Source organism: Lactuca sativa, chromosome 6 (genome assembly GCF_002870075.4).
Source record: "Lactuca sativa cultivar Salinas chromosome 6, Lsat_Salinas_v11, whole genome shotgun sequence".
Classification (NCBI taxonomy): domain Eukaryota; kingdom Viridiplantae; phylum Streptophyta; class Magnoliopsida; order Asterales; family Asteraceae; genus Lactuca; species Lactuca sativa.
In genome coordinates this window covers 147,320,963-147,393,051 of record NC_056628.2, presented here as the reverse complement: position 1 = coordinate 147,393,051, position 72,089 = coordinate 147,320,963, and the positions used below count along the sequence as shown (strand labels likewise).

The following is a 72,089-nucleotide window of genomic DNA, read 5'->3' as shown; positions in this document are numbered from 1 at the left end:
ATATATATATATATATATATATAGGATTGAAATTGATTGAGAACTCAGAGTTTCCTGAGAATCCGAGAACTAAAGGTGGTGTGTTAGATCAAAATTAACTCATTAAGGGCATGATCGTCATCTTACCCATTTCATTTAATGTTTAATTTTTTGTGGTATTGGAAATATTGATAAAAAAAAGTATAAAAATTAACATAACAAATCAAATTCCCAATTTTTTTTTAAAAAAATAATAATTTTGGATTTTATTGAAATGGAGATTTTTTAATTTTTTTGAAAACATGAATTTAAAAAAAATCTGAAAAAAGATAATTTTTCTAAAAAACTACAGTCTTTTTTAAAAAACAGTAAATTTGAAAAAAAAAATGGAATATTAAAAAAACTATAATTTTTTAAACCCAAATAATCAACGTTTTAGGTGCATATATGCATATATTTCTTATGTTATAATATTCATAAGTAAACATAAAAAAATAATAAATAAATAAACGCGTTTTTATTTACTAATCTATAAACACAAAGTATGTTATTCGATACAAACTAAAATCTAAAAAACAAAAAATGCTACAAAATTTCAAAATGTTTTCATGTCTTCGTGTCAAGATTTCCATATTTTCTTCAAATTAACACTTTTCACCTCTTCAATATTTTCCACAAACTCTTCCAAATTTACAAGAAAATTTAAAAAAAAATGATTAATAAAAAAACTCACAAAAATGCATCTGTACATATAGATGTAATTCATATGTGATTCACTTGTGATTTACATGTGAATTATATATGATTCATATGTGAATTACATGTCAATCACTTGTAATTCATTTATGATTCACTTATGATTTACATGTGAATTACATGTGATTTATATGTGAATTACATGTGAATCACATACGTAATTCATATGTGATTCACTTGTGATTTACATGTGAATCACATGTAAATCATATGTGATTCACTTGCAATTAGATGTGAAGTACAGGTGATTCAATTGTGATTTACATGTGAATTTCATGTGACTCATATGTGAATTACATGTGATTCATATGTGCATTACATATGAATCACATGTAATTCATTTGTGATTCACTTATGATTTACATGTGAATTACATGTGATTCATATATGAATTAGATGTGATTCATATGTGAATTACATGTGAATCACATACGTAATTCATATGTGATTCACTTGTGATTTACATGTGAATCACATGTAAATCATATGTGATTCACTTGCAGTTGAATGTGAATTACATGTGATTCACTTGTGATTTACATGTGAATTTCATGTGAATCATATGTGAATTACATGTGATTCGTATGTGAATTACATGTGAATCACATGTAATTCATATGTTATTCACTTATGATTTACGTGCGAACTACATGTGATTCATATGTGAACTACATGTGATTCACATGTAAATCACAAGTGAATCATATATGAAAATTCATATGTGATTCACTGTGATTTACATGTGATTCACTTGCGATTTAGATGTGAATTAAATGTCATTTACGTGTGAATTTCATGTGATTCATATGTGAATTACATGTGAATCACATGTAATCCTTATGTGATTCACTTATGATTTACATGTGAATTATATGTGATTCATATGTGAACTACATGCATATCACATACGTAATTCATATGTGATTCACTTGTGATTTACATGTGAATCACATGTAAATCATATATGATTCACTTGTGAGTTAGATGTGAATTACATGTAATTCATTTGTGATTACATGTAATTCAAATATGATTCATTTGTAATTTACAAATGAATCACATATAATTCAAATTCTCAAAATTTGTGATGTTGTTAACAAAAAGAATTCAAGTTAACCATTATACATAATGAAGAAGTGGTAAATCTTTATGATCTAACAAATACCTGAGAAACGATCATGTGAGATGAGAATATCAAATCATCACAACCATAAAGAACACCCCAAGGAACTGCACTTTAGATGATATTTATAAAAAAAAATATGTACATTTTGCAAGAGAGAGAGAGAGAGAAACAGAGAAAGAGAGAATGAATAAAACTTACTAATTACAAAAACTTCAAAAAGATCATCCGGACGAGACAGTGTTGCGAGACGTGAGCCCTAGATTGGTGCAAGAAAATTTCAACCATAAGAGTGAAATTAATATTCGATTTGGCTATATTTTTAAATATTTTGATGATAATTATCTAGTAACTTATAAAGTAAATTAAATGCTAGTTAAATAATAAACACCTCACGAAAATGGTAGTTTGGGCCATGCATTATATTAGAGAAAATATAATAAAATGAATGTACATAATGTCACTAACAACTAGAAACGTGAGGACTCTAACCCAAATTCAAAATGTGTAGATTTTTTGCTTTTGAATATGAAAAGATGGAAAGTACATTAAAGAAAAGGCAGACAGTACAAAATATGGGGACAAAATGTACATAACAGTCATAAATGTAATTTACATTTGTAGAAACCAATTATTAATACCTTGTTGGCCTTCTCTAACGGTAATGTGAAAAGGATCAAAACCGGATCTGTTTTTTTCATAAAAGGTCCTTTAGTTGTGTAAGGAAAAAGCCATTTCACAACTTTAACATACCCTCTTTCTGCAATTGTAAATAAAGTTTTTTCTCCAAGATCATTCACCTCATTCACAACCGAAGCTCTGATCTCAACCACCTCAACATGAAACTCTGCATCTTTCATAGTCCTCAACATTTGGTCATTAATTTCATCAAGAATCTGTTTCACTGCCATAACATCACCACGTTTTGCAGCTAAGTGAATATGTACATTGGAGTACCCAATTTACAAGTATTTGATGATGAATATGATAACTTACAAAATAAATCATAAGAGGTATGGCACCAAGTAAACACAACATAACATGCTCAATAATATTTTCTACTGAGGAATAAGATGTAGACATCAATTTTGCACCAATCAAAAATAGACGAATTAACTAAAATCTGATTTGAAACAAAAAATATGAAATCATATATAAATTAAAGATAAACTCTTACAGACATTCAATGTGGAGGAAGAAGATGAAGGTGGACAACCAAACCGGATCGATGTAGGAGAGAGAGAGAGAGAGAGAGAGAGAGAGAGAGAGAGAGAGAAGAGAGAGAGAGAGAGAGAGAGAGAGAGAGAGAGTAAGAGAAAGAGAGAGTGAGAGGAGTCTATTATTACGGATCCGGTGAATCAAATGTGTGAGATAGATAGTTGTTCTTATCGACTTCGATTTTCTTTAGGTCAACACAAATGGATTGTAGCGCTTCTGTCATTGCATCACCGCACTCACCACCAATAGATGTCGTTAATGTAAAAAACATGATCTGGACCATCGCAACAACGACATCGAGCAGCATGTAATTCAAGATTCGTTGCAGATTATGTGGATCCATAGGGATCATTTTGATCTCTTTCTCGAAAAATAACCAAATTAATGCGAGTCAAAGATGACGAACGAACCAGGTAGAACCTATGAAACACGAATGATAAACTCGTGAACAAATCGTGAACCCAAGCCTGAGGAATCTCTTGAGATAATGTCCTCGGACCTTTGGATCTGAACACAACGACAATGTAGAGATACAAGACACAAGATACCTCAAGGTAGGATCTTATCAAACTACAACCGCTCGAAAATTTCGAGTAAAGGAAACTTTACATCCCTAACACGAAGGATCTGAAAACACACCAAAGAATGAGGCAGACGAAACCCTAACACAGTGTGGATTGCCAATTGACAGTGGAAGAGGTGGTCGATGAAGGGAGGATGAAGGTGATCGATGGAGGAGGGAGGAGAGAAGCGGTGATTAGAAGGCATGGCTGAAGGTGAAACGGAGAGATCATCGGAGATTTGCAGCTGTGACATTGGTTTTTAAGAGAGAGAAATTAGGGAATGAATTGATTTGATGCCAATAACACTCCTGAGTAAAAAAATTAGATACCCCCGTGTCTTTTTTTCCAGTTATTTACTAAACTTCCATAAAAAATCACTGCCCTCCATTTTTTTGATCTAATGGTCTAAATTTAGTTCTCGAGTTCTCGAAAAACTATAAGTTCTCAAATGATCCTTCCTCTCTCTCTCTCTCTCTCTCTCTCTCTATATATATATATATATATATATATATATATATATATATATATATGTGTGTGTGTGTGTGTGTGTTCAAATGAGAACATTTCTTATTGTGAGAACATTTGAGAACTATTTTCAGCCATTTATTTATTAATATTATTATTTAGAAAAGAATACCCCACCCCATCTTATCACCATACCCCACCCCTATATTATATTTATCACTTTCATAATATTACATCTCATAGATGTCCCACTGAGACTGTCGGACCGCCACGAGTCGGTGTTGGACCACCCTTCGTTGTCACCGACACGTCACCACATTTAATCTTCGTGAACCGCCGCCCCGAACCACCTCCGACCGTATCTTCTCTTCCTGAACAAGCTCCCTCTGCCTCTCATCTTCGTCCACCGGAAAAGCACCTCGTCGGAAACTACCTTTGCAAAAATCACCTCCTTATCGTCTCATTTCCGATTTCATTTTCATCACCAGATCTGTTTTAATTGGTTACAGATTTGAAGTAGAAGGCAACCAGATCTAATTTCCCCACCGCCGTCACGGTATAGATGTTTTTTGATTTGCTTTCACCGGTCACCGTTGAACTGAGATTTGTACTCGAGGTTTAGATCTTAGAAAAATGTGTCAACAGAGAATAGGTTGAATGGCGTAATCGATGATCAAAGTGAAAGGATAGCTTACGTTATTGAAGAAAAGCCATTGTTGTTGTGATGTCTCAAGGTTATAAAACTGGTCCTTTTTTCATAATAAATGAAAAAAACTAACATATACTATTTTTAGAGAAGACTAAATTTAAGAAATCTGATACATTTTTTTGTAGTTAATGAGAGTGAAGGTGATTAACATTTACGAATGAGTAGGTGGGAAAAGCTATTTACAGTATATAGGAAAGGTACATTGTTCATCTACAAAAAAACGGATAGTTTACTATAAAGATAAATAGTACAAAGCTTTTTAAATCAAACTATAAAATATGATTATATTTAATTAGAACCATATATTTACACACAACCAAAAATAAAAATATATAATCATTATTAAGTATGTCATTGGCAAAAAAGCAAAGCCATGATATTTCATTCTCCTTAAATCCTCATGTAGGCATATCACATAATTTAGGGATGAGCATAGGCGGGTACCCACCTCATTTGTCGAGAACCGGAACCGGCGGTACCTAGAAAGTTAGAACCAGAACCGGAACCACTTTAGGCAGTTCTTAAGTATTTGGAACCAGTCCCGGAACCGGCAGTTCCGGTTCCAGAAGCGGGTAACCTGGTTACATTAACTTTGTTAACTTTTTTCGATAAAACCGCAATTTAGTCGATCCAAATCAAATCAATGCGGACCAAAGACTGACAAAATCAGACTAAGTAACACACACACACACACACACACATATATATATATATATATATATATATATATATATATATATATATATATATATATATATATAAACTGGTTCCGACGGATATCTAGCGGGTAGCGGTTCCAGAAAAATGAGAACCGAAACTGGAACCGCCTAAGGCGGTTCCATAACTTTTGGAACCAGAACCACTTAAGGTGGTTCCAGTTCCAAAACTAGCAGTTCCGAGGCGGTTTCGGTTCCAAAAGAGGGTACCTAGTTCTGATGCTCATCCCTATCACACATTATATTAGTAAAATAATTAAACCAACAAGAGCATATATATGTTGATCAATAGCCATTGAACCTCCCTTATTTTGAGTAAAATAATTTGTTTTGCCATTGAATCTCCCATATTATGAGTAAAATATTTTGTTTTCTAATCGTTGCGGCAAATAAATTTTACCCTAATTTAAACATAGATCTTTAGGTTAATGTAAATTGAAAAAAAGGGACAAGATTTGTTTTTGTGTTCTCGTTAATCACAATTGATTATATGTATTTAAACATATATGAGTTATGTGCACAAGATTCGTTTTAACGTTCTCAATTCCGTTGTTGTTCTTTGTCCATCTTAATCATATGTAATTAAATACAAAAAATCACATGTGATTAAATACATTAGAAAAATTATTGAATCAATAACGCGAAAACGAATGTTGTGTATATAAACCATATGTGATTAGGTACATATAATCATATATGACTATATACAAGATAACAACTATTGATCCAAGAATGCAAAAACCAATTTTTTCCACATGAATCATATGTGATTAGATACATATAATTACATGTGATTAATTACACGAGACCAACTATTGAATTGAAAAAGAAAAAGTGAAATTTTTCCAAATAAATCATAGTGATTAAATACATATAATCACATGTAAATATATGTATCTATCACATATGGTTTATGTGCACAAGTTTCATTTTCGCATTCTTGATTCAATAGTTGCTCTTGTATTTAATCACATGTGATTATATGTATCTAATCACATATGATTTATATGAACAATATTTGTGTTGCATTTTCGATTCAATATTTGTTTTTGTGTATTTAATCACATGTGATTATATGTATATAACCACATATGACATGTGTTCAAGATTTCCTTTTTTGTTCTTGATTCAAAAGTTGTTCTTTATCCACATTAATCATATGTGATTAAATACATATAATCACATGCGATTAAATATTTTCCACATATATTATATGTTACTAAATACAAATAACCATATGTGATTAAATACATTATAACAACTATTAAATCAAGATCATAAAAACGAATCTTGCTCACATAAATCGTATTTGATGAAATACATATAATCACATTCTTTTTAAATACACGAGACTAATTATTGAATCAAAAATGCAAAAATAAATATTGTCCATATAAATCGTATATGATTAAATAAATATAATCACATGTGATTATATGTATCCAATCACATACGATTTATTTGGAGAATATTCATTTCCGTGTTCTCAATTCAATAATTGTTCTTTATTCACTTTAAACACATGTGATTAAATATAGTTAATCACATGTGATTATTTGATTCTAATCACATATGATTTTATTTGGAAAAAACGTATCTTGTGTATATAAATTATATGTGATTAGATATATAATCACATGTGATTATATACACGAGAACAACTATTGAATCATGGATACGAAAACATATCTTGTCCATATAAATCATATGCGATTAAATATATATAATCACATGTGATTAAATATATGATACCAATTACTGAATCGAAACTGCAAAAATAAATATTGTCCACATAAATCATATCTAATTAAATACAGACAATCACATGTGATTAAATATATCAAATAACATATGATTTATATGGTCAATATTCATTATCGCGTTCTAGATTCAATAATTCTTCTTTATCAACATTACTCATATGTGATTAAGTAAATCTAATCACATGTGATTATATGTATCTAATCATATATGATTTATATAGATGGTTGGTCTCAAGGACGTGATGGCAATAGGTGGTGATAGGAGTGGTGGTGTGTATGGTAGGTGGTGGTGGGCAGTGAAGGGTGGTGGGTGGTGGGTTCTTGTGGTATTGGTGAGTGGGTAGTGACGTGTGGTGCAGTGGTAGTGATGTATGGTGATGTTTGGTGGTGGTGGTGGTAATGGATGATGGTGGTAGTTTGTGGTGGTAAGTGGCAGGCGGTGATGTGTGGTGGTTAGTGGTTGGCAATAGGGGTGTTGGAAATGGTGGTGGGTGGTGGTTTGGTGGATGTTGGGTGAGGGTAATAATGGTGGTGGTTGGTGATAGTGAATGGTGGTGGGTGCTGGTGGGAAGGTGGTGGTGGCATGTGGTGATGTTTAGTGGTGGTCATAGGTGGTGGAGGGTGGTGGTGATGGTGGTGGGTGGTGGTTTTGGTGGGTAGTAGATGGGGTGGCTAGTGGGGGTGGCGGGTGGTAGTGATGGTGGTCTTTGGTGGTTTTGGTGGGTGGGGCGGTGGTGGTTAGGGGTGGTCAAAAATATCCGCATCCGAACATCCGATCCGAAAAATCCGAAAATCCGATCCGAAAATACTTGAAAAATCGGATATCCGAAAATTCGGATACCCGAAATTCGGATATCCGGTTTTTCGGATTCGGATACGGATATTAAAATGTGAAAATTTCAAATATTTCGGATATCCAAAATCCGAAATATATAATATAAAAAATTATTAAAAATAGTTTTAATGCATTGGGTTTTTTCATTTGAAATTCAAAAAGACAAATTATTAACACTTTTACTTGGTACGCAAAGTGAGGATGGTATAAATGTTACCTTTTTTATGTTGATTTTAGTAATTTGAGTTTGATTTCTCAAGATCTTCAGGTATCATGAGGTAACTTGCATTTAACCGGACCAAATGAAGTCTTATTATACCTAACAAATGCACGGAAACGTTCTTGTTCTTGGAGGGTTTATTTTCTTTATTTAAAACTAATGAAAGTCGGATATCCGGTTTAATATCCAAATCCGTATCCGAAGTTTCGGATATCCGAAATTTCGGATACGGATTCGGATATCAAAAATCAACTATCCGAATTTTCGGATATCCGAAATTTGGATATCCGAATTTTCGGATATCCGGTTTTGAACACCCCTAGTGGTGGTGGGTAGCGGGTGATGGTTGGTGGTTGGTGGTGGCAGTGGGTGGTGGGTATGGGTGGTGGTGGCGAGTGGTGGTGACTGGTGGTGTTGGAAGGTGGTGGTTAGCTGTGGGTGGTGATGGTAGTGACAGTGGTGGTTTTGGTGGGTAGAGGTGGTGGTGACAAGATAATGGTGATGGGTAGTAGTGGTTGGTAGTAGTAGCGGGGGTGGTGATGGGTAATGGAGGTGGGTGGAGGTGGCTATGATGGGTGATGGAAATGGGTGGTGATGGTGGGTTGTGGTGTTAGTTGGGTGGTGATAGGTGGTGATGGTGGGGGCGGGTGGTGGTTTTAGTTGGTGATGCATGGGTAATGGTAGTAATGGGTAGTGGTGAGTGGTGTTGGAGGCGGGTGGTGGTGATGAGTGGTGGGTGTTTGTGGTGGTGGTGTTGGGTTTAGTGGTAGTTGGTGGATGATGGCATTGGCAGGTGCTAGTGATGGGTGGTGGAGGTGGTGGTGGGTGGTGTTGGTTAGTGGGTTTTTTTAATTGTTTGTAACTATTTTTTGATTTATGTGAATATTATTTTTTAATTTTAATTAAAAAAATTGTGTGGTATAAATTTGTTCTCAAATGTTCTGGAAATAAGAAATGTTCTCGATTGAATACTCCCTTATATATATATATATATATATATATATATATATATATATATATATATATATATATATATATATATATATCTAGGTTCAAGTATTCTAACTAATTATTGCGCGGATATCTTATACTATGAAAATTACTAAGAGAATAAGTTGTTTAGCAATGTGAATACGTTCAACCTTACAAAAATATAGTCATTTTCATCCATTCTCGCTAAGTATTATTTATTTTTGTTCTCAAACATCGTTTTTCACTCCGTCACACCCCAAAACCGGAACGGCGGAAACGTTCTGGGGTGGATGACGTCATGTCAAGTATCACAACATATGCAGTATAGTAATCAAAGTACAAAGATCATTGCATTAATAGTAATAGTTTTACATGGTTTACATTTCATAGAGACATTAAAGTAATACAAGTAATAATATAGGTGCAGCTTGGTACTAAACTGTCTTCACCAAAAGCTCCTGGAATGTACCTGTCTTTTGCTGACCTGAGAATACAAGTTATTTGAAAGCGAGTATCAGCATTTTTATAAATGCTGGTGAGTTCATAAGTATTTAGTGTCATTTTATTCAAATAACTTTATAAAAAGTAGTAGTTTAGAATCAACGGTGTATTAGAGTCCCTTTCCAGAAAATCCTATATTTTCTAAATAAAACCAGTCTTCCACCAAGACCCGACAGCGTTATGTTTTAAAGAGAATTTCCCTAAAATATTATCATTACCAAAATATGGTATTTGACTTTAAAGAAAGTATAAGGATATCACAAGTAAAATCATTAGGTAAAATATCATAGGACTCAGCAGGAAATACTGCTGACTAAGGCCAAAGAAATCATAGACTCCAGGAGAGTATCGAATGAACAACACGTCTGGCTCAGTCTAACGAAAGGAGACACAGACCCCAGACAGTATCAAATGAATTATACGTCTAGCGAGGTCTAAAAACAGTGAATACAGACCCCAAACAGTATCAAATGAATGATACGTCTAGCAAGGTCTAAAAACAGTGAACACAGACCCCAAACAGTATCAATTGAATTATACGTCTAGCAAGGTCTAAAAACAGTGAATACAGACCCCAGATAGTATCAAATGAATGATATGTCTAGTAAGGTCTAAAAACAGTGAACACAGACCCCAGACAGTATCAATTGAATGATACGTCTAGCAAGGTCTAAAAACAGTGAATACAGACCCCAGACAGTACCAAATGAATGATACATCTAGCAAGGTCTAAAAACAGTGAATACAGTGTTAATTCCCGTTACCTTAAGGCCATGAATTATAAGGTAACCCCGAGATACTTGTAACCATACTGATAGACACTAGAGAACTTGACGCCCTGCAAGCGTCGGAAAGAATGTGACAATTGTCACCCCTTGGCTTGGTAGGCCGTGGACTGTAGCTAGCAGTCAGGGTGTGGGGGTGTCAATCCCGTATAGATCTATACATACAATGCCCGCTCTCCCTACAGGTGACTCTGGTTACCAACTTGACAACGGAGAAGGCCGTGTCCTGAAGATGCATCTCGTATAGTGAGTTCTGATGTAAATACTGGGCTAATGACAAAGACTCACAAATAACTGAACGATGTAAACCTATATGTCTATACATGTATACATAATATATAATTAATGATCAAACGACCTTCGGACGGATATCCGATCCCACCAGACCACATCCCAACGAGGAAAAGGAAATAGGGCGAACTAGCCTTCCTAAGTCCTTTAAACATGATTTATATAACTATAAAAGTACATGCCTACATTTAACTAAGTAGAAACTTTTAACGAAGTTGAAGTGTTTAACGAAGTAGAAGTGTTTCACGAAGTAGGAGCGTTAACAAGTAGAAGCGTTTCACGAAGTAGAAGCGTTAATAAGTAGAAGTGTATCACGAAGTAGAAGCGTATCACGAAGTAGAAGCGTTAATAAGTAGAAGCGTATCACGAAGTAGAAGCGTTAATAAGTAGAAGCATATCACGAAGTAGAAGCGTTAACAAATTAGTAGCATTTAACTAAGTAGGAGCATTAACTAAGTAGAAGTATAACGAAGCAATAGTATCTAACAAAGTAGGAGTATAAAAACATGGAATAAAACTTTGATGAAAACTTTGAAAAACCTTTACACTTAAGAAAATCACGACTTGGTATTCTTTTGTAAAATAAGTTTGAAAACCTTTAGAAATCCTTCGAAAACCTTTCATAAACAAGTTTTAAATGAAACTTTGATAGAACATTATAAGTAAAGAAATCCTTTGTTTAAAATACTGTTGTAACTGAATCTGAAGTAAAACATACAGCGCGAGAGTCAATTTGAGAAAAGATTTGAACAAGTAAAGACGTTTTAGAAAAACATTTACAGTATCATACTTGGTAAAACAGTTGAAAGTGTAATAAATCCTTGTGCATGCAGGTTATCAATCACATGTGATTGAAATGATAACTGGCATGTTTTAACTTGTATTCCCCCCCCCCCCCCATAAAAGCATGTAAAAACATTTAAAAGGTTAATTCAGGGGTATGAACTCACCTGTTGTAAGCGGATCGAACGAAAGTGCCGGTTGGGTGCTCGGTGTCAAGCAAGGACTTGAACACACTTAGTGACCGATTTGAGGCTCGGAGGGGCGATTTTTGACCAAAACCCGTTTGTAGAGAGAGAAAGTAGAGAGAGAGTCTAAGGTGGTAAAAAGGTGGGAGTGAAACCCACTCAACCCTTATATAGGGTGGAGCTTATGGCCTGGTTGGGGTTCACCTGACACCAACCGCGAACGGGGTTTTTCACAACTATTATTAATCACGACAACTTTTAAAATTATACTGCCTTAATTTTGTTTCGCTTGCCGAATATTATTTAAAATATTACAACGGTATGTCCATTGATGAATACACCAATGCCTTCACTGACAAAATGGAGTTTGCCTTGTGCATCGTTCCAGACGAGCTGACAAAAATGGATAAGTATGAAAAGGGACTTCCATGGGAGTACATTGTGCCAATCCGCCAGGCACCTACTCTAGAGGCATCCATCTGGGTTGCCAAGTCTGTTGAGGAGATGACCAAGGGGAGAGCCGTCTACAAGGTTGAGGTTGGCAAAAAGAGGAAATTTGAGGGATCTGTAAGGTCCAACAAGAAGAAAAAGTATGGTTCAAGGAAGTATGGAGGAGGAGGAAACGAAGCAAAGTGGTGCGAGAAGTGTAAAAAGAAACACTTTGGGAAATGTATCGAGGGGGTGACCTGCTACAAGTATGGGAGGACAGGGCATTACGCCAACGAGTGCACCACCAACAAAAGGGTGTGCAATGGGTGTCATGAGGAAGGGCACATGTCAAAAGATTACTCGAAGAAGGAGGCAACAAAGCCCAATTTCCCACTGAAGTCGAAGGCAAGATCTTTCTAGATGACCCTGGAAGCCGCGAAGGATGCAGCGGACCTCGCTTTAGGTACCTTTCTTGTAAATGGATTGGCTGCCAATATATTGTTTGATTCTGGAGCAAATTACTCATTTATATCAAATAAATTTGGTGGAAGACTAGCATTGCCATAGAAAAACTTGATAATGCTCTACTTGTAGAAGTTGTTAGTGGCAAATTCATACCTGTTAGCGATTGCATTAAGAATATCATCATCAAATTGAATGGAAACGAATTCTACGAGGAGTTGTTACCCATTGAGCTGAATGGTTTCGACATTGTACTGGGAATGGATTGGCTTAGCGCCAACAATGTCGAGATACAATGTAAGAAGAAGATAGTGAGAGTAAACCCACCTGGAAAAGAGTCATTTGTGGTGTATGGGTACAATCGCAGAGTAAATTCTGGAATCATTTCCCTAATGAAAGCGATAAATTTTTTTCTAAAGGATGCACATCATACTTGGCATTTGTGATCGATGCTAAGAAGGAGAAGAAGGAGATTCACAGAATACCAGTGGTGTGTGACTATCCGGAAGTCTTTCCTGAAGATCTTCTTGGATTACCCCCTAATAGACAAGTAGAGTTTCGAATAGACTTATTGCCAGGATCGACACCAATAACGAAAGCACCATACCGATTAGCACCGACAGAGATGAAAGAGCTTATGACGCAACTCCATGAGTTATTGGACAACGGTTTCATTAGACCTAGTTCATCACCCTGGGGAGCTCCGGTCTTATTCGTGAAGAAGAAAGATGGAAGCATGAGGATGTACATAGACTACAAAGAGCTAAACAAGGCAAATGTAAAGAACAAGTATCCATTTCCAAGGATTAACGACCTATTCGATCAGCTGTAAGGTTTGAGCTATTTCTCAAAGATCGATCTCAGGTCAGGATATCATCAGCTGAAGGTGGGAGAGCAAGATATTGAGAAAACCACATTTAGAACGAGATACGGACATTATGAGTTCTTGGTTATGTCACTTGGACTAACCAATGTTCCAGCAAAATTCATGGATTTGATGAATAGGTTTTGTAAACCATTCCTCGATAAACCTGTGATAGTGTTCATAGTTGATATTCTGGTTAACTCAAAGAGCCAGCGGGATCATGGCAAGCACCCGAGAGAAGTGTTAGAAGTTCTAAAGAAGGAGAAGTTGTATGCAAAGTTCTCCAAATTTGATTTTTAGATTAGAGAAGTCCAATTATTGGGTCATGTGGTCAACCAAGAAGGAATAATGGTTGATCGAGCAAAGAGTGAAGTTGTTTACTCAAAGAGCCAACGGGATCATGGCAAGCACCTAAGAGAGAAGTATTAGAAGTTCTAAAGAAGGAGAAGTTGTATGCAAAGTTCTCCAAATGTGATTTTTGGATTAGATAAGTCCAATTCTTGGGTCATGTGGTCAACCAATAAGGAATAATGGTTGACCTAGCAAAGATTGAAGATGTGATGAAGTGGGAACGATCAAAAAGTCCCACATAGATTCGAAGCTTTCTGGGATTAGTTGGATATTACCAAAGATTTATCCAAGGCTTTTCTTCGATAGTTGTTCCATTGACAGTTTTGACACATAAAGGAGCTACATATACTTGGGGTGAGAAACACGAAGAAACATTCGAGAAACTAAAGAAAAAGTTGTGTGAAGCACCGATTCTTTCTTTACCTAACGGAGTTGAAGACTTCGCAGTTTATAGCGATGCATCTGGAGTTGGGCAAGGTTGTGTTCTAACCCAAAGAGAAAAGGTGATAGCATATGCATCTCGACAATTGAAAGGGCATGAAAAGAACTACCTCACTCATGATCTGGAGTTGGCAACGGTAGTATTCGCCCTAAAGATATGGAGGCATTATCTTTACGACATAAAGTGCAAACTTTTCACTGATCATAAGAGTCTTCAGTATCTCTTTAATCAGAAGGAACTGAACATGAGACAATGACGCTGGCTATAGTTGCTCAAGGATTACTACTATGAGATACTTTACCACCATGGAAAGTGTCTACAAGTTTGCTAAAGCGGTTATTTTGCTTTACAACAAACGATATTTACACAAAACAACGATCATTGATGTTTACCAATTGTACACGATGCATGAAAATAAGCATGAGTTCCCTAGAATGCTAAGTAGCATCGATTGCATTATTGGTCGTGGGCATTGTGCCCTAAAGCATGGCGTGGTGAATACATGTGAGGTGATCATAAAGAGTTGACGATTATTCCAAAAGCAATTGTGTCCCATGATCTTAGGGTATGGCATGCATTCTTTGGTCCCACTAGAGTAAATAAAGATAACAATTTGATCAATCGTCGGTATTCAAAGACATCTATATTGGAAAGGCATACGATCTATCGTTTCACGCAAATAGAGTAGCATATAAGTGCGGATACTATCTTACTGATGGGATATATCTGAAGTTATTTGTTTTTGTGAAACCGTTCACATGTCCGAACAACAATAAAAGAATAAAGTTTAAGATATACAAGAATCATATGAAGTCGAAAGATTGCAAAACATAATGTAAGTCGGGACACGACCATATGAAGTCATAAGGTTGCAAAACATAATGTATGCTTGTATCATATTACATAATATGATTTCATACAATGAAGGAAAAGTGATATGGCGCTATGATGAAAACAAAAAAATTTCAGTCGTTGAGGGAGTAATTGTTGGTATGCAAGAGTATAAGGAAAACAGAAAAAAAAAAGTACGTCATCGCGACTTTCATTACTCCCTTCACGTTGATTTGGTGAAACATATTTACAAAACTAACATACAACCCGAGTTCGAGGATTGACACGATGATTTGTTTGACGATTCAGATGAAGATCTAGATATGTATGTTAAGGATTCTAGCAAGGATTCAGATGACGATTCGGAGTGATGTAGTTTTTAATAATGTTTTATTGTTTTTATTATATAGTTTTTAATTACTTTTCTTGGTTTTATTATGTAATTTTTATTTTTAACTAATAAAAAAATTATTTTATTAATTTTTGTGTTTATTAATAATTTTTTTATTGATTATATTTATTTTTTAATTATAGTTTTTAAAATTGTAATAATTTTGTTGTGATAAAAATGAAAGGAAGTGAAATGTGACAATTTCATGAGTTTTGAAGAGTACAGAAGAGTGATGAGAAAATAAAGTAATGATTAAATGAAATAAAAAAAAGTTAATGGTGAAAGATAACTACAACATTCACTCAAACAATCATAACACAATAACATGGTACCTGTGACATCCCCAAAATCTTGGCCAGAAAAGACCGATTTTCATTTATGCTTTTAAAATAATTTCAGAGTAAATCCTTTTGATTTGAAAGAGTAGCGGAATTTGTTCCCAAAAACAAAACATGATAAAACAATGTTTACCAAAGCATTTCATAAAAGAAATGTATTTTCATTATATAATCAAAACTCGGGGTGTCATGTTCCGATACAGACCAATAAGCATAAACGATAACATTACAAGTCATTCAACAAATATATACATATACAGACTTGTAAACAAAACAACTTGATGGCTCATCCATCTCATGCCCTTGCGCCACTTCCTATAATACAAATAAAACTGAGTGGGTCAGGCTTGGGAGCCTGGTGAGCATATAGGGTTTTCAACCCACAATAAATAATTATATTTAATTTCCACCAACCAACAATAACCCAATTACCCATTCCCGTTATTCTCACTTTATGTCCCTAAAATAACTAACACAAGGGACCTAGTCTAAGAATACTTCATCGGGGCGACAACATATGCTTCAGGGGTTCCTCAGCAATATAAGTCAAATAAGGCAACCATGAGGGCGATGGAGTACAACGAATGAACACCCAAGTTCATTAACACCTACAGGTGGCGAACCTGCTAATGTTCCACAAGATTGTCTAGAAAAGTCTGTGGTCGTCATCTAAACTCCGCTAGATGACTAAATCAAACAACAACGAGGCCTCTCATCTGTTTATTACACACAAAAATCGAACTTCTCGCGGACAGAGCTTCGGCTCGGGAATCGCACTTCTCGGGATCTTCAGGATCTCGGGACTTGCTTCGGGGCTCGAGAATATTACCGGGGCTTCGGGGTACTTCTGGCACGCAAATCGAGGTAAAACGGGAGAGAGAAGAAAGAAAAATAGCAAATGAGCCGACTGCCCTCGCATCTTATTTATAGGAGGCTGGAGCCTCGGAGTACGCGGGGCGTACTGCTCCGAAACGTCATTGCTTACGTATCTGAAGTGCTCGAGTGCGAGTGTCGACATTCCTCGGTGTACGCGGGGCGTACACAAGTACGTGGGGCGTACTTCGGATGAGTCCGATGACTCGTCTTCGGATAATACCGGGATTTAATAATTAAATTTAATTATTAATTATTTAATAAACTTCGAAAAGTCATATCTTCTTCATACGAACTCCGTTTTCGACGTTCTTTATATCCACGCGAAGGTGAGACTACGCTCTACAACTTTCGTTTAGACTCCGTCGGCTAATTTTAACTTTATTTTTAATAGGCCGGGACAGAAAAACTTCGTTATAAATTCATAACTTCTTCGTTTGACGTCCGTTCTCGCCTAACTTTTCATCGCTTCGATACCAACAACGAGATCTTCGATTCTCTTTTAGATTGTTTCGGCTAAAAACCGCTCGATCTCAAATCGAGTATTTCAGGCTGCATACCGCTAACTCGAAACTTCAATAAATCATAACTTCCTCATACGAAGTCAGATTTGGGCGTTCTTTATATATTCGGAAACCTCGTTTCAACTACTACAACATTAACCAAAGATATCAAGTTTATTTTACACTTAAATTTTGACGCTTATTTTTTTATTCTTAATTAATCAAACCACATAATTAAGCAATTAAGCACAAAACACATAATACTCAAATAATACAATCTTATTATTTCAAAACGGGTTACAAAGGTTAACCTAGACTATTACATCAACGAAAATGCCTAGCCTGGAAACGCGGGCGTTACAATTCTCTCCCCCTTAGGATGATTCCGTCCCCGGAATCACACATCAACAAACAAATGCGGATAGCGACTCAACTTGTCACTCTCCGTTTCCCAGATGAGATTTGGCCCATTCGAATGTTTCCAACGAACAAGCACTAATTCGACCATCTTACGTCGAAGCTTCTTAGTCTTTCGGTCAACAGTTGCCTCTGGTTCTTCAATCAACCTTTTGTTTTCATCAATTCTCAATTCAGAAATTGGGATTATATCAGGAACTTCTCCCGTGAACTTCCTCAAATAACACACATGAAAAGTGTTGTGAATTCCATTCAGTTCTTCTGGTAGTTCAAGCTTGTAAGCTTGGTTCCCAATCCTCTGAAGAACTTTAAACGGTCCAATAAACCTTGGACTCAACTTTCCCCTTTTACCAAATCTTATAAGTCCCTTCCACGGTGAGACTTTAAGCAAAACCGAATCTCCAACTTCGAAGGTCATTGGCCTTCGCTTCTTGTCAGCATAGCTCTTTTGACGATCTTGAGCTGCTAACATTCTTTCTCTAATTATTTTCAACTTTTCAGCAGTTTGATGGACCATCTCGGGACCCATAAACTGCTTTTCTCCAGCCTCAAGCCAACAAGACGGCGTACGACACTTCTGTCCGTACAAAGCTTGATAAGGTGCCATCTTTATGCTCGAGTGGAAACTATTATTGTAGGAAAATTCTACCAAAGGTAAATGTTCATCCCAGTTACCTAGGAATTCCAAGGTACATGCTCTTAGCATATCTTCAAGTGTTTGTATCGTTCTTTCACTCTGACCATCAGTCTGCGGATGGTAAGCTGTACTTAAACACAACTTGGTACCCAATTCCTCTTGTAGACTTTTCCAAAACCTCGAGGTGAAACGGCTATCACGATCCGACACAATCGTTAACGGAACACCGTGAAGCCTCATAATTTCCTTCACGTAAGAATTCACAAGCTTCTCCATAGACCATTTCTCCTTGGCTGCTATGAAATGCGCACTCTTAGTGAATCGATCAACGACCACCCAAATCATGTCGTGACCATTCTTTGTTCTGGGCAGTTTAGTGACAAAATCCATAGCAATGTCTTCCCACTTACCCATAGGCACAGATAATGGTTCTAAACTCCCATATGGTTTCTGATGTTGTGTCTTGACTCTCGCACAAGTCACACACTCGGCCACATACTTTGCAACATCAAGCTTCATCGTTGGCCACCAGTAGTAGGGTTTTAGTTCCCTATACATTTTAGTGCTACCGGGATGAATCGAGTACATGGTTTTGTGAGCTTCTTCCATCAGAAGATCTCTGAATCCTCCTGTCTTAGGTATCCAAATCCGATCTTGGAACACCTTCAGTCCATGACTGTTTACACCGAACACCAACGTTTTGCCCAAACGTTCCTCCTTTCGGTCATTCTTCTCAAAAGCTTCGCTTTGAGCTTTCTTTATACTTTCCAAAATAGTTGAGACAACTTCAATTCTCAACGCTCTTGGCCTTTTCCTTTCAAGATTGACTTTCCGACTGAGAGCATCAGCAACAACATTAGCTTTACCGGGATGGTAAAGTATCTCACAGTCGTAGTCCTTGAGTAATTCTAGCCAGCGTCGTTGCTTCATATTCAATTCCTTCTGATTAAAGAGATATTGGAGACTCTTATGATCAGTGAAAATTTTTCACTTCGTGCCATAGAGGTAATGCCTCCATATTTTCAGAGCGAAAACTACCCCTGCCAACTCCAAATCATGAGTCGGGTAGTTCTTTTCATGCTCTTTCAGCTGTCGAGATGCATATGCTATCACCTTTTCTCTTTGGGTCAAAACACAACCCAATCCAACCCCAAACGCATCGCTATAGACAGCGAAGTCTTCAACTCCATCGGGTAAAGAAAGTATCGGTGCCTCGCATAGCTTCTTCTTTAGCTTCTCGAATGCCTCTTTATGCTTATCACTCCAAGCATAAGTAGCTCCTTTGTGGGTCAAAGCTGTTAATGGAGTAGCAATCGAAGAAAAGCCTTGGAAAAACCTTCGGTAATATCCGGCTAATCCTAAAAAGCTTCGGATCTCCGTGGGACTTTTCGGTTGTTCCCACTTCATTACAGCTTCAATCTTTGCTGGATCAACCATTATCCCTTCTTGGTTGACCACATGACCCAAGAATTGGACTTCACGAATCCAAAAATCACACTTAGAGAACTTTGCATACAACTCCTCCTTCTTCAAGACTTCTAACACTTCTCGTAAGTGTCTGCCAGCTCCTCTTGGCTTTTCGAGTAAATCAGGATGTCGTCTATGAACACTATCATGGATTTATCAAGGAACGGATTACAAACCCTATTCATCAAATCCATGAATGTTGCCGGAGCATTGGTTAGTCCAAACGACATAACCAAGAACTCGTAGTGTCCATATCTAATTCTGAATGCAGTCTTCTCGATATCTTGCTCTCTTACTTTTAGTTGATGATATCCTGACCTAAGATCGATCTTCGAGAAATAGCTCGAACCTTGCAATTGATCAAATAGGTCATCAATCCTTGGCAATGGGTATCTATTCTTTATTGTTGCCTTGTTCAGCTCTATGTAATCAATGCACATTCTCATACTTCCATCTTTCTTCTTCACAAATAACACCGGAGCTCCCCAGGGTGATGAACTAGGTCTAATGAAACCTTTGTCCAATAACTCCTGAAGTTGCATCATCAGCTCCTTCATCTCCGTCGGTGCTAATCGATAAGGTGCTTTTGCTATTGTCGTGTTCCTAGTAACAAGTCTATTCTGAACTCCACTTGTCTATCAGGTGGTAATCCAGGAAGATCTTCGGGAAATACTTCCGGATAATCACACACCACTGGAATACTCTGCATCACCTTCTTTTCCTTCTTAGCATCGATCACGAATGTTAAATATGATGTACATCCCTTGGTCAAACACTTTCTGGCTTTCATTAGGGAAATGATTCCAGAATTTACTCGCCGTTTGTCCCCGTACACCATAAATGAATCCTTCCCAGACGGGTTTACTTTAACTATCTTCTTCTTGCACAATATTTCGGCATCATTGGCGCTAAGCCAGTCCATTCCCAACACGATGTCGAAACCATTAAGTTCGATAGGCAATAATTCCTCGTGAAACTTATTCCCATTAAGGTCGATTAAGATGTTTTTCATACGATGGCTAACAGGTACAAACTTGCCACTAGCAACTTCGACTAATAAAGCATTATCTAGTCTATCAACAGACAAAGCTAGCTTTCTACCAAACTCATGCGAAATAAAGGAGTAGTTGGCTCCAGAATCAAATAAAATTTGAGCAGGTAATTCGTTTACAAGAAAGGTACCTGAAGCGACATCAGCTTCATCTTTCACAGCCTCAAGTGTCATCTGGAAGGCTCTCGCCTTCGGCTTTGGTGGAATGTTGGGCCTAGCTGCCTCCTTCTTCTTCAGACAGTCTTTCAGAATATGACCCTCTTCATTGCAACCAAAACACATCCTTTTGTTGTTCGGACACTCATTGGCAAAATGCCCAATTTTTCCGCACTTGTAGCAGGTTACATCCTCGCTACATTTCCCAAAGTGCTTTTTCTTACACTTATCACACCACTTCGCTTCGCCTCCTTTTCCTCCACCAAACTTTTTCGAATCAAATTTCGAAAATTTGCCTTTCTTACCAGAACCAGATGTTCCCTCAAACTTTCTCTTCTCACCAGCCTCAACCCTTTCGGTGGTTCTCCCCTTTATCATGTTCTCAACAGACTTGGCAGCCCAGATAGCTGCCTCTAGAGTATGTGCCTGACATACTGGCACCTCGTACTCCCATGGGAGTCCCTTCGCATACCGGTCCACCTTTGTCAACTCGTCTGGGACGATACGAAAGGCAAACTCCATCTTATCGGTGAAGTTATTGGTGTATTCATCAACTGACATGCTGCCTTTCGTCAATGTCAGAAACTTGTTCTCTAGTTCCAACAGATTTTGAGCCGAGCAGAACTTGTGCTTGAACTGCACCAAGAACTCTGACCATGTCAATTGTAGTGGCTCATTAGGGCTTAACGTCTTCCCTAGAGTGTTCCACCAACGAATGGCTCCACCTCGGAACAGACGCACTGCATAGATAGTTTGCAACTTGCCTCTGCAGCCACAAGTCATGAAGGCTAACTCCATTTCGGAGATCCAATCCATAACTCCAATCGGATCCTCCTTTCCATTGAAGGTCGATGGATTGCAAGTTAGAAAGTCCTTGTACTTGCATCCCATTCCATCGTTCCTTCCATCATGGTTGTTTTGCCTAACTATCGGTGGGTTGGCTTGACCAACAGACCCACTGAAGTTTCCACCTTCCGAGTGCCCTTCATTTAATTCAGGCTCTTCCACACGAATTGACAGTTCTTCACGATTCTGTTGAAGCAACCGTCTAGTTTCATCCATCTGACGATCCAACATTGTTTGAATCATCATTTGCACACCATCCATGGTTATTGGCTCAGGTGCTGCTGCTACGACAGGTATTTGTTCAATCAATGGTGGTTGATTCTTGTTTTCATCAGCATTTCCAACTCCACTTCTTGTTCTCACCATTTTGATCTATACACCGAATAAGGTGAAATTAGATCCTCATTCACGATAGATATTCAAATCATCCTTATCGCTCCGAAACGTTTACATGCTAGTTCTAATATCGTAGACGTACGCTTAGAATCCTACACACATAAAGTTTCGAGATCCGGTCGGCAACAGACCATAGATCCGAACAAATAATATCATATATGGCAACATATAACATTTAGCACATAAAAGCATTTTAGGCAATTTTCCTAAAATAAACTAGTGCTCATGTCTAAAATATCACAGACACACATCTCAAAATTCCACTTAGCATTCTAAGTTTAAGTCTAGAAATCCTACAAATTCCTAGTTCGCTTAAACTAATGCTCTGATACCAACTGTGACATCCCCAAAATCTCGGCCAGAAAAGACCGATTTTCATTTATGCTTTTAAAATAATTTTAGAGTAAATCCTTTTGATTTGAAAGAGTTGCGGAATTTGTTCCCAAAAACAAAACATGATAAAACAATGTTTACCAAAGCATTTCATAAAAGAAATGTATTTTCATTATATAATCAAAACTCGGGGTGTCATGTTCTGATACAGACCAATAAGCATAAACGATAACATTACAAGTCATTCAACAAATATATACATATACAGACTTGTAAACAAAACAACTTGATGGCTCATCCATCTCATGCCCTTGCGCCACTTCCTGTAATACAAATAAAACTGAGTGGGTCAGGCTTGGGAGCCTGGTGAGCATATAGGGTTTTCAACCCACAATAAATAATTATATTTAATTTCCACCAACCAACAATAACCCAATTACCCATTCCCGTTATTCTCACTTTATGTCCCTAAAATAACTAACACAAGGGACCTAGTCTAAGAATATTTCATCGGGGCGACAACACATGCTTCGGGGGTTCCTCAGCAATATAAGTCAAATAAGGCAACCATGAGGGGGATGGAGTACAACGAATGAACACTCAAGTTCATTAACACCTACAGGTGGCGAACCTGCTAATGTTCCACAAGACTGTCTAGAAAAGTCTGTGGTCGTCATCTAAACTCCGCTAGATGACTAAATCAAACAACAACGAAGCCTCTCATCTGTTTATTACACACCAACTATCTACCCATGTTCTACCCAACATATTAGTAGATAAAATATACATTTTTATACATGGATAAAAAAAACTTGTATAGCATGCTTTGATCAATACATATTCCACATAACAGATGAGGCACACACACATAACACGTATTTCATAGAAAACAAATCAGATCCATGAGATAGAAGAGAGTGAATATACAATCACACATATAACACAAAATATACACATAACACGTATTTCGTATAAAATACTTCATAATTATACGTTAGAAGAAAGTAACCACACACTCACACCTATAAACAACAATACACTTAATACACTCGAACCATACTTGTATTATTATCGTGTTTATGAAAGGTAGTATACACTCACTTGATCAGAAGATGATCGGACAGCACTATGGCTTACAGAAGTAGTAATCCTCAGCAGATCTGGAAGATCTTCACAAAAATCGAACTTCTCGCGGACAGAGCTTCGGCTCGGGAATCGCACTTCTCGGGATCTTCGGGATCTCGGGACTTGCTTCGGGGCTCGAGAATATTACCGGGGCTTCGGGGTACTTCTGGCACGCAAATTGAGGTAAAACGGGAGAGAGAAGAAAGAAAAATAGCAAATGAGCCGGCTGCCCTCGCATCCTATTTATAGGAGGCTGGAGCCTCGGAGTACGCGGGGCGTACTGCAGTACGCGGGGCGTCTGCTCCGAAACGTCATTGCTTACGTATCCGAAGTGCTCGAGTGCGAGTGTCGACATTCCTCAGTGTACGCGGGGCATACACGAGTACGCGGGGCGTACTTCGGATGAGTCCGATGACTCGTCTTCGGATAATACCGGGATTTAATAATAAAATTTAATTATTAATTATTTAATAAACTTCGAAAATTCATATCTTCTTCATACGAACTCCGTTTTCGACGTTCTTTATATCCAAGCGAAGGTGAGACTACGCTCTACAACTTTCGTTTAGACTCCGTCGGCTAATTTTAACTTTATTTTTATTATTTATTTTTAATAGGTCGGGACAGAAAAACTTCGTTATAAATTCATAACTTCTTCGTTTGACGCCCGTTCTTGCCTAACTTTTCATCGCTTCGATACCAACAACGAGATCTTCGATTCTCGTTTAGATTGTTTCGGCTAAAAACCGCTCGATCTCAAATCGAGTATTTCAGGCTGCATACCGCTAAGTCGAAACTTCAATAAATCATAACTTCCTCATACGAAGTCAAATTTGGGCGTTCTTTATATATTCGGAAACCTCGTTTCAACTACTACAATATTAACCAAAGATATCAAGTTTATTTTACACTTAAATTTTGATGCTTATTTTTTTATTCTTAATTAATCAAACCACATAATTAAGTAATTAAGCACAAAACACATAATACTCAAATAATACAATCTTATTATTTCAAAACGGGTTACAAAGATTAACCTAGACTATTACATCAACGAAAATGCCTAGCCTGGAAACGCGGACGTTACAGTACCAAAAGAAAATGTTTGTTTTATTATTTTAAGATACGGATTTAAGAAGATACTTTGTTAACTGAAAACGATATATTTATTAGCATAAAATCTATAAACATTTATTTAGTTAGCTATAATATTCATTGTTATCATCATATTATATCATTGTATTATATTATGTCGTATATTATATTATAAAGTAAACATTTTTCCACAAAATCCATTTAAAACTCCTAATTCTTCACATTTCCATAAAATATATTTAATTTATTAATTTAAATATGTTAATTATCAACATTATCATAAATAAAAGACTTTTTAAATTATCAATATGATATAGTTAATTTGTTGATTTCAATATAGTGTTAAATACATAACCTAAATTAATATATTAAATAAACTTAAAAATATAGTGTAAAATTTAAAACCTAAAGTAAAATACCAAATAAAGTTTTGGAAAAATTTCAACGTATACTTTTTTAAATAGTTAAATGGAAAATATTAAATACAACTAGATTATAAATGAAATATTTTTCTTTCATCCCATATATTTGAAACTCCTAACGCTTTAGCTAGTACACGGAAGTGTATACCATGATTCTTCTGTCTATCAATAACTGCATGCATTGCGCGGTGGATGTGAAGAAGTAGACCATTATCTCGGCAATAATGAGCCAAGCTAGTATTTGCAGTGAATCCCCCTGTTAGGTAGTCATGCATTACGATAGGAACTCCCAATTCTCTGGCAAATATAGCCCTTTTCATCATTTCTTCGCATGTACCCGCAGTAGCATTCAAGTAATGCCCTTTGATTTCACCTGTTTCAGCTTGTGATTTAAAAATAGTTTCGGCACAAAATAAGAAACGGTCTCTCCAACGCATAAAACTCTTTCTATTTCCATAAAATATATTTAATTTATTAACTTAAATATGTTTTTAATTATCATTATTATCATAACCTTTCATATTTCCATAAAATATACTTAATTTAAACTTAAATATATTGTTAGTTATAAACATTGTCATAAATAGGAGACTTCTTAAATTATCAATATTATATAACTAATTTGTTGACTTCAATATAGTGTTAAATGCATAACCTAAATTCATATATCAAATGAACTTAAAAATATCGTGTAAAATTTAAACTCTAAAGTAGAATATTAAATAAAGTTTTTAAAAAATTCCAATGTATATTCTTTTAAAAATAGTTACAAAGAAAATATTAAATACAACTACATTATAAAAGAAGCATTTTTTTATCATTTCTATTTGAAACTCTCAAACTCTTCATATTTCCACAAAATATACTTAATTTATTAACTTAAATATATTGTTAATTATCAACATTATCATAAATAGAAGATTTCTTAAATTATTAATACAATATAGTCAATTTATTGATTTCAATATAGTATTAAATGCATAACCTAAATTAATATATCAAATAAAATTAAAAATATAGTGTAAAATTTAAAACCTAAAGTAAAATATCAAATAAAGTTTTAAAAAAATTCCAATGTATATTCTTTTAAATATTTAAAATGAAAATATTAAATACAATAAATGTAAAAAAACATAAATCTAAAAGTCAAATTAACTAAAAGATGTCCAAAAACTATGTTTTATAATAACTAAAATTTAAGTAAGTTGTTATAAAATTAACTTATAATAATAAATAATTATAAATAATATAATGTTATAAATTAAATTATGATATATATATATATATATATATATATATATATATATATATATATATATATATATATATATATATATAAACATTGTTTTATAATTTAAATAAACATCATGTTGAAATTAAAACATGCTCAAATTAAAAAATAATAATAATAAATCATAAAAATAATTGAAATATTTGAGAAATATAACTAATTTTATATACATATAAAGTACGAGTAAAGACCATTAAATGGTTTGATTTTAATAAATGTTATTCTATTTCAAATTCATTATAATTTTACATCAACTAAATATAATAACTATTATTATTTATAGTTAATATAAATGACATAAATATTTTCAATGCATATGATTACCAACAAATTAAATATATAAATTTATTCCGCATAAAGCACGGATATAAGCTATTTTAGCATTAAGTCGCTACAATATAAATGGTTTTTACGTTTTATGGTACTTAATTATATAAGATTGAAATACTTAAATTATTTTTATTCAACTAAATAAAAAATATTAAATATTTAAGTGTATAATAATGTATTATATTGAAAGATTTTTTATGTTAATGAAAATAATAATATGATCTTTTTATCTTTTAAAATTTTACATTATATTTTATTTTCACTTATATATGATTAATTTTAAATTTTATAATATAATTTATTTTCAATAACATATGATTTAAAAAATTTTAACTGTATAATTTTATCCGGTACAACGTTTTTAGGCTAAAACGTTGTGGATTGGTTTTTACTGGCAATAGTACAACGTGGACATCTTTACCTCCGGTACACACCGCACTGCACCCTCATTTTACTGCCGGTGAGTTATTTTTTTTTTGAAACAGCAAACTAACTAATCTACTCATAAATAACCACTTATGTCTCCACCGAGACTTGAACCCTTGACCTCTCAAATGAGATGTCACTCCATACCGCTAGGCCATTGGCCCTTTGGTGCCGGTGAGTTATCGACGGTGGGTTTCCACAGGTGGTAAAGTATGAAGCAAATGATGCATGTGTCTTTTTCTCTTTTTACCTTATATTTGACAATGAACACCAAACCCTAGTCCTTTTAAAAATGGGGAAAAAAAATGCAAAAACATCACTAAGTTAGATACGGGGTACCATAAGAACCACACCGTTCAGCCTTACTCTAAAAGATAAACACCATTCAGCCTTATTCTAAAGGATAAAAATATGTTCAATATTTGAGCAAGTTTCTTTTGATGTTTGTTTATTAAAAACTTTATATACCATTTTCATATCTTATATTCATTGTAAGTTCGTGAAACGCACGTGATGACTATAGTCTTACAAACGGTGGTGTTAACGGTGGTGGTAACGGCCGTGGTGGTGGTACTGTGGCGGTGGGGTAATGATAAGGAGGAGGCAGATTGAAGAGGAGTTGCAGAAGATGTATCCCATAAAACCCTACAAACCTTAATAGTTTCAGGCCCACTCACTTATCTCACTTCCCAAGGAGAGACCACCCAATTGCGCCATCACTTCCGTTCACTTTCTTGCCGGAATATTCTCTGCCATTAATTATTTCTTTTGGTACCTCCTTTCACCCTTTCAAATTACTCATCATCCACCCATTTCTTCATATCAAACAATTCACCCAACAATAATCATTCAAACTAATGATATTTAATGATTTAATCTACATCATAATGATATTTTAACGGGTCAAATAGGACAAGTTAGAGGCAATGAGAGTCGTTAGGGTTAACTAGACGCACCTTGAGTCTTTACGTGATTTTAGTAAAGCCTATTTGGGTATTATGAAGGGGTTAAAATGGTCTTAATTTTATATAGAAATGAGGTTAAACAAAAGTTATTGTCTTTTAAAACTTCAAAAGGCTACAATTTAAGGTTGAATTTAAAACTTATAATAAATACCTTAAATGTTATATTAGAAACCTATGATATGATTAAATATATGTTTCATGACATGCAAGGTCACCCATGGTTATCTATCAAGTATTCTCTTTCCTATTTTTATCATACAATGAAATAAAATAACTTGTACATAATATTTTTTTTTCCATACATAATAATTTAGGCTTTGTAGAACTATAAAATATAATTTTCTAAAACATAAATTTTTATGTATATAAAAAAGATATTAACTACAATGCAACATGAAAATATGAGTATAATTAATAACAAATAAATCAAGTTATCTTAGAGGAACTGCGTTAAAGCAATTTTTGAGAAGTTTAATGGAAAGTACAGAGTTTATTTTGTAGTCAAAATGAGGCCAATAATAATGGATAGTTTGGTGAACCATATAATAAGCATATTTTCTAAAGTGTTCATGAAATGATGTAATTAATAATAAAGGTATAGAATGAATCAATATGACCTATATGCTACTTTTCATCTAGAATCAAAGATAGGTGAAATTCTGTCTTTGCATACATAAATCTTATTATTGTTATGATACAATCAATAAAATTTTATTTTCTTGATGAAATCCTTTCTTAAAGCTTTCAAGCTTTCAAGGTGCTAAGCTTTTCACTATAGGTCCTTTTTTATTTTTTTTTATATTTTTTATTTTTTTATTTTTAAGAAGCACCAAATCAATTACTTGGAAACATTAACTTTGACAAAACTGAAAAGGAAAAGAAAAAAAATAGTTTCAATCAATTTTTATTTATGTAATTTCTAAATTTAATATGTTTATGTTTTCAGTAAAAAAAATTATAACATTTATATATCTTTAATTCTTTATAGACAAAATTGCAAAAATGGTCCCTGTGGTATGCACTTTTTTGGGGTTTTAGTCCAAACCCTTATTTTTTTTGGCTTTGTGGTTCTTTTGAACAAGTTTGCTTGTGATTTTGGTCCCTTAGAAAATTGAAAAGACTAAAATGTCCTTTCTGATATATTTTTTTTATGTTTTTTCATTTTAATTTAAAGGAAAAAGAAAATAATTAATTAATTTGGGCCTCTCTCTCACACACACATGTGGATATCATCTCTCTTACCCATACATCTTTCCCTCCCTCTTTCTTCCCCAAACTCAAATACCTAAAATCACTAGACCAACATGAATCTAGTAATCATCTTCAAGATTGAGGAACTTTCGAATCCAGGGGAGGAAAAACAAGAAGGGATGGGGAAGAAGATGGTACTAACTCTCTCCCTAATCTGATGATTTCTTCTCTCGCAACCACACTTCTCTCTACTTTGCTACTCTCTCATATATGGACAACAAACAACCCATTGCATTCGATCTACTTCTCGTTACATGAGATTCTATCACCAGAAAGAGATCACGAAGATGATGACATGCCTTATTCCTCCTCGTTACTCTGATCTGCAGATGGGGTCACAAAAAGCGAGAATAGGGGATGAAGATAGTGATAATGGTCTCGTTAGGAGCTAATAATGAAGATGATGGGGAAATCGAGTTTCAGGTTCCATAAATCAATGTTTCAATCAATAATGTACTTATGGCAATTCCATTTCCTTTCAAAAAAATTTAAAAGAGATTCTAATGGGAAAAAATGTGAATCTGGGTTATCTTGTACATATTACAATGGCTAAAGTACAAACATCATAAACTTGTGCCCAACGACTATATGGGTGTAACTTTTAATATTCAAAGTGTTGTTGTAAAGCTTTCATACACGAAGCAGGTTCTATGCTTGATATAATGGTTGGTAAGCATCGACTTATAATATTAAGTTCAAGATCTGGGCTAATTTTGGTGTTTAGTATTGTATGAGGTTTGAAGAACATCATCTGAGTTTCCAATAAACAAAAGAGGGAAGAGTGAATGTTGCAATCTGAACCTTGATCGATGAGAGAGAGAGAGAGAGAGAGAGAGAGAGAGGGAGGAGGTGGACCCTTCTTATTTTTTTAATTATTAAAATAAATTAATTAGTGTTAGATTTAAGAAGAAATGAAAGAAAAATGAAAAATAAATACTTCAAGGGTATTATAGTCATTTCACTATTAAGAGGGACTAAAAACACAACAAAACTAGCTCAGAAGGACCACGAAGCCAAAAAAATCGGGATTTGGACTAAAACCCCCAAAAAATGCACAAAGAGACCATTTTTGCAATTTTGTCTTCTTTATACATGTTTTATGAGGCTAAAAACTATTCAGTATTCACAATTGTTGAAATTTCTAACTTAGTATATTCATACATTTAATAAAATAAAATTTATACAAAAACAAAAAATAAAAATAAAAACGTAAAACAAAAAATATTGAATAAGCTAATTATGGTTACAATTAAGCTCTTTTGCACGGTGAGAACTTAGAGCATCCTTAATGAAACGAAACTTATTTTATGATTTATTAATATTTGTTTTAAATTATTTGTGATTTATTATCATTGAGGCTACGAGCTTATTTGATTTTTTATTAAGTACTTAATATATATTAAATGGTCAACATATTTTTATATTTAGTTTATTTAACATCGTCATCTTCTTTTTACCCATAAATTGTATTTTAGTTTTAAATATTTGTAATTTTTATACAAGTTAATTATTTCTATCAAATATTTAGTGACATTTCATTTATAAAATATAAACTTAAAACGACTACATAATATTTCTAATCTTTTTTTTATGTCATAAGCTTTTTCATATTTTACGTTTATAAAATAAATACCTGATTTATTTCTATTTTCTTTTAATTGTGGCATTCAACGTCCATAAAATATAATATATGTTTAAAAATGACTAATTAAATGGAGAAGATTTTAAAGACCAATATATATATATATATATATATATATATATATAATTTTAAATGATAGTATAGATTAGCCTTTGGATATGTTTTTACTCAGACACACGTTCACAGCATTATTAACATTACACAAGTGATCTTATGCATGATGGACACCAACGCTTGTTCAACATGAGTCATTCACATAATGTAGTTTAAAATTTTTCTAAAATTTATTTTTTAAGCTAAGAGGAGTGGGAGTGTTAGAAAGGCTCATTATGCTTGCTAATAGTGCAAGAACACCGCCCCCTAGCACTCGTTAGGGGGCTCGTTACCATTTTGGCGAGATGAGAGAGAGTGTGTGTGAGTGCAATTTGATTGGTCCATAGGCATTTGACCCAATTGCTAATGTATTGACCTAATTTATTCTTCATGAAATGCTAGGGGTATTACCATTCTCTCTAAAAGTTGATGTGTATAAAAAATATTAGTACTTAAAAAACTGATATGACAAAGTGTTAGGAACATTACCATTCCTCATAACCTAATGAAAAACAAAAAGTTCAAATATCACTAAAAATCAAAAATTATACCTTTTCTTCAAAATCCGAAAATTGAATAAAGCAATTAGAAAGACGCTACTATTCATTTTGAGTCAAGAAAGAATTCAAAATTGTCAATTTTCTTATAAATTTGAGTTTGTTTAAACATAAAAGTTTTACGTAGTAATTGAAACATTACATGTCTTTATCCCATCTTGAATTTATTATAAAATCCAACAACAAAATATTCACCTTTCCAAAAAAGAAAGGGAAATGGTTACCTCTATCAAAGGAAAAAAAAATAAAAAAAACTTTAAAAACACCAATTTTCTGTCTCATACTAGAGACAGCTTTATTAGGTATTGTGTGTTTTTTAGCTTTGAGCACAAAACAGCTTTTCCAGTAGACATTTGATGCCATTTGTTTATTATTTAATCATAAATAAATATAATCTTGAAACAGAAGAATCATCATCTTGTAGTACTGTTTCTGCCAGTGTAACAACAAGACATAACAAACCATTTGCTTCATTCATTTCTGGGAAAATAAAAACTCAGCTTTCCCTTTCTGAAATTATATATCATCATCTTTCATAAACCCAAATTTCTTGTTTCTTCAACTCTGCCATAACTTCTTTTTACGCATATTACTTTCCCAAAGCACTCGTTGTTGCAGGTGGGTTTCGTAGTCTCTTGAAGAACAACAAGAAGACGATCGAACACCCTTTTCTGTTTTCGCAAAAGAAGAAGAAGAAGAAGAAGCCAATTTAGTGTTGATTCTTGATTTTCTGGGTGAAATGGGTACCTTTCAGATGGATTCAATCGTTAAAAATGTGCTCAAGAATCTTTGTTGCAATTATGGATGGTGTTATGGCGCTTTTTGGAGCTATCAACAGCCAAATTCCTCGTATGACTCTTCATCTTCTTCACACATTTATAGTCATATATAGATACACAAGTATACATGTATATATACAGAACATGTACTCATTCAAGGTTATGAACTTATGATACTCATTCTCTTGCATACATTCAATCTATTCCAATCTCATGTTCATCTTGCGTATTCTTGATATGAGTTTCTTTTTTTTTTTTTTTGGATAATGAGTTTTTTTTTTTTCGATAATAAGTGTTTTTTTTGGGTATCAAGAAAATGACAAGATTATATTCTGATTGGAAGTGAGATCTTCGTAGCATTGTTATTTAATGCATTATTTCCATGCACCAAGAAGATACTCCCCATGTTTTGTGTTTACAAATTAAAGTTTATTAATTAATTGGCTTTAAGAAATATTAATTAATTTATCACATTTTACTTTCAATTTCATTTTGACTGATTCTTGAAACCTTGAAATTATCTTTTGCTTCATAGATTGCCGATTCTGCAAGATGCATACTTTGATGAAAAATTCGAAGGTGTGATCGATAATTCGCTTCTACAAGTACCAATTGGAGGAGGGTATGCTCATTTATCCCTAAATTTTGTATAAATTATAAAAATAATTAACTTTCTATAATCATGCTTAGTTTTCTAACGTTGATTATGATAAAATTTTCATTTCTTGATTTGTTAAAGGATAATTGGGCAAGTTGCTTACACTAACAAACACATGTGGATGACTTCAGAAGATCATTACAAACAACACAGTTTTTCGGGTTCGATCTGGGATATGTTTCTGGTATTTCATTATATCTTTTCTTTCATCTTTCATATTTATATAAAAAGTTGTCATCTTTCTTGAAAAAATCAAACATTTATGATTAAACTCCAAAATGGATCCTTTCTTAATGTTCTAAGTGACACCCTTTAACTAAATTTTCAGGATGAGTATGAATTTCGTCGTCAATTTTCTTCCGGCATGAAGGTACGAATTTCAGGTGGCTTATTAATGGTGGTGCCACCGTATGTCCACCACAGATGAAGTTGTACGTCTTGCATGGTTGTTTGTACGTTGGTCTCATTATTACTTTCGTTTTGCAGACAATTGTAGTCATCCCTGTGGAGCCACAAGGAGTTGTACGATTTGGGTCAAATCAGAAGGTTAATTAATCACTCGAAAAAACCAATTTTTTCTACTTTTTGTAACAAAAATCCTTAAATCTAATTCGTCTATACGTTTTGATGATTCAGATTCTGGAAAATATGGAATTCGTAAATCAAACAAAAAGAATCTTTCGAGAAATCGTAAACGGTGGAAGATCTGAATTTTATTCGTATTCTTCAAATCAATCCTTGATATCTTCCGAAGACCTGAATCTTGTTTTTGATTCACTCCCGGATTTTGGGATTCCCGATGAATTCTTTCGAACTGAAGAATTCAATGTTTCTCAGTGGTTTTCTCCACCGAAGAATGATTTATTCTCACCATCGATAGGATTCAACCCCTTCGATTCTGATGTAAAACGTGAATCTCCGACGATTTCTTGTATTGATGTTGATGTGATCGGAAACAATGGAGGGTTGGAAGCCATTTTAGCTCCGGTGAAAGGTGGCAATCGCTCGGGTTTCCATTCTTTCAGTTCAGAATCAGAATCAAAACCAAAACCAAAACCAGACCAACATGATCATGACATTACTTCCCTTGGTCGAAAAGAAAGGTTATTCTCGAAACTCGGGATTGAAGAGCTTTTGGAGGGTATTTCTGGTATTTCAAATGTCGTTTCAACATCTTGCATCGAGGGTGATCAGGTTTCAGTGAAACGAAGGAAGATAGGAAATTGTAAGTGGGAAGTGAGTTCTTTACAGAAAGAGGTGATTATGCCTAAATTAGAGACAAGTTTGCAAATGGTTGATGCTTATAGTGGGAGTGGTTCGAGTGTGGTTCTACAAGGTGAGAACCGGGTCGAACCGGTTAAACCCACTAAGAAAAAGGCTAAACCGGGGACTAGACCCCGACCCAAAGACCGCCAACAAATTTTGGACCGAATGGCGGAGTTGAGACAATTGATTCCTAGTGGTGAGAAGGTAAAATCTTCAATTCAATAGAATGGTAAAATGGTCATTTACTTGATTCATACAGTTCATTTAGGATTTGAAGATATAGTTATCATGTTAAGACTCGTTACTAATGTTTCTAATTGTGTTTCATGATTGACAGATGAGCATCGATTGTTTGTTGGATCGGACCATTAAACACATGATGTTCTTGGAAAGTGTAACGAAACAATCGGACAGAATAAAACAAGCCGAAGAACCGAAGGTGAGAATAAAAGTCATGGTCTTTAGTTTCATAGTATTTGTTTTGAACAATTACCATTAAAAAACCATAAATGTAACACAAATTTTGAATTCTTGACCAGCGTAATAGCATTGATTCCAATGATCCGAGCACCAATGGCGTGACATGGGCTTGCGAATTGGGAAATCAGACAATGGTTTGCCCGCTAATAGTTGAGGACCTTGGTGCCACCGGTCAGATGATTATAGAGGTAAATGAACTGTCATCTTTTTGCTCGTTTGTTTCGGAATATATAACAGGAATACATAACAGGTTAAACTGTGTTTGACATCTATTTGATTAAGACAGACGAAAACTATAATTATTTGTCCCACCACAAAAATGGAATAAGATGGTACATCATGTCTAGTCATGTTTCATCTTGTCTAGTCATGTTAGGTCATATTATATCATGTTTTATCTTGTCATGCTATTTCTTGTGTAATACAATGTCATATATTAGTAACTTATTATGCATGAATTTTGACGAGAACGAATGTACTTTTATTCTAGATGCTTTGTGAAGAACAAGGATTCTTTCTTGAGATAATGGACATAATTCGGCGTTTTGGCTTGATAATCTTGAAGGGAGTTATGGAAGCTCGTGGCGATAAAATTTATGCACGTTTCATAGTTGAACCCGAGGTAACATATTCAAGATTTCACTTTAAAAAATGAAAAATCATGATTAAAGAAAACATAAACGGAAAGATAAGTCTATTCTTGTTTAATTTCTAATCTTTTTTTACAGGTTAACAAGAATGTAACAAGACATGAGATATTTTTAGGGCTTGTTCAGTTTCTACAAACGATGGATCCTAATGAGGATAAAACATGCATGAAAGCTGGGAATTCTTTACTCGATGATTTCCATCAATTTGAAATACAAAATCTTATGAATTTGGTAGATATGCAGCATTGTGTAAACTTGTAACCAAGGTTGTAAGAATGCTTTGAGTGTTCATGTAGCACCATGTTGTAATTATGGTGATTTGTGTTCGGGAAATAAGAACCGAAAGAAATGTTGGTAAGCCGGTATGACACTTGGGCCAATATATTATTGTGGGAGGATAGATAGATACGATTGATAAAAAGTTTGAACTTTTATTTTACTTGACATTGGGAGATCTTCACATAATTTACTATTTTTTTTTTCCATTCACTACATAGTTGCCAATATTCAATAAATTTCCATAATTACAAACGTATTTTTATTAATAAGCGTACTTTATTTATTCAATACACCACCACCAACTTTTACGATGACCACCTCACATTAGAGTTAGACCATGTACCTTTTTCATGAATACTATCTCAATCGGCAACCCCTCCATATTTGAATCGGTAATATGATTTTGAACCATTAAGGCAGCGTTTGGTAGGTGGAACTGGACAGAACAGAAAAGAATAAGATCATTTGAAGTAGTGTTAGAGATGAGACTAGAACTTAGTGGAACAAAGACTAAGTCAAATGGGACTAAACCTTCATATTTTAGTCCCATCCAAAAGCATAGAACAAAGTGGGACAAGAACATTAAGAATAAAATACCACGCCATCACTCTTGTTTACGTCTCCCCTATGCAACTTAATACCATCCGAAACCTCATATATGGTAATATCATCCTCAACTCCTCCACTGTAATAATTAAAAAAAAAAATTAAAGATCATTATTCACTCATGCCATGCGATAATTAAAAACAAAAAAAATAAAATAAAAGACCCTCTTCCACTGATGCATGAAAACAATAATCTAAAGTCCTTCCAAGTTATTCTTTAATTCTTAAGGATGATTTGGTAATTTGACCATGGTTTGTCTAGTTCTAATTACACCAAACGCTATATAAAAGTTCACTACAGTTCAGTCCAATTCAATCATATTCAGTCTCGTCCAGTCTAGTTCCATCTCGTTCATGTACCAAAGTACTTGCTTTGGACCGAGTCAAATATAACCTTTTATTAGACTCAGTAAGAGATATATCAAACATCCCTTAAACATGGTATTGCATTTAGTTACAATTTGAGTTTAGATTTAGGAAATGTTTTGGAATGTACAATATTTCGATACATTTAAGATTTATGTTGCACATTGTAATTTATTTGGTAAATATGTGTATGAAACAAATACTTCTTTTTTAGTGTAGTGTATATGCCTTCTTAGAACGGTTGCTATGATATTTGAAATGACAAATAAACATCAAATTCAATCGCATAAACATTACATATCAAATTCAATAGCATAAACATTACATTCAGTTGGGCAAACTCATTTTCAACTGAAATAGCCATATCTGGTGGTATAGATATCTACTTATTAACCTAGATATGCAAACTTCAAAATAAGAACACCTAATGTATGTCTAAAATATAGTACATTATGACTATCTTGAATATACGAAATCAATCCATAATGTATATTATCTTTGTCATGTCATATTCCATAATGTTTTTACATCACATGTTACTAACTACATTATCACGCCTGAACAAACATTAATAGTTTGGAATATTTTGTTGTAGACAAACATAGATGTCATTTTGCAATGTCAGAAAATGTTGGTCATTTTTGTAAGCATCTTTTTCAAATTGGTTAATTTTGTTAATATACCTCAATTTATTTATTTATTTATTTTCTTTTTGTAAATAGCTTGCAAATAAATGATGTTTAGGTTAATATGTATATAATATTTAATTATTTATAGAAAACTACAAATTCAGTCATCGTGGTTTGTGATTTTTAGGGTTTTGGTTTCTAAGGTTCCAAATTGCAAATTTGACCATTATGACAACTTTCATTGTGGTTTAAGTCTATAGACATACTAAAATGACAAACTTGTCCTTATTTAATTTCCTTTTAATTTTCCTATGGAAATAACTAAAAACAAAATGGGTCTCTCTCTCTCTCTCTCTCTTTCCATGTGCATTGTATTCACAAAATAAAAGATAGAGCAGAACAAAGAAAGAAAGAAAGATAAATAGAGGAAATATAAGGTAATTAATTCTCTTATTCATTATCTCCAAAAAAAGTCAAGAGCAAACATAACAAAACTAAATGCATTAGGTACAACTCCAATGTTCTACATTTTATCATCAAGCTTTTGATTGTGGTTGAATTCTAATCTAACTGTTGATCCTTGCACTTGATCACACACCTTAATGGCTTTATGTTCTAACCCTTCGTTATGCGAACCTTGTTTCATCGCTACAATTCTTTACATCACTACAATTTCCTTTGTAACGTCATGTTCCGAATCGTTTCCTGTTGTGGGATGGTGACCAAAGATCGGGTATCATCAAGATTAGGACCTTTAAGGAAAATAGATTTGGACCCATTTGGGTATGGTTAGTGTAATTTAGATGATCCAGGTGCTCGAATTGTGTTTTGGAGCCAAGGGATATTTCAGTAAAGCGTAAGTTCGGGCTTTTATGGAAATTGGATTTTAGTTCAGGGAGTTTTAAGGCAAATATGAGCCGATAGAAGCGTAGAGCTTCTCAACACCTCTTCGTGGATATAAGGATCGTTGGAAACGGACTTATAACGAAGAAGTTATGGCCTTCAGAAGATTATATGGTTTAAGGATGACCCTAGTACGTAGGGCGTACTAGTGCTAAGTCCAGTACGTGCGGCGTACACTGGCATACGTTGGGCGTACTAATCAGATGGATCGCGTTACTCTAGAGGAGTACACTAAGTGTAATGGGAGTACATTGGACGTACTCCATATTCATGCAAACCCTATTTTAGGGTCTTGGAACCCATTTAAGCTCCTATCTCATCACCTAACCCTAATATCATCAGCCTCCATCCCCTCTTGTCCATAAATCGAACCTTAAGTGAGTTCTTGAGAGTTTTGAGCCCTAAAGTGTGAGTGTTGGTGCTTTGTGAAGGAGAAGAAGAAGTGAAACATTTGGAGTTGTGCTTGGAGCTTGAGGATTTGGGATTAGTTCATCATTTTCCATCCTTGTGAGGCAAAAAGTTTCCATCTTGATAATCCATGATGTTAGATCTAGTTTTGGTGCCATTTTGTGCTTTTTGAGTCCTTGGGATGAATGTTAAGCCTCTTGATTCACTCCAGAAGTGAGTAATGGTAGATATAGGGTTCTTTTGGTCCCTTGGTCCATAAAATGAAAGCTTTGAGGTGTTTATGGACTCATGCATGTGTTAAGACCCTTTGTTAAGTTCTTTTGAGCTATAGAACCCCATTAAGCCATACATGAGTGTAAAGTTGCCAACTTTACGTGATTAGTGGTCTTGTAGAAGCAGATATGGGAGTTTAACATCTATCTTAACCGATTAAGTGCTTAACGGAGTGAAAAATAGAGCATGAGGAGTATATGGGGCGTATATAATTGTACGCCTAGTGTAATTGAGTTTGTGCTTAACGAACTTGTTGTTGGATTAGGTGTCTAAGCTCATAACTATAATTGGTATTTACTTGACTCGAGAGTAGCATGGTCCATTTCGGGTTGCCCATAACTATAATCATATTATTTAATTGGTATTGATCAAGAATTAATTTGGAATTAGTTTAGTGATCAAAAGAGACTAATTAAATTTGTAGGGACTGATTATGTAAATCAGTGATATTTATAGTTTGGGCTAATGATCCATGTTGATTAGGATTGGACTAAATCTTTGTGAGAGTCCATGAAGAGTTAGTCCATAAGGCTAATGAGTTAATGGATTAAAAGCCCAAGTGAATTAAGGTTTACAAGTTTAAACCCTAAAGATTCCAAACTATAAATAGGGTCCCTAAGCTTGCAAAATTGGCCACTCGTACTCCAAGGTTATTGCCTAGCCGATTTTGAGCTCCACAACTTCTCTATCATTATCCTCCACTTGTTCATGGTGTTTGTGACTTGTTTGAGGCATCACACTTGGGGCGCTAAGCTCTTGAAAGGCTAAGTTCTACAAGCTACAACAAAGAGGTAATCTTCTAACTAGTTTTTATGTTTTAAATATCAATGTTGTATGCTAGTTAGGCTTCATGCTTTGAAAATGAATATTGCATGTATAATTAGAGAAAACTTAGATCCCAAGCTTTAGGGTTGTATGTGCACCATAGGAGTGTTATAGTACTTAAAACCCAACACTTGTACTATATGCTTTGAGGCCGTGTATGTGGGGCATACATCTCGAGTACGGAAGGCGCACTCCCCAGTTCAACATTATTGGGCCTTCTGAGTTTAGGCCTTATTGGGTCATTGGGTTCCTGTTTGTAGGCCATGGTTAGGCTGGGGACATTCTTGGTATCGGTCCCATGAGAATTTTTAGGCACAATTAGGAAGTTGGGCCATTTTGGGCTAGGGTTGCCATCTTGGGCTTTTTGTGCTTTGGGCTAGACTTTGGTTTTGGGCCAAGTAAGAAAAGGGTAAAATGGTCTTTTACCCTTTAGTAAGTTGGTTTATGGAGTGGGCCTCGGATGTTGGGCTATCGAGTTAATTAATGATTAAGTTTTTATTTATTGTAGTTGGCGCAAGGTTATCCGGTTCAGCGGTCTGAGCAGTGATTTGATTGTTAGTGAATTGAGGCGAGTCTCCTCCCTATATCCATAAGTCGAAGGCACCAATGTCGACCCATTATTCGGTTATGTAGAATGCTAACTGTTGTGTGATATATATATATATATATATATATATATATATATATATATATATATATATATATATTTGTGTTTGTACGATCAGGTTGAAATATACCCCAGGGCGGAACCCAATATGGCATGTCGGGTTGAAATATACCCAAGGGCAGGCCCATCATGGCATGTTCGGGTTGAAATATACCCCATGACGGGGCCCACAGCCGTACAATCGGGTTGAAATATACCCCAAGGCGGGGGCCATACTTGCTTATTAGGTTGGAATATACCCGAGGGCTAGACCCAGTTGTATGTGTGGTATGTGGTATTTTGGGGAACTCACTAAGCTTTGTGCTTATGATTTTCAGTTTGTGTTTCAGGTACTTCTATTTTCAAAGGGAAGAGCTCGGGATAATTGTAGAGCAAACACCACTCGATTCTACATTTTATGAATCACTCTGATTATTATGATATATTGATAAAATTTGATTACCTTGGTTTTATGACAATGATATGGTTTACTGTTTTATAAACTTAAAAATGAAAATTTTTCAGGTATTATTGTGGGACGTTACATCCTTTATCTTCCTAGTAACCCATATGGTTTGGTTAATTGCCAAAATATAGGAGAATTTATGTAACATCCCAAAAACCATAGGAAATTTTTTCATTTTAAAAAGACATTTTTATTTAAAACAAAAAGTCATCCAATTCGTTGTTCCAAACATAACACCACTACATTTTATGGCTTTGGTTACTCGACATCGGAAACGAATAGTCACTCATACAATATTTTAAGTAGTTGAAGGTCTTCATCGTGTGACTATTCGAAACCGTATTGCCACACATTCTAATAATTAAGTAGTTGAAGTGAACTAAAAGATTTTGGCAGAACATTCAACCACTTATTAATTGGGAGGCGTGACTATAGAAAATTGAGTTACACGCATTAGTTACTCTATACATAAAAAAGTGACAAATATATTGGAGTAAAAAAAAAGTGACAAAAAAGTGTCCAAATGTCATAAGTCGTCACATGAAGTAAATGTTTATGTCGCTAACTCATAAAATAGAGTTATCTCACATGATTTCAATGTAGCAAAAATTCAGCATATATGGTCTCATAACTATATGTGTGAGTGAAGTTGAACACGTGTTATAGCTTGCCTACCGTTTATGTGCAGTCACTTGTTATTTCATGGTGGTTGTATGCATTTCGAATAGCCACACCATATCACAAATGTGTATCCAATGATTTTTATTAGTCACATTGCGAAATATTCATGTAGTTATTATTTAGAGCAAAAATGATGAAAAAGTGTTAATCATTAAGTTTGATATTAGTCACATTGAGTGTTATTATTTGTAAATCAAGAGACAATATATTTGTAATTTTTTATGTGAATAGTCATATGTTATTTCAAAGTGATTGTATTGATTTCAAATAGTCATACCATATCACAAATGTGTATCCAAATGATTTTTATTAGTCATGTCACGAAATATTTATGTGGCTATTATTTAGAGCAAAAATGGGCAAAAAGGTTAATCATTAAGTTTGATATTAGTCACATTGAGTGTATTGTTTGTAAATCATGCGACAATATATTTGTAATTGTTTACGCTTATAAATCATAAAGTCTAGTTTGTCACACATGATGTAAGTATCAACAAAATCCACAGATGTTGTGTACAGTTACGCCTTTGCTTTCCCCTGATCCTCTAAAGAGTACCCAAAACATTTAAATCCACAACTGTAAGCTAAAGTTTAGTGAACTACCCAAAATACCCACACAACAATACACATACAAAGCAGTGTTTTAAAGGCGCGCCATGGCGTGAGGCGTGGCTTCGCCGTTACGAAAAGCTTTATAACGTTGTTGTTAGGCGTGACGCGTGGCAAGGCGTGATATGGCGCGCCATGGCGCGTTTTTTCGTTTGAGACACAGTTTTTTGCTCTTTGTTATGTCTTTTCAAATCGGAGATACAAGTATTGTGGTTTTTGCTAACTTTTTGTTATTAGTTATTGATCTAACACTTCTAAAAAGTAGTTATATTTAATATAAATTTATATTTATGTGGTAATATAATTTTAAATTAATACAAAATCTCCACCTTACATCACGCCTTGAAAAACGCTGTCACACCCCGAAACCGATGGCGGAAACGTTCCAGGGCGGAGGACGTCATGAATATCGCAACCAATGTACATAGTAAACATAGTAAACACAAAGCAATACATTACATATAGTTATTATATTTGTTTGAAATCAAAATGTTACAAGTGTCATACTTATATATCATATGAACAAAAGTACAGACGTGTCTTCTACGCATTCCGTCTTCGCCAAAAGGGTCGCTGGGTACCTGTCTAATATGGACCTGAGAATACAAGCAGTTTGAAAATCAGCATAAAGCTGGTGAGTTCATAAGTGGTTTGTTTTGTAAAGATGAACAAGATTTCCTTTCTGCTTTCTAAAAAAGTGGTTATCCAAGAAAATCCCATATTTTCTTAAAAGTAATGTTTAGTTATCTGTTTTGTTACACAATTTTGGTTATGAACAACTGTTATCCTAGGAAAATCCCATATTTTCCTAAAAGTAAAGTTTAGTTACCCGCTTGTTACCTAGTTTGATTAAGAACAGTTTGTTATCTGATTTTTACACACTCTGATTAAGAACAAGTTCAGTTATCCTAGGAAAAACCCTTATTTTCCTAAAATGTTTGTGAGGTGTTATCGAATCGGAAAGTAGCGTACAAGTATCTACCATACTTAAAGTGTGTGTGTGAAGTTTCCTGAAAGTTTTGTTACCTTTAAATGTACATTAGTTTTAACACGTATATAAAACTAATAAATAAGTATAAAGCTTTCATAATCTTGATTGCGAGTCCTTAACCATACTTCAGACTAGATATGACTCGGAACGGGGCCAATATCTTTTTATGACTTTTGTCACCCTTGAACCTTTCGGTTCGGTTGTAGCTAGCAGCCAGGTGCGGTATAGTCAGTCCCGTATAGATCTATACACTCAAGTCACACTCTCCCTTCCAAAGATTATGGTTACAAGGATAGTCCTCCACTCTCGTGTCTAGGGGAAGTGTTACAAAGGACGTGTCTCCAATCTTAATATTACTCTTTACTCTCGTATCTAGGGGGAGTACTATCTAAGACTGACTAAGTTCTAATGATACCTGTCCTTCCCACTTGTATCTAGGGGGTGTTTTATTAAGGACAATACAAAAGTTCTATGATTTCAAATAGTAAATGTGTGAACAATCAATTGCGAAGTATAAAGTATAACACTATATAATACGAATTGAAATCGGTTTGAAAAAAAACAACTCTGCAAGTCAAACAGTTTGTTAATATGTTTTCAATTCTTAAAAGTGTATGGATTATGAAACCATTCAAATGAAATAATGAATTTAAGTACAAGATATTCTTGTACTTTTGCTTGTATCCCCCCCCCCCCTGAAAACATTGAAAAAGGGTAGGGGTATGAACTCACCAGGCAAGAAAACATGACGGATTGGATGCTAAGTGTCGGTTCGGGGCTTGATAACGCGTGAGGTTCCTATGTAATATGAAATGATATAAAAGGTATCTAATTAGACTTTGAATCACTAATTAGATATGATTATACACTCCAAGACACGAAAACACTTCAAATCAAGTGTTTGGAGTGACCCGGGTGACATCTACGGACATATGGGACTTTGGATAATGTTTTTACTCTTCCATAGTAAACTCCTCATGGAGTTTTCGGCCCCTAGACCAACTCCACATGATTTCACGGCCATGAACTCATGGATGAGGGTTTTATGATGCTAAATGGACAAATAACACTTGGGGAAGGTTGCTATGATTTATTCTAAGGCATAGGAATGAGTTAAACCACCAAAGGAACCATCAAAGGGAGTTTACGACCCTAAACTAGGAGTTTATGGCTGTAAGCTCCTATAACTTTCTTATATTAATGATTTGGTGGCCTTAGATCAATCATACATGATTCAAACAATTTTTACAAGCCTTAGGATGAATTTAGGGCATCATTTGACTAGTGTATATGAGTTTATGGCCCAGGAACCCATTCTTGGGGGGGGTTTATGGCCGTAAGCTCCTAAAGGGAGGTTTTTCATCATGTTTATGGCCCCTGAATCGATTGTGGTTGGTTCTAGAATTTAATCCAAGGCTATTGGTATGTTTAAATGGCATTTAAACACTTGAAATTGAGTTTACTACCCATGATAATGAGTTTACGGCCGAAGCATGTTATTGGGCAATAAACTCATGTTTACTACCCAAAAATTAAGTTCAAGGTGTCCTAAGTCAAATCCATTAAGTCCTTAAGTCGAATCCAAGCTCCATAAGTGATTTGGGAGGGTTTTTAGGCTCTAAAACCCAACTTATATGTGTTCACGGCCCAAGAGCATTCCAGGGCCATAAACACATGTTTATGGTCTTAAATCATATATTGAACACGGATTTGGAAGCAAGAAAGGTTGTACAACAAGTTAGGAAGGTTACCTTGATGATATAGAGCTTTAATTTGATGATTTTGGACCTAAAGCTTGGATTTGAGGAGAGAGGTTAGAGAGAGAGTAGCGAGAGAGTGCAAAAGCTTCAAAATGAAGTCCTTTGGGCTTTAAATATGTTCTAAGTTTGGGACACGGTGGAATACTACCCGATGTCGATGTTATACGATGCTTTTGGTCGTACCCGATAAAGTTGTCGTAACCCGGCGGGAACGATTCTAAAAATTTTCAAATAAATAATTTGGGCCGCTTTCATGAGTTCCTAAGGGTTTTGGACACTCATGAAATTATAATAAACATATAAATTTAAATAACTTAGCCCAAAAACGAAATCGGAACGAATTGCTAAAGACGGTTTTACGGACGGAACGGGTTACGACAACGAAACAAACTTTGGGTTGTCACATTATCCCCCCGTTAGAGGGAATTTCGTCCCGAAATTCAAACTTTAGATACGACTCATGGATTTGGAAAAGATACGGATACTTCTGATTCATCGAATTGTCAAGCCCTCAAGTGAACTCGGGTCCTTGCGTGACATTCCAGGGAACCCTCCACATGATTTCACAGACCACTACATCATATCAACATCCTATACACAAAGGATACATATATATATATATATATATATATATATATATATATATATATATATATATATATATATATATATATTGCAGTACAAAGTATAATGAAAAAACTCACCTCGCATGCTAGCAGATAATCAACACAACTCACACGAAACGCATACTAGTATTACGAGCCACCTATACAACAATCAAAGGCACATCCTCAATCTATAGCCTAAAATCCCTCTTATTCAAAAGTCAACAGTTAGATTCCACCTTAGTTGACCACCACATCGTGGCCAAGCATATGCCACATCGTGGTAGCCTTACGACAAAATAGTCACAAGACTACTTACCACCACGTCATGGTGATCAAACCACCACGTCGTGAAACATGTTTCGATCAGCTTAACGGATTAAGCTTTTAATCCCTTGATCCACCCATCCATACTTTCCAGGATGCTTTCTCACATCCAGGTGCATCATAACAATCGTTGCTTTTATAGAGATGCATGTCTATGACATCCCCATTTTCACGACCAATTTAAAACTTATTTAAATCCAGAGTATTCATTAATTTGCGGAATTTGTTCCCAAAACATAATAATTGAATATTTCCAAAGATTTTTTTTTCATTATATAAAAACCTTGGGATTTCATCGTCAATACAAATACATAATCATAAAATTGTTTTAATAGGTCTTACAACAATTTATTATATTATGGCCTAACAACTCCTCAAATCACTCATCATCCCTGTGCCTTTGTACCGCTACCTGTGATGCAAAGTAACTGAGTGGGTCAGGCTTGGGGGCTAGTGAGCATATAGGGTTTTCAACCCATCGTAATTAAGTGCTTTAATTATATAATTCACATCAAATAATTCACCTAATTACCTATTTATGTTATTCTCATATACTGGTCCTAAAATATTGATCTCATGGGACCTATCATAAGGATCATCATCAACAATGAGTAGACAATATTGTTTGGGGAGTCCCTTTAGCAATATATGTCAATAAGGCGGTCATGGGGGATAGAGTACATCAAATGGCATATATTAGTTCATTAACACCTACATGTTGTGAGCCTACCAACGTTTCCACTGGACTGTCTAGAATAGTCTGTGGTCATCATCTATACTTTGTTAGATGATTGGTTCATCAATAGTCAAGTCCTCTCATCATTTTCATCACCCATCACTATATTTTATATATGAATATATATATATATATATATATATATATATATATATATATATATATATATATATACACGATTAAATCAAGTAAAAACCATATACTTCATCTAACATAAATATCAAGAAATACATATAAGAAGCACTCACTTGTTAAAATGGATGACTAAAAAGTTGGGCAACGCTTCACTTCATCGCTTAACTTTTCTTTTGACGTGGCTGAAAGGTCTAGTATGTTGAAGAGTCATATTAAAGTCATATTGCTAATTAACATATGATACTAATGGGTCACACTAACAACAAGTTGATATAATTGATTATTTATTAGAAATTGATTTTAATAAATATTCAATAAAACTCTTATAATTAAATTGGAAATTATTTATTTCATGGAAATAATAATTTTCATTAGCAAGTAACATAATACATCATATGGTATGATTTATTAAGTCATTTACAACATTTTGGACCATAAGGACTTTTTGTCTTTTACCAAATGATTAATGTTTATATTTTATAAAAGATTTTATAAAAATTACCAAGTTTGACTTCCTTTTTTATATTAAAACCATGAGCATGCTTGCATGCATGCACGTGATGGGTTTTTGATTATTTAAAGGGAAAGAAACTATGTTATAAAGGTATGGGAGACAAGTAGGCTTTAGGATACATTAATGTCTTAAAGTGTTAATGACTTATGGTCCATAAAATCACTTTATTCTTATAAAATATGTGGCTTGCACTCATTCTTACTTCCTTGATAGGGTTTAAGAGTTTATGGACTAGCATCTACATTAAGTTGAGTCATTGTTGGTGTCTCAAAAGTTCCACATTCTTCATCAACTTCCAAACCTCCCAAGAGGACTCAGAGAACAACAAAGGTTGTTATTTATTCATCATTTCTTTGGTTGATATTTTATCTTTCTATAACTTGCAAGAAGATCCTTGGTGAGTATAAAATGTTATGTTATGTTCGAAATTTTAAGTCTTGTGTTTGCCATATTTTCTAGTTTATGAAACTATTTTTGAACTAAAACTCAACAATTGGTATCAAAGAGCAACCTTGCAGGTTTGGTTAGATTTTTTTATTTTTGGAAATCTTAGTTTTTGGAGAATATGGATAACTTGTTTTTGCATAAAAAAATAAGCTCATGCATATTTTCTATGACAATTTTATTATTGTTATTTTTTGTGACAAAAGTTTTCATGCATCTTTTGTCATTTAAAGTTGTCTTAGAAAAACAAAGATTGTTTTATATGTATAATGTGCATAAACTAGCTAACGACCATTATGATTGTTGTGTTTGTTGTTTTTGTTATAAAAATGGTTGTAATAATTAATTTATTCATATGGTATGTAGTAAGTAAATAGATTAGTTTTCTTAGCTATTTTGTAAAGTAATAGATTAGTTTTTAGATATAATTTATTTGTACAAAGATGTAACAAGAAATGAAGTTGGAGCCATTTTTTGAAGGCAAAAAGACAATTTTCGAGTCCACATAAGTGCTGGGCAGAAAGATGACACTTGAAGAAAAGTGTCATGAATTTTGTCAACAGTAGCCTTTTCTTTAAAGGGCTGTTGACCTAATGCAACACTTTCTGCAGCCTTTTTTTGAAAAGTGTTGCATGTGGCTGAAATTTTTCCTTTAAAGAAGATTTTCCAATCTTTCGCAAGCAATGAGTGTTTACTCAAGTGAGAGCTTCTACAACAACATTATAATAAGATTTTTGGCCCCCTTTGCATCTTTTGTGTTGGCTCACAAAAATGCAATTAGTTGGTTATGTTTATGTATATATCTTTTTATGCAATTATTATGTATGGTTGATAAATTAGTTTTTCACATTCTAAAATAATTTTGGACAAAATAAACATTACATAGAGTTTGGTTTTCAAAATTGGACATAATATGTAACAAGTTATTATTTTAAAAATAAATCCCGGTTTTATAAAATAGTTAATAACGACAAATTTTGAAATACTACATTATAAGTTTTAAAATAGTGATTTTTTTAACTTATACAAACTCCAAATATATAAGTAATAAAATGAAGTTTTATTAAAGAGATAAAAGGTTCAAAAACACTCATAATTAATACCAGTTATTAAAATTGAATTGTAACAAATTATATAAAAACTAGTTTTTTATATACAACCTTTAAAAGATGATTTTCTTTTGAAAATTGATATCATGGTTTATTATATGCATGTAATAAACATGATATCGTATGTTTTTAAACTAGAATTATAAAACATATAAAGACCCTTTTTTTTACAAACCTCAAATCTATGCAATCCTTTGAAGAACACTCACACATCTCTTGTATGCACTAGTGGGATAAATGATACCTAACCGCTTAGTGTTATCTTTTAATGTTCGGGTGTCTTCGCAATTTCTATAACCAAGTTATAGTTTGATTACATATGTTTTTCAAATTGGATGATTTGATCAGAAATCTTTTGTGATAAAGGATACCTAAGCACGAGAGATTTGAGGCATAGATAGGATCAAACATGTTTAATTAAATTTGTTATTAACGATCCCATAAATCTAGGAATTATATAGCAAGATATAATTGATAATCGATATATACCTGGTTGAATTCAAATGGATGGGATAAATGATACTTAACTATTTGTTTGTTTTGCAACTTGGATCCTAGACTTTGATAATTAATGTTTTTGGAAACTAAAAGGGTATTAATTATTGAAGATTAAATATTGAAAATGCTAAATGAATTTTGTTAAAATTTTGTAGTTAAATAATCCATTCTCATTATCATGAATTGTCATTTTCTTTAATGACTTAATGAAACAATAACATTCACTAGATACAACTTCAATGAATGAGTTCATGTCTTAAGAGACAATCTCGTGAGAGATATGAAATTGTATACACTTAAAGGTCTTAGTCCTAAACTATTTGTTTTGAGCAATAAACCTAAACATGATACCTAGTAAAGGCATCCTTGTGATGCTAAAGATGTTTCTAACATCAAGCTAGGAATAGTCATACATGACTTCTAGGAAGTGTTGGATAATTTAAACATATATTTTATGATATAACAGGTCAAACAATATTCCAATAAATACAATGATATTTTATTTAAAGCTAGTTTAAACATTAGAATAATGCAAGGCTAAAAGAGTCATCTAGTGTGATCTAAGAGGCCCATGTTTTATGGACTGGACACCTTTAAGCCCAGGAAATCTACTAAAGCCCACATAGATAGATCTCTTTTCTTTTGTGAAGAAAATGGACACTGGAAGATGATTTACTCCTCTTATATGGAAAGAAAGTCTGGAAAAGACTAGTACTTCTAGTATCTACTAGACAGAACTCATAATTTTCATATAACACTTAGGTACTTGGTACTTAAATGTTAATCTATTATTTGTAAATGACTTACATATATTTATTGAAGAGTAACCAGCTGAGCACAACCAAGTTGGAACGACACTCTCAAAATTTATTGAAGAGTAACCAGCTGAGCACAACCAAGTTGGAACGACACTCTCAAATTTTAGTTTATTATTTATGTTTAGAACATAAACTACTTGTAATGTAAAACAATATTTTTTTTGGAACAATGTATGTTTTAGTTTATCATGTCTAAATTTATGTCTCGATTATTTTATTCAAATGTTTGATAATTTACTCAATCGTTTTTCATAACGATAATATTCATATTCTGAAATGATTAACTTTTATTTATGAGACTAGATCTCTTAATAGAATTATAAAGTAAATATCAACATTTTATAAATAAAATCAAGTTCTATATACAAGCACTTTTGACTTAAACTTGTTTTAAATCAAACTTATCTTTGACATTGTTATCTTTATTATAAAATAACATTCACATATTCCAACTTCAAGAAAGGGATTTTTTTAAGAAAAATAATGTAGTTTATTTGACATATGTGAACCTTATATATATATGTAAAGGATTCCTAATGATATTTTCACTAAAGTGTAGAGAAAATAATTAAGGAACTATACACTTTGGTGTATGACATCCTTTCTAATGAATGTTTGAGATTAAGCACAAGATACCAAATCAACTTTATTAACAACTATAGTAGTTTAAATTATATTTTATGTAGTAAAGCATAATTGTGAAATCTTAGCCTTAATGATAATAAAGGATGAATTAAATCTTACTTGATATGATTTACTTTCTAATTGGTAGAGATATCATTCTTTAATCTTTTTGTGATAATAATTCAATCACTATTAATTGTATCTTGAATACAAATACCAACTAATAAGTAGATAAAAACTTTATAAGATTTAGTATGAAAATGCTCTATCCTCATCTTACTTAATGTTTTGTGGATTTGAAGCCAATGTTGGACTAAAGCTTCTAAAACCAAAATATACTAAATTCATATTTGTGTAATACTCTAAATGTGTCTTAGATTATCATATGCAAACCCACTAAGAATAATTTCTCTTGTTCTTGTTAAAGCTAAGTTAAGAGAAAGCAAGCTTCTAATGACAAAGCAAGTGGGAGGTACATGGAACTTGAAGCAGCTCAAGAGCCATAACCTTATGTAGTAATAGTTGGAACTAGTTTTAACAAGGATTGTTAAACTTGAATAATTGCTATTCACAAACACAAATTGTTCACATTAGTGGTGGAAGTCATCTATGACTTGAGAAATGTGGAATCTCTCATTGATGAGCTTTTATTGATGGTTTCTGGAACATCCATCAAACACCAAGATGATATGTCAGATCTTGAATCTGATAAATGATTTAGAGTCATGAACATGAGATGAAATCCATGTATGAGAATCAAGTATGGGCTTGATTAAAATTTAACCCTATAGCAAGGCTAGAAGGAGTAAATGATTCTTCTGGAAAGAATAAATTACATGGACAGCCATACACATTTAAAGCAAGACTTGTAGTAAATGGATTTTCTCATACTCATGTCATTGACTATGGTCCTCATTGTACTCGTGACATTGACTGTGATCAAACCTTTATTCACAAGTAGCTATGATTAGATCAACAAGGATATTATTTACTATAAATTTGTATTCTTAATATGAGATATAGTAAATAGATTTAAAAAAAGACCGTTTTTCTTAATAGACATATACTAGAAGATATCTATATAGATTAGCCTGGAGGTTTACTTAATCCATGTTATCCTAACAAAATATGTAGAGCTTGAGATCCACTTGTGGATATAAAGCAAACACATCAATGTTGCAATCATCATTTTATGTAAAACCACAAGGTATGTTTTTATATCAAAATGAATAGAATATGTGTGTTTACTAAGAACTAGTGGGAGCATAGTAAAATTCCTAATCTTTTATGAATGAGACATACTTAATCATTTGAAATCACATTCTGACTAAGAAAGGTCGTTTTCACCTTGACTCGAAAAGTGTTTCTAAAATGAAAGACTTTGGAAAGAGAAGATACATTCTTGGAATGTGAAATATATAAGGGATAGATAAAATGGGTGTTAAAAGTTTCTTGTCCTTATACATATACTGGCAATATCTTGAAAGGGATCAAGACACAAGATTCTTTTGGATAATTCTTGGCATTATCATATGGCACCATTTTGTGCTAGCCTCAAAAGTACATAGCTCATAGGCTTGAAATAGATGAAATGATTTATATTTTATTTGCTTGGCAAATGAATTCATCATTTACGCCATATTATGCATATGACATAGTATTTGATCATGTTGTAAGCATGTCATAGGATACTAATTGAATACATGGTTAAGTCATTGGATTACTAAGTAAGAATTCTAAGAGTACTTTAAAGGAACTAAGAGAATGTATATGAGACAATCAGTTTAGAAATGATCTTTATGGAAAGAGCTACACAAGATGTTAATTTCTAAACAGATATAAATAATTATGAATTATAATTAGATTTTGACTTCATTATGGAATGAAGGGTCATCACATCAATACTTGTTTGGGATATGGTCATCACATCAATACTTGTTTGGGATATGGTCATCACATCAATACTTGTTGTCTTCTATTTTAACATGTTTAATCCATGAATAATGTTATTATTCTAAAAGTTCATAGTCGGTTATAATTGTGGGAGCAATTATAAAGTAAGACTAATATGAATTGGATTGGTTGACTCTCACTAGATGAAAGTAGGCAGGTGGTTGTAACCAAGTTTCATAGGTACTTGTCAGAGAACTAGTATTGAACTGACCCGCATCAAGATCATCTCATGGATCGCTATCATGAATGATACTTGATTAAAAGGTACTATCTTTTTATCCTTAACACCTGAGATACATAGTGAGACTTAAGTGTAAGGAGTACTATGCTTTGATATGGTCAAATGTTGTTCCTTAACCGGGCAGTTATAAAAGCCATTTTCAAGTATGGTGTGAACTATGCAAGAGGCTTTTGTAGTCAATATGGGATTTGTTCCTCTTATATGTTGAGAGTTAGACATCTAAGGCGCCTTACCAAAAGTTGAACAAATAATGAGATTGATCGCGATCTGTATCTCATGTTCAACATGATGTTTGTAGCAAAGGGATAACTAATAAACTTACCTTATACACCAATTGTAGTTTTGAGATTTTTGGGAATTGGGCGTTGATAGAATGGCACAAAGTCATATGTTGATGGGGGCAGTGAAATGTTGCTAGACGTTCACCACTATCTATATCAGTCTAATATGCAAGTGGGAGATTGAAAGGTCTAGTATGCTCAAGAGTCATATTAAAGTGATATTGCTAATTAACATATGATACTAATGGGCCACACTAACAACAACTTGATATAAATGATTATTTATTAGAAATTTATTTTTTCAATCAAACTACTATAATTAAATTGGAAATTATTTATTTCATGAAAATAATAATTTTCATTAGCAAGTAACATAATATATCATATGGTATGATTTATTAAGTCATGTACAACATTTTGGACCATAAGGACTTTTTTTTTCTTTTCACCAAAAGGTTAAGGTGTATATTTTATAAAAGAGTTTACAAATTTACCAAGTTTGACTTCCGTTTTTATATTAAAACCGTGAGCATGCTTGCATGCATGCAAGTGATGGGTTTTTGATTATTTAATGGGAAAGAAACCATTCTATAAAGGTATGGGAGAGAAGTAGGCTTTAGGAGACATTATTGTCTTAAAGTGTTCATGACTTATGGTCTATAAAATCACTTTATGCATATAAAATATGATGCTTGCACTCATTCTTACTTCCTTGATGAAAATGGCTGAAAGTTATACTTTTTCTCTTATTCTCTCTTAATTAGTTAAGAACACTTGCTTTTACATGTCCTCTTTAAGTTCATATTGGTTATAGACTTACAACTTAAGGGTTTAAGAGTTTATGGACTGGCATCTACATCAAGTTGAGTCATGGTTAGTGTCTTAAAGGTTCCACATTCTCCATCAACTTCCAAGCCTCCCAAGAGGATCCAAAGAGCAACAAAGGTTGTTATTTCCTCATCCTTTCTTTGGTTGGTATTTTATTCTTTATATAACTTGCAAGAATATCCTTGGTGGGTATCAAATGTTATGTTATGTTCGAAATTTTAGGTCTTCCGTTTTCCATATTTTCTAGTTTATGAAACTACTTTTGAACTAAAACCCAACAGTGGTTTATGTTCATATTACTAAGCCTTAGTTTATTATTTCTTATGACTAATGGTAATATAGATTCCTCAACAATCCCAATGTCTACATCAAGATCTATCAAGTGACGAATAATCAGGTAAGATCATATTGGATGTAGGGTCCATTTGGTATACATAGTATACTATTTGGAAATCTCACTTTAAACACCTCACTAAATCTAGCCTAAACATCACTCCTGTAAGTAGATCAATCAGTATAACGACTTGGAATTACTAATAAATTTTATTTATAAGTTCATAACAACGAATATGAATATAAATAAAAGTTACACTGAAAGCAATATAAGTGTAGCTTAAATTACAGAGATTTCTCTGACAAAAGTTCAGAAAGTCTACTGGTAGAACTCTGACCTGATAGCTACTAATACGAGGGACTCAGGGACCTCAAAGCTTTGCCAAAATACCCTAACTACTAACAATTTCAAGTCTAGGAAATCAAATGAGCAATGTAATCTAGTTATAGGCAGTTTTGGGCATTTGTAGGTTGCACCCCAATCAGGTGTGTGTTACGCCCTGACCTGGCCTGGTCAACCGCCCAGAGTGTGACACGTGGTCATCAGCGGATGGAGCAACGTTAAGGCTTCTAGAAGCGCGTGTCGCACCTTTTTACACGTGACGCGCTCATGAAAACTTCAAAAATTCATAACTTCTTCACACAAACTCCATTTTTGACATTCTATATATCCAGACTTAGTTATTTACGAGATCTATAAATTTCATTTAGACCCCGTCGGCTAATTCTCACTTTATTTATTATTTATTATTTTAGAAGTCTTAAATTGCTAATCTCTATTTAAAATTCATATCTTTTCCTTACGGTATCCATTCTCGACCATCTTTATATCGACATATTCCTATTAATGAGATCTTCGAATCTCATTTAGATTATTTTGGCTAAAAATCAACCGATCTAAAATTCGATTTATATGCTAACATAATTGTGCTAAAACTTCGAAAAATCATAACTTCCTCATATGAAGTCAGATTTGGACGTTCTCTATATGTATGCTCTTGGTTTTACGATCACTACGACCTTCGTTTAGATTGCTTAGGCTAATAAGAAACTTATCTAAATTTCACTATTTACAACGCACTTTGTTGTATTTGGTTGAACGCGGAATTTCAAATGATCATAATTTCTCCATACGAAGTTAGATTTAAGCGTTCCGTATATCCCCAAAATCCTCATCACGACTACTTCAACTTTCATCAAGGCTATTTATCTTCATTAATATTTTATTTTATTATGTGTTTTAGCCCTATTTATTAAGTTTTCGCCTAATATTATATACACATAATATAAGCAGATAAATCACATAGATTCAAACAATTTCCTTTTATTTATTTGTCAAATGATTACAACTGTTGACCAATGTCAATTACACATCTTATTAATGCCTAGTGAGAAACACAAGCGTTAGAATGTTCAGTGCATGTCTTTTCCAAGCTAGGTCAAAAATGGAAGAAATGAACTCAACACTTATGCATGAGATCAAGGAATCCACAAAATATTAGATATGGAGCATATAACCATAAAGGGACCTTAAGGATCCGTAAAATTACCAACTTTATAGAATACATCCCTTCAAAACATCAAGAACATGAAGAACAAGCTTTTAAACCTAACTCTAAGAGGATTGCATACAAAAGATAGAGACTTGTGGACTTACAAGAGTCCAAAATGTATGCAAGAAGGTGATGAGGAGGTTTGTTGGCTGGATCTATGCACTAAGAACACATTCTTCTTCTGGAGTTGGTGTTTCAATTAAGCTCGTAAACACCTCCACCAACATAACTGAAAAGAATGTTCTTGATAAACTCAAATAATCTAACCAAAACCACCACCTCTATAACTATAACCAGATGATATCAAAAATCAAGAAACAAAATCCATAAACAAATTAGTAAATATTTTAGAAGCTATTTAATTCAATTCAAAATAGAGAAAAAATAAATCCAAGGAAAAATAAAATTATCAATAACCCTAAGCATGATAGATTAGGGTGAATGAGTTTGTGGTGACTAAAAGGATTCTAGCCTAGCGGTATCAAGTGTTGTCTTTCTTTTTTAAGATTGAGGGTTCAAGTTTCGTTTGTGACATATGTAGAATTAGAAGTAGTTTAAGATCTATAGATTAGATTTTTCGTTTAAAAAAATGTATGTGGTGAATGGAGGAGATAAGGTAATTTGGTGTGGAGAGGAAAAAATTCAGAGATAGAATGGGTCGAGGATAGGTGGTTGTTGATTCGATGTCGTTAGGAGTGAATTCATGGTGGAGGTACAAATAAGAGAATTGGTTTCGAGGGGTACATGATGGAACTGTGGTTGTAGGAACATGCAACACAAGGGATAACAAAAGGGTTGTAAGGTTGGATGGAAAGGCGGTATGAAGTCAGAGGGTACGTACGTAGGGCCGAAGGATGCTTAGCGATTGTCAGGTTGTCTGAGGATGTTGATGAAGTAGTTGCCAATAACATATACCTATAAAAAAGCTACAAAAACCGCACATGAGCACAAGAGAGAGAAGCGGGGAGAGAAAAACCCGCACTTCCATTCTTCAGTTTTTTCTTTTTTTCTCACCGGATTAAAGCCACATTCATTTGTTAATGAGTAGGTTATGAGAGAGAGGCTGGGTGTCGGCCTATAGGGCCGGTGCTGAGGATTCAAATGCCCGGGCCGAGTCGGAAAAAATGCCCTTAACCCTAATGTGTAACGAATTAAAATACATAAACTGATAACATTAGTAAATTGGTTATATATGAGATATTCCATTCAGTGAGACAATAAGTGACTCCATGATTAGTATTAGTAACCCATTGCTATCTTCTCTTATTTCATTTTGAACGATAACCAAATTAATAACAAAGAGAATGAAACATTACCAATTAAATGTATAACACTTGTGGTTAAGTCAATTGGTGATTACATAGACAACATAAACAATTCCAGGTATCCACCCAAAAATGGTGAGAAGCATACATATCCAGAATTCCACCTGCACTTGGTGTATAAATAAAAGAAACAATTTATCTCTATCATATATGTCATTATGCATGTGTGATGTTTACATGAGAAACAAATAGCTAGAATAACTGGATGTGTAATCTTCAAACAATCATATATTTTTATCCCAAGTGAGGTTATGGAAGTTAATGAACGCAATGTATACCTATGTCATGTGATTTTATGTATATCGTTGATCACAAGTGCAAGACACTCACAATCAGATCACACATTATCCTAATCGATGTCGAGCTCGGAAGTCACTGATTAAAAAATTCATAGTCATTAAAAACATAATGATAATCGATTACCTGATCAAATTATAAACTGATAATGATTCTGGATTGAGTAATCGACACTACCCTAAACCCTTCACCCTTCTTGTTGTCGCTGAATCCTGAATGGCTGGAATCTGGATGCTCGGCTATCTCTTATCTTCTGTTGTGATTTGCTAATCTGTTCGTTGCGTTCTCTATTCGTTGAAGCCTTCTCGCCTGTGGACTACATTTTTTGGGCCCCTCAAAAAAATGGGCCCTATGCACAAGCCCCTCTTGCCCCCCCCTTACCACCGGCCATGTCGGCCTATTAACTTTTATTTAATAAAAATTTAAATTAAATACAAAAATTAAAAAAATATCAAAAAACAAATTAATCATTTCAATTTGAAGACAAACCAAAACCAAAATAAAATATGCTAATGATAATGAACAAATTTAGGGGTTGTTTGATTTGGATTTGATTGGGTCCAGTGAGAACATTTTGCCGACCCAGTCCAAGTCAGCCCGTTTGATTTCTCTAAAACCACATCATACTGACCGAGTAAGCATCACATTTTTTTTTCTTTTGTGCCCTTGATACCATCGATAGACATCCATCGCAGCTTCACTTTTACCACTACTTCAACCTTCAGCGACGTCATCTTCCTCCAGTGTTCCATCAGTTTCCTCCCGCATCGCCTCCCCATCGACTCGTCGCCGACATCCAGAACTTCTGCATTTGCCGACCAAGCTTCTTTAACACATTATTATCGCCAATGCATCTCGGAGACTCCGACTTCATCAAAATTTATGAGGTAAACAACTACAAATGCAATCGTCTCATCCTCTCTGATTATTTCTGTTCAAGAACTTGTCCATCCCTTTTCTCTGATTTGTAGTTCGTGGATTTGCCCCAATTTTGAACACATATCACACAAGACACTTCGTCTCCTTCTTAATCCTCTATAAATTATTCTTAATCCTTTGAATTCTAATTAAATATATAGACTCCATCATAAATATAATGTTTCAACCAATTATCCTTTTTAGGATTTTTGCAATATTCAAACTTGATATTAACATCAGTGGGTGGAAGAAGTAGAAACTGCATTCTAATCAAAAACTTGATTTTTGATTTTTGTTCTTTGTTGATTGTTGGATAACAGGTGAAAGTTCCAACTTGGATTGGTGATAAAGAAGAAGAATTCCAATGGATGTTAGGGGCTGTGAAAAGTTCCAACTTGGATTGGTGATAAAGAAGAATAATTTCAATGAATGTTAGGGGCTGTGAAGATGGTAGTAAAGCTATAAAAGTATGAATTTGAGATCCTATTCTTGTAGCAGTTTCTTATATCTTGTAGTAATTATTTGCTGCAAACACTCTCAAACAATATTGATTTGTTGTTTGTATTTATTAATTGTCATAATACAAATTGTTGGTTGACGAGTCTGATGTATGTACAAAGGGAATCCAAAGTACTTGAAAAATGTTGATAAATTATGTAAAACCAGAAATATGTGTATATTTGTGGGTATGTGAAAAATGTTGTACGAGGGCAATACAGTCATTTTGTACGGTCAATTATATGAAAAATCAAACAATAAATTTCAATCAGAAGTTAACTCAGTCAGAACTTCTAACCCAATCAGCTTCTAACTCAGTCAACTCTAACCAAATTAGCAACTATTAAACGACCTTTACACTTCTAGAACTGTAGCCAGGAAAACCCCAAAAATTATCGAACTATACGAACCCAACATATTGATTTTTCTAATACTTTTTATCAAAATATCTACAAAGCGTTTCTTCTTTATGAAAACGTGGTAACTGCTCTTTCGTCATTTTGTCCACGTCATCATAGTCTAATCGACCTCAAATTCCCAAAGTAACCTTATTCAATGGCTAAAGGGATTCATCAGTTCTTCCGATAAGACGAAGAAAACTCTCGGAATACGGAGAGATTTATCATCGCAGATCGATTTTAAGCCCTAATTTCATCAGTTTCTCAATCTATCTTTCAGAGAAGCTCTTGATTATTCGGAAAATTTGTATACTGATTGGAGAACAATGAGTGATGTGGCTGATAAATTGTCGTACTTTCAAGCAATCACAGGTCTTCAAGACATCGATTTGTGCAAGGAGATCCTCTCCGCTCATGGTTGGGACCTGGAACAAGCAATCTCAAGTTTCACAACGTCAAATTCCGACGATAATAATCCGTCCACCACTTCCTCCGTCGCCAACGTTGTCGGCACAAGTGACGATGCGATCGACAGATATGAACGATTGGCAATGGTCAACAACAGCGGGGCAGGTCCACCAGGTTTAGCATGGAAAATCATTACGCTTCCGATTTCTATAATCTCAGGTAGCCTAGGGTTAGTTTCCGGTGCAATTGGACTTGGTTTATGGGTGGTTGGTGGTGTTCTGTCTTATTCATTAGGCGTGATCGGGCTGAATAGTTCTCGACGTAATGTAGAATCCTCATCGGCTCCTTTAGTATCAGCCATGGCTGCCGCATCTGAGGCTATGCGTTTTGTATCGATATTTGAGCGTGCGTATGGGGATAGACATCCGAATTTCGTCCCCGATAGCTTTATGGACGCCTTACAGCGGTCGAGACGCGAGTTTAAACTGATGTTTGTGTACTTGCACTCGCCTGATCATCCTGATACGACCTCTTTCTGTGAAGAGACTTTATGCTCCGAGGTTTTATCTGCGTTTATAAATGAGAATTTTGTTGCTTGGGGTGGGAGTATTAGGGCAAGTGAAGGGTTTAAGATGAGCAACAGCTTGAAGGCTTCAAGGTTTCCTTTCTGTGCTGTAGTTATGGCAGCTACGAACCAGAGGATTGCTTTGCTCCAGCAGGTGTGTAGTCTTACTTTTGGCATCTCCTTTGTTCTTATTCACTGTTGTCATATGTATTTCATCCTCTATTCTTATTTTAGGTAGTCTTCTGAACTCAACACCCTAACAATCCTCTTCATATAAACAATTACCCTTGTCTCAAGTCTAAACCCCAAATATTTGTTTCCTATTGTAGGTTGAGGGGCCTAAATCGCCTGAAGAAATGCTTACAATGTTACAAAGAGTTCTTGAAGAAAGTTCCCCTGTTCTTATTGCTGCTAGACTTGATGCTGAAGAACGAAGAAATACCATTCGTTTGAGGGAGGAACAAGATGCTGCATATCAAGCTGCACTTGAAGCTGATCAAGTATTTTTCTTTTAAATACATATTTTTTACTATTCTTTGATAGGAAATATTCAATTCTAATTACCTTTTTTCAGGCTAGGGAGAGACAGAAAAAGGAAGAAGAAGAAAGAGTAGCAAGGGAAGTTGCTGAAGCTGAGAGGAGAGAGAAGGAAGAAGAAAAAGCACGTGAAAGAGCAGCATGTGAAGCTGCTGAGAGAGAAGCAGAATTGGTTAAATTGAGGGAGGCCAAAGGTTTGGCTTTGGGGGCAGAACCGGAAAAAGGGCCAGATGTCACACAGGTATTCCATTCCTCTCTCTTCTTTTATTTGGTATGGCGGAATGGAATGGTTCATTCCATTCCTAGTGACCAACCAAACATGATCATGGAATGTAATGACACATTCCATCACTTTGCTTATTCTATTCCTTTGACATTCCATGCAACCAAACAATACTATTTGTTTGGTTGGATGAAATGGAATCTGACAACAAAGGAATGGAATGAGTCATTCCATTCCATTAGCCAAAAGAAAAACTACCTTATGCATTTTTAGTTTACCATTTCAAAACGGTTGTGTGAATTAGGTGTTGGTGAGATTACCAAATGGAGAGAGGAAAGGAAGGAGGTTCCATTGTAGTGCTAAAGTACAATGCCTATATGACTTTATTGATTCTTGTTCAGATTCCTTAGAAATTGGAAATTACAGTCTTGCCACCAACTTTCCTCGTGTTCTTTATGGCCCCGAAAAACTATCTTTAACACTTAAAGAAGCCGGATTACATCCTCAAGTCAGCCTTTATGTTGAACTCAATTCATAAAACTTTAAAAGTTTTTTTTTTTTATTTTTTTATTTTTTGGTTAAACAAGTTTGTGGCCAAAACTTGATGTGTTAGAATCTTTTTTGATGAATGAAGACCATTTCTGTTTCGAAAACAAAGTAATGTTTTTTTATTATATTATGTTTTGTACATGATGATTGATAACTTCTATGGTTCTACCAAAGGTAGAAATCATTTAGACTATGTTTGGCGGACTACATGAAAAATCTAGCTGATAGTCGAAAAACTAAATGATAGCAAAAAAAAAGCTAGTTGCAAACTGATAAGCTAGTTGATGGAAATGACCTTTGGTAAAAGTAGCTCAAATATGTATAATGATACAGAGAGGCATTAGAAGATTGAGCTTTATATATATATATATATATATATATATATATATATATATATATATATATATATATATATATATATATATATATATATATATATATATTTGGGGGAATTTTAACTCAATAAGCTATAGTTGAAACGTTGAAGGTAGCTAATAAACTATTTTTTTGTTTGGCAAGCGTAACAATCTAAAAAACTTCAAAAAATAAATTAGATTATAAGCTAGCTATGACATTCCAAAGATAACATTAGTTATATAAGATTAAGTAACCTTAATTATATAAGATTAAGGGCCTTTTTGATTATATAAAGAAAAAAAATGGATGAGTTACTAAAATGCGACGCATCATTATTTTTTATGATCTTGGTTGTATTATAGAACGAAATGTTTTTTTTTTCATAAATTGTTTGTGGATATAGATCAGACGTATAGGTTTAACTTAATTCTATATATTTTTTCAATATAGTTATTAAAAACTTTATTTACAAACTAACAAATTAAAATCTAAATAAGATTATTGATACAAAATTTATTTTCTAGTTGTTTTTGGAAAATTAAACATTGATGGTTCAAACAATAAGATTTAGTATTGGTAAAAGATGATGTGCTAGATTAATTTATCTTTCCTAAAGTAAAGTTATTTGATGATTATAATAACCATCAAGACATATTTATCACATTTTAATACTACGGTATTTTTTTCTTTCACGTCAGAAAAATGGTGGGTTGATATATTATACTTTACCATATTTTTATTTAATTTTAAATATATGTAAATAATATATAAATATTATACTTTATCTATAGGGAATTAAAAACCATGAATTTTGTTGTATTTTTTTATAACTTATATATAACGAAAAAGATCAAATGAGAACACCTAAAAGATTGAAAACGTGAAAACAATTATGGACCAATCAATATATTAGTAATTGTATATTTTAATTAAATTAAAATAAAATACAATTCAATCCAATTTCCTTAAATTTCGGACCAGTTGCCAAAAAACAAACAAAATATTCAATTTTTTATTTTTCTTATTAATGGAATATAAAAAACATTTTTACTCAAATTTATTTTATAACTAAAAAAAATTCTAAAAAACATCATTCCTATTTCACGTTTTTTTCCTTTAAAATAATGAATAGAAATCCAATCCCAAATCAATACACTTACATTCAAAAACAAATTATTTCTTCAAAAAACTTAATATTACAATCACAAATGAATACACGTCAATTTACAAATAATTCAATGCCTTTTCATCGATTGAAAATAAAAATAGTATAAAAATTATCATTTCTTCATAAAATGGATACCTCTAATCAATGTTTTTATATCACTTCATTGATACGCTTTGCAATTTGTGTTCCATTTTCACATGTTCTCTCTCAAAATGAAAACCTCAATGTTTATTGCATAAATAAAAATCTTAAATCACAAAAAACTATATATTCACAAATGATTAATACATAAACAAAAGACTTACACAGTAAAAAAATACATCTTCATAAATGATTAATGCATAAAAGAACTGTATATTCGTAAATGATTAATGCATAGAAGAGCAGTGCAATAAAATATTCTTAAATGATTATACAAAATGCACCATTAGAAATGGCTTCTAGTCAAAATTCAAACCCAACTATAACCAATTTAAGAATAAATAGTGACTCCAACAAAACCAAACCTGCAACAATCCTAATAAACTCAAATTAATAAGAGAATAATTAGTGATAAAGCCCATAACGTGTTATAAGGATTTAAGCTTGACCCAGAAACAATACCAAGCATGTTGTCATCGTCATGCTCGACCTAGAAACCTTGTCGGCTGAAACCCTAACCCAAAAACAGTGACATTGAGTTGGCGATTTGCGATGGTCCGATTAGGGGTACAAAAATCGAAGGTACAATGGAGGATGAAAGATGAAGAGATCGTGGTGTACAGATGACAGAGGCGGTCAACTGTCCGCTAAAGGGATATGGTTTAGGCTTTCAACCGACAATCTGTCGTCGTCGGCTCGTTAGGTCACCCAATATTGTGCAACACCACCAACATTGCCTCTAACACCATTGTTATCCCCCTTTTCCTTCTCAATCTCTCTCTGAATCCCCATCGTGCTCTCCCTTCTGTAGGGATGAGCAGTTTGTCCCAAATCCCGGTCCCGTACCGGAACCGGTACCGAACCGTACCAAATTTTAAAATATGGGACTGTACTTGGTACTCAAAATACATGAAATTCAGGAATCGGTACCAATAATAGTACCGAAAATCGGTATTATTCCCGGTACTGGTACCGGTGATGTTAATTTGGTTCGGTATTCGGGATTGACTTTTTAACCAAATTCGGTCTTCGGGAAATCGGAAACGGTACGGGTCGGTACCGGTTCCGTCCCACGCTCATCCCTACCCTTCTATGAAACATCCCAAAATTTAAGACCAAAAATTTCTTTTTAATAAAACATTACTTTAACCAAAGACATCATTCCAAAACATAATCTGAGTATAGGTTTTCAAAACACATGTTTCTTATCAGAGTAAACATTCCCAGGATGACTAATCTATGGTGTGTGCCATGCGATCACCCCGAGCTCCTCCCTCCGCTACCGGAAGCACCTGAAAACAAAACTGAAAACCGTAAGCACGAAGCTTAGTGAGTTCCCCACCTTACCACATACCATGCAAAACCACATACTGCACACACTGGGCCACGCCCGCTATCCTGGGCCTCGCCCGATACAACGGCCTCGCCGCTCCAGGCCCCGCCTGGCTTCGAGCCTCGCTCGGATACAAATCTGTTTCACTTAGGCCTCGCCTGTCACAGGGCCTCGCCCTCTAACATATAATAGCACATAAACATATCACATAACATTACATAAACTAAACATATACTAACAACTCTTGCTCTAAGGCCTCGCCTATCTCTGGGCCCCGCCCGAGTTCTGCTACTGATGAGTCATGGAACCTCGTCCATACTCCTGCTGATAGTGAGGTTCGGGCCCAGCCCACCCTCACTCCTTTCCTAACTTGGGCCTCGCCCCTGCTCTGCTGCTACTGAGATGTGGAACACCATCCACACTCTGCTATCGGTGAGATACGGGACCTCGCCCTCTCTCACCTCCCTACCAGGCACATACAAGTATCACACAGACAACAAGTATAGACTATCACATAAACCACTCCTTGGGCACCCGCCCTCTGTTATTGGACCTCGTCCAAAACTCATACTAGCATGCTGTGCCTAGGGCTAACCCCCGGGTCTTCTACTCACAACTACATGGGCCGGCATTGTGGCCGTAGACCCATTCATACAAAGGGAAACTCACCTGATATTGCCGAACTGCCGCTGCTAACCCCTTTTGACCGCTACCTGACCACTGACTCCGAACTGCTGCTCCGCTAGCTCCCCGAGCTACCAATATCAACATAACACTTAGTCTAACTGACCTTCAAAGGTCAACCAAGTCAACTCTGGTCAAAGTCAACGTCCTGGTCAAAGTCAACCTTCCAGGTCAACCCTACTCGTCGAGTCACCCTACTGACTCGTCGAGTTCATAATTCCAGAGTCCTTCCACTCGCGACTCTACTCGCCGAGTCAGCCCCTGACTCGCCGAGTCTACTGATTCCCGATTCCTGTCCTGTCCAACTCACTGAGTCCCGGCTCGACTCACTGACTCGAGTCTTAACTCGAAGGGTTTGGGACCACTCGACCTGACTCGCCGAGTCTAAGAACAGACTCGCCGAGCACACGACAAACTTCATCCAACTCGACGAGTTGTTCATCCAACTCGCCGAGTTCATGCCCATCTTCATCCGACTCGACGAGCTGTTCATCCCACTCGTCGAGTTCCTCCTCGTCTTCATGGTACTCGCCGAGTCCACTCAAAGGACTCGCCGAGTCCATTCAGATCTCTCAACATGCAGAGGGTTTTTGAGTCATGCAGGGACTCCAATCCATAGATCCATACTTCCAAAACTCCATCCCTACGTAAAGTTGCAAACTTTACGTATAACCAAAGAGATCTAGGCTCAAAACATATTAGGGTTTGGTTTAAGGACACAAGGGCTTCACCAACTACTCATCTCCTGATGCTTTATGACATAATGGACTCACCCAACCATAGATCTGAAGTGGCAACAACATATCTAAGCCCCTAACCCGATTTGGGCCTCAAACAACCATAAAACCCCCAAATCTCATGACAAAATAGATCTAGATGCAAAGAAGGGAAAATGGCAGCTTAATACCTCCAAGATGAACACAATACTGAAGTAGATCTCGAGCACACACCTCTCCCTTGAAGCAACCTTCTTGATCTTCAAGTTTCCTCTCCAAAGTATCCTTCCTCCAAAGCTATTTTTCTCAATAATGGAAGCTCACACGTATTATAGGGCTTACAGGTCCTCTGGAGTGATATGGGGGCTGAGGGAGGGACATAACACCCTATAAATAGGATACAACTCCCAGAATTAGGGTTTTCCTCGCACAGACCAGACTCGCCGAGTCACCTTGGCCGACTCGTCGAGTTGGTCACTTCCTTGTCGACCCGGATCCCGCTCCGACTCGCCGAGTCCTTCCTTGACTCGTCGAGTCCCTCTTAAATTTAGGGTTTCCTTTATTTTCTTGGCTTTCAAAATCCTGGGTGTTACAACTCTCCCCCACTTAAACTGAACTTCGTCCTCGAAGTTTACCGTGGCCCACCGCCTGTGATCTGCCTCCTATACCCAACACCAGCCGCCTACCTGCGCTGGTCTTCCACCAATACCGCACTGAACCCGCAGAGGTTCTCCACTTCTTTCCTTGCGCAATCCCTTGCATTCCCAAGGCAAGGCCTCATAACTGACTTTTCCTTTGACACTGTGAAGGTCCTATCCTTCACTAACTCCATCACCTCCCTGCTATTCCCAGAACGGGTCACCACCGTCAGCACTCACTGACACTCCTTCCTGCCAACACTTGGTGTCGAGCACCCCTCGACTCAACTAACTGAAGTCCACCATACGCTGCATACTCGCACTGCCACCGACTGGCAATTCAATTATTTCCCAACTGACTTCCTGATAAACCGGGACCGCTCTGGTCCCTACCAACCTATCCATGACTGGATTACCGGCTCCCACCGGTAGCTAAACCCAATACCATCCCTGGTCGCTCTCAGCGACTACCGAGAATACCTCGACCATCTATAACTGCTCAATCAGTCCTGCTATCCAGGCACTACAAACTCGGGATCCCCGATCCCCTATCTTGACACTAAGGTCCTCACCAGGTCCCACCTGCGCTGCTAAAAACTCACGGGTCTCGCCCTCGGGTCTCACCCAACCATACTACTGAGCAACCCTGCTCCCAGGTCTCACCTGCACCGCTAATCTCATACGGGCCTCGCCCACGGGTCTCACCCAACTATATCCTGGAGCGGCCTCTCCCAAGGTCTCACCTCTCTAGAGCTATACAGGCAACTCCCTAACATTCTCATCCACTACCCGATCCTGATCCCTACCTGATCACTAGGAGATAAGGGCCTCGCCCCGACTCCGCTAACGAAACTACTAAGGAATGCTACGGCTTACCCGTAGTCTTACATCACCATTCATTGCCGACTGCTAGTGAATGCTACGGCTGCCCCGTAGTCTTACAACACTCCCTACCACTGACTGCTAATACAAAGGCACCCACGTGCCATTGACTTCTCAAGATCCTTATTCCGACTTCCGTGAGTCCTTCAGGCGATCCACAATCTGAATTCTCAATCATAACCAACCATACCATCCCACGCGCTAGCTGATATGGAGTTTCTGAAACTCCCGACCCTGAAATCCTCAATCCCACAAACGCTGAACTACCTCTCTCTTCCCTCTCGGAGGTCACGCACTCATTCTGAGTCTGTGTGCTCCTCCCTGGGCACACCCGGAGAATTCTCCCCCACTTCGATCCTGCTTACCCCTTGTTGCTCAAAACTCAAAGAGATCCTGCTCTTCGCTACCATTCCATAACCCATCCACTGAGGAACCCAAGCCCTGCCATAGCTAGGGCTTTAGCCAATCCATCACAATCACTGCACCACTCCGAACTAACGAAACGAACCAAATCCCTCCCAAGCATGCTACAGTTACTGCATCCTTCGAAACCTTCTTTAATAGAGCACAACCCCCCTAACTACCATACAAATATCCAAGGTATGCAAATGACATATAACTCGATCACAATCAACCAATCAAAATAAAACACTTATACCGATAATGATGCAGAACTATAACAATGAAATCATGCATAAAATAAAAGAACTGAGAATGGAAATTGCATACCTGCAACGTCCGGCGATGCTCGCGCCTCCAAGGTCGTCATCTGAAAAGCCCTGCTCCCTGCTGCAGGTGCCTCTACCCGGCCCTGACGGCCATCTGCGATCCTCAAGGTTGCAGGGGCGGGTGCCATCACCCGTCCTGCTGAAGACAAACTGGGGCACTGGGCCTTCTTGTGGCCCCGCTGGTCGCAGTGAAAACATATCATGTCTGATCCCTGCGCGGCGGTAACAGTACAATCCCTGCTAAAATGACCAGTCCGACCACACTTGAAGCAGCCAGAATCACCACCGCTACCACTCCTGCACACGCCCCCGTGCACCCTGCCACACTTTCCGCACCGACTGCGGTCCTGATGATCCCTTGATCTCGAATCCGATCCCTTGGGCCTTTTGCCCGAACCCGCTGATACCTGAACCTCATCCGGCTTCCTCTTCCGGATCTGCTCCAAATCAATTTCCCTTTCCCTAGCCCGAGAAATCATATCTTCCAGCGTCTTACAGCTGGACCTACTCACGAACTCCCTGATGTCGTCCCTCAACATCTCATGGTACCGAGCCTTCTTCATCTCCTCATCCGCTACATACTGCGGTACAAGAAGAGCCCTCTCCCTGAACTTGGCGGTGATCTCCGCCACAGTCTCAGTAGTCTGCGTCAAATCCTGAAACTCTCGTGCCAGCTGCTGCACCTCAATAATCGGCGAAAACTCCGCCCTGAACCTGGCCGAAAAATCGCCCCAAGTCATCGCGTCCAACGCGGCATCATCCCCCAATGCATGACCAATCTCCTCCCACCAATCCCTCGCTCTGTCCTTCAGAAGACAGGAGGCGAGTCTAACCTTGTCCCCCTCGGGACACTTGCTTGTACGAAAAGCATTGGCAACATCAGCCAACCATCTGCTACTAGCAATGGGGTCCCTAGCCCCATGATAATCTGGTGCCTCGCAAGCTCTGAACTCTCGAAATGTCAAGGTACGCGCTCCCATCAATGCCATCATCTCAGTACGGAAGGCTCCCAGCCTCTCCTCCAAGATCTCCAGTATGCCCTCCTTGACCGTGCCAAAGATCACAGGAGTCTGAGCTAGAATACTGCGCGTAACCTCAGCTGATATCAACTCCCTCATCCGCTCCTCGAGCTGCTCGGTCCCTGAACCCGAGGCTGATCCCTCTCCGGCGCCTGATCCGCCCGCTGGTCTCTCTCGCAATGTCACCATGCTGAAAATATACCACAACCACAATCAGAATACTCATCACTGATGCGAGACCAAACACACCCCTTACTAGGTTCCCGGTCTTGTCTTAGCCCTTCCTGAATCAAGTACGGATCCTCTGCTTTCAGTAGTACGGGCCCATACTACCTTCCACATCTATCCGTACTCTCCTCAGGAATTGCTTTGACTCCACCAGGTCCCTTATCCACTAATATTGCTCCCAACTCTATCTCATCCTAGGCTTACCCTAGGGAAACCTCTAACTCAACTCAAACCAGTCCTCAGCTGCTGAAGGTCTCCTTGTGATGCCAATTAGCCATCACTTAGATACCACCACATGTGACGAGGCTCAGATAATCCTTCAAGTAAAAGACTCGTCCCTACAACGGTTGGACTCAGACGAGAGCTGCGCAATAGGGCCAATTCCAGCACTCTGAGATTATTCAACCCTGATCACATGTGGCGTAATGTATCTATCTAATGGCTAACTCCCATCACTCAAATTCCCACAATGCACAAAGCAAGCAGCATTCAAACGAGGGGAAAGTCTAACCATCACATACTCAAGCAATCATATCCACATAGCAAGAATCTGAACTAGCATGCAACACAAACTCATAACTCAGGCATAACCTAAACAGGCTATCCTACTACTGTCTAATCAGCACTATCATGCAGCTCAAAAGCACAAATAACAGGCACATAAGGCATCATTCCTAGATCCTTAGTCCTATTCTAGCATGCTGTTCTATCAACTGATAATCATAACATAAACTTGTATGGGTATTTTGGGGTACTTACTTGAGCTCGGTTGATTGCATGCACCACACCTCTTTTCTCTTTTCAAAGTTCTTTTCTTTCTGGATTCTTTTTGCTTTTCTAAACTGTTTTTCATTCTCAAAATTCTTTTTACAAAACTGTCTTTTCACATTTTGAAAACTTTTCATCCGACCCCTCAGTTTGAGTTCAGGCACACCCGAGAGTATGCCCGAATCCCTCAAACCAAGGCTCTGATACCAACTTGAAACATCCCAAAATTTAAGACCAAAAATTTCTTTTTAATAAAACATTACTTTAACCAAAGACATCATTCCAAAACATAATCTGAGTATAGGTTTTCAAAACACATGTTTCTTATCAGAGTAAACATTCCCAGGATGACTAATCTATGGTGTGTGCCATGCGATCACCCCGAGCTCCTCCCTCCGCTACCGGAAGCACCTGAAAACAAAACTGAAAACCGTAAGCACGAAGCTTAGTGAGTTCCCCACCTTACCACATACCATGCAAAACCACATACTGCACATACTGGGCCACGCCCGCTATCCTGGGCCTCGCCCTCTACTTCGGGCCTCGCCCGATACAACGGCCTCGCCGCTCCAGGCCCCGCCTGGCTTCGAGCCTCGCTCGGATACAGATCTGTTTCACTTAGGCCTCGCCTGTCACAGGGCCTCGCCCTCTAACATATAATAGCACATAAACATATCACATAACATTACATAAACTAAACATATACTAACAACTCTTGCTCTAAGGCCTCGCCTATCTCTGGGCCCCGCCCGAGTTCTGCTACTGATGAGTCATGGAACCTCGTCCATACTCCTGCTGATAGTGAGGTTCGGGCCCAGCCCACCCTCACTCCTTTCCTAACTTGGGCCTCGCCCCTGCTCTGCTGCTACTGAGATGTGGAACACCATCCACACTCTGCTATCGGTGAGATACGGGACCTCGCCCTCTCTCACCTCCCTACCAGGCACATACAAGTATCACACAGACAACAAGTATAGACTATCACATAAACCACTCCTTGGGCACCCGCCCTCTGTCATTGGACCTCGTCCAAAACTCATACTAGCATGCTGTGCCTAGGGCTAACCCCCGGGTCTTCTACTCACAACTACATGGGCCGGCATTGTGGCCGTAGACCCATTCATACAAAGGGAAACTCACCTGATATTGCCGAACTGCCGCTGCTAACCCCTTTTGACCGCTACCTGACCACTGACTCCGAACTGCTGCTCCGCTAGCTCCCCGAGCTACCAATATCAACATAACACTTAGTCTAACTGACCTTCAAAGGTCAACCAAGTCAACTCTGGTCAAAGTCAACGTCCTGGTCAAAGTCAACCTTCCAGGTCAACCCTACTCGTCGAGTCACCCTACTGACTCGTCGAGTTCATAATTCCAGAGTCCTTCCACTCGCGACTCTACTCGCCGAGTCAGCCCCTGACTCGCCGAGTCTACTGATTCCCGATTCCTGTCCTGTCCAACTCACTGAGTCCCGGCTCGACTCACTGACTCGAGTCTTAACTCGAGGGGTTTGGGACCACTCGACCTGACTCGCCGAGTCTAAGAACAGACTCGCCGAGCACACGACAAACTTCATCCAACTCGAC

At 35.7% G+C, this 72,089-nt stretch overlaps 2 protein-coding genes across 2 annotated transcripts; both read left to right on the top strand.

Annotated features, from left to right (window-relative positions):
- The first annotated feature begins 31,875 nt into the window (after nt 1-31,875).
- LOC111890542 (transcription factor LHW) lies at nt 31,876-36,126 on the top strand. Its single transcript, XM_023886651.3, has 10 exons — nt 31,876-32,698; nt 33,164-33,250; nt 33,368-33,470; nt 33,615-33,656; nt 33,773-33,832; nt 33,923-34,756; nt 34,890-34,991; nt 35,092-35,220; nt 35,523-35,654; nt 35,761-36,126. The coding sequence occupies exons 1-10, from the start codon at nt 32,589-32,591 to the stop codon at nt 35,941-35,943; spliced, it is 1,782 nt and encodes a 593-aa protein (XP_023742419.1). The 5' UTR covers nt 31,876-32,588; the 3' UTR covers nt 35,944-36,126.
- Nucleotides 36,127-59,705: 23,579 nt separating this feature from the next.
- Nucleotides 59,706-61,980, top strand: LOC111890517 (plant UBX domain-containing protein 10). The gene is made up of 4 exons (XM_023886621.3): nt 59,706-60,686; nt 60,862-61,032; nt 61,107-61,310; nt 61,597-61,980. The coding sequence occupies exons 1-4, from the start codon at nt 59,886-59,888 to the stop codon at nt 61,828-61,830; spliced, it is 1,410 nt and encodes a 469-aa protein (XP_023742389.1). The 5' UTR covers nt 59,706-59,885; the 3' UTR covers nt 61,831-61,980.
- The last annotated feature ends 10,109 nt before the right edge of the window (nt 61,981-72,089 follow it).

Coding starts and splice junctions, on each gene's coding strand:
- LOC111890542 (XM_023886651.3), top strand. CDS start 32,589: ATGGGTACCTTTCAGATGGATTCAATCGTTAAAAATGTGCTCAAGAAT. Junction 33,471..33,614: donor CGATCTGGGATATGTTTCTG/GTATTTCATTAT, acceptor CTAAATTTTCAG/GATGAGTATGAATTTCGTCG. Junction 35,221..35,522: donor CCGGTCAGATGATTATAGAG/GTAAATGAACTG, acceptor CTTTTATTCTAG/ATGCTTTGTGAAGAACAAGG.
- LOC111890517 (XM_023886621.3), top strand. CDS start 59,886: ATGAGTGATGTGGCTGATAAATTGTCGTACTTTCAAGCAATCACAGGT. Junction 61,033..61,106: donor CTGCACTTGAAGCTGATCAA/GTATTTTTCTTT, acceptor ACCTTTTTTCAG/GCTAGGGAGAGACAGAAAAA. Junction 61,311..61,596: donor AAGGGCCAGATGTCACACAG/GTATTCCATTCC, acceptor TGTGTGAATTAG/GTGTTGGTGAGATTACCAAA.